This window comes from Humulus lupulus, chromosome 7 (assembly GCF_963169125.1).
Source record: "Humulus lupulus chromosome 7, drHumLupu1.1, whole genome shotgun sequence".
Lineage (NCBI taxonomy): Eukaryota > Viridiplantae > Streptophyta > Magnoliopsida > Rosales > Cannabaceae > Humulus > Humulus lupulus.
Window position 1 is genome coordinate 25,325,435 of NC_084799.1, and position 72,089 is coordinate 25,397,523.

Consider the following 72,089-nt stretch of genomic DNA (forward strand, 5'->3'; position numbering starts at 1 on the left):
ATACGATTTTAAAGAAACAATTAAGAATTATTCTCCACCTTCGACAATCAATCTATCAACAATGACGAATAATATTTCTTACTCCCAATTAAACTATAAACCCCACAGATAACACTTAAACAGTCGATTATCCCAGTTTCCCTAATGTGATTAATTAAAGCTAAGCGCTCTTAATTAATCATTTTTACCAAGCAATAAACTCATTAAGTATGCGATCTATTTAACCCAGGAAAAGTATTACATTCAATGGAAACAAGTTAATCTAGACAACAAATTCATTAAGCATGCAATTCATTTAACCTAGGTTCTATTCTTCATCACAATTAAAATACTCGTCTCAATACTCTAATTGCAATTTATCACTCTACTTAGAATCCTAAACTATTAGGTGAATAGAAATCCTAAGATGGTGGTAGAACAATGCAAAACTCTAATTAGTGGTCATCTAAACAAGATTTTACAAGATTCATAACATTCAAATAAAAAAATAGAAGCAATTTAATAGAAAGGAATAGAAGGAATAAAATTCATCAATGCAGTCAAGATCTCATGTCTAGGGTTTTGAAATAACCCTTAACCTAAAAAGAAAGCTATTCCATAATCACATTCATAAACATAAAGAAAAAACTAGATTGAATAATGTAGATGATGATGTCTTTCCTCCTCCTCTACTGCTCTAGCCTTTAAAATTCGCATTCCAAAGTTGCATTCAAAGTTAACCCTAACCCCTTTAATAGTTATTTCAAAAATACATTTAAAATTCAAAAATTAAGGAAAAAATCGATCCTCGGCCACAACCAGTGTTTCTTGGTGATCGCGGTCACTGGAACATGTTTTTTCTAGAAAATCAGGCTCCGACTGTGGCCTTGGACATTGCTGGCCACGACTACTGCATTCTGTCCCCCAGGTCACGGACTGGAATAAGGCTGGCCGCAGCCGTAGCAATTTTTTCATTTTTTCAATTTTCTTCAGCTGTAGCCACTGACAGTATTTTAACCATAACTTCCTCGATATAACTCAGAATTGGACGATTCAAAAAGCTATGGAACGTTAAGAGAAAGATATAAAACTTGTACTTCCACGAATATTTCTAAAAGAGTATTGAAAAATTATCAAAATCAAGTATGAAGTTTCAAACTTGTAATTCCGAGTTTAACCATTGCTTGTAAAACATCCCAAATTCATTATTTTTCATCCAAATGTCTTGAAATTCCTAAAAACACAAAATGAACTAATTAAACATATATATAAATAATCAACTGCATAATTATAGAAGAATAATGAATTAAAAATAGACAAATTCAGAACTTATTGAATTCCCTCACACTTGACATTTGCTTGTCCTCGAGCAAACAAAATAAAAACTAAACACATAAGGAATGGTTTTGTCGAAAGCGTTAGGTGTCTCAAAAATTGATCAAACAAATATGTCATAAGAAAAATCTGAATTGCACATTCCTCATAATTTCAACTCAAATGACAGTTACCACTTAAACTTGATTTCTTATGATTATACACAATCAAACTTACCAAAACACAAACATTCGAATCAATTTATACATGTCAAAGTATGTTTAAAAGTCTCTTGTATAGTAAATATTTTCATGAAAAGCATCCACTCCATAGACATTAACCAATTATTCTCCACTAATGTAAACACACATAATCAAGAATCAAAAGGTCTTTAAAAACTTGTAATGCGAGGCTAAGGTTAGGGTAGATGAAAAATGAATATTTAACCTTAAATCACACCATAGCCTATATTTTTTTCTATTCTCTAGATCTTCCCACAAATCTCCCATACAATTCAAGAAAATACATAATCTTTCCATTTTTTTCTTTCCACATTGATCTTACTATTTCTCCCACACTTATACTTTTGCAATACTTTTTTTTTTCACATTTATCAGTGCAAATTCTTTTCTATTTTTTTCTTTTCAATTCAACTCATTGGGATCATATACTTTCACATTATAATCCAACAAACCAATACAACTTACCCTTCTTACAATCCATAACCCAACCCACCAAATCAAACAATCATATAAAACTATGGTGTAATGAGTCACGGAAAAAGATAAAATTTTCAAGCTACAAAGGTTTAGATATTGACTTACAAAAGAAAAAGATTAGTCATTATGGCTCAAAAATGGGAAACTAGGATATTCAATTTCATAGGTAAGCTTGAAAGGCTCAAATGATCCAAAGAACATGCCTTAATCATCTTCCTAATCATGTGTACTTAGGATTTTGCCTCAAACAATTAATCAATGGTTTCTAGAGTGGTCAAGACTATATATAAGTAATAGCATGCATAAATATCTCCAAATACTAGTGAAAGGTAAATCTAAAGGTAAATCTAAATGTTTAAAAATCGAAGATCAAGCTTAAGTAACAACCACACAAGAGTTAAGCACACAATTCATGCAGAATTCATCAAGTTCCTAGACATATTCTTATCTCAATCAGAAGGTATATCATTGACAAACAACTTTCAACATAACCATGCTTATGACATCCTAAAAAAAACTAAACAAAAAAATAAAAACAACACAAACACGAATAACAACTTAAGAAGTGATAAATAAAAAATAAAACAGGCAGTTTTCCCTTCCCTCACACTTAATTTAAGCATTGTCCTCAAGGCATATACTAAATAAAAAATGAATGCAAGATAAAAAAGATAAGGGTAAGAAAAACTCCCGTAAGTTCGCTTTGTTTAACGTCGTTAGCTTGACTGAATGATGTGGTCATAATTGTTATGGTGGGTTGTTTAACAGAACCTTCTTCCTCCTGTACTTATCAATATAATTCAACATATCAAACTGTATAACTTCACCGTCAAATTATATTGTAAGTACCCATACTTTGACATCCATCTTTGTACTTGTAATCAGTAGAAGTGGCCTACCAAATTGAACCTGCACCAAAACATCTTCAACTACCCTTAGGGGATAAGCATTAGTGTGACTATCCAATCGAATAATAACACTAGTTTCTTTTAATAACCCTAGATTTAAATAAGCAAAAATAAAATAAGATATAACATTAATAGATGCTCCTAAATCTATCATACAATGATCAAACCTGGTTTTACCGTTAGTGTATGGATTTATAAACATCCCAACGTCTTGACACTTAGGTAGTAACTTCTTTTGGAGAATACCAGAAACATTCTCCCCCACACTTTTTTTTTTATCACCCTTCAGTTTCCTTTTATTTGTGGACAAATTTTTAGAAAGATTAGCATATGGTGGTACTTGCTTAATGGTTTTAAGGAGTGAAATATTGATTTTAAGGATCACCTTATTTTCCTCCTCATTCTTAAATTTTGTCAATCTGCTCGGAAAAGGAGGAATAGGGAAATACGATTTGACAGTTGGTTTGTGTAGCATGTTCTGTGATGATGGACCAACTGACGTGAAAGTTTCGATCTCCGGTGGAGAAGATGCTTCTAGGGTTGAATTGTTGACTTCTTGAGTTGGAATTAGATCAAATGTTATGTCTGGGTGAGGTGACATGTCAAGTTGTGTACCACTTTGGAGAGTTAGGGCACTACCATTCTCTTTCAGATTACTCTCTAATTCTATGGGTAATTCTCCAATATTCTCAACCTCAAGATTATTCAATAATGTTGCAATTTGTCCCGTAGTACTCTCCAAATTCTTGAGGGATGCTTCTGTACTCTGAAGAATAACTTGGGTCTGTATAGTTGAAGCTACCAATGTTTTTAGCATATCTAAAATTGATGGTTCTTGATCTTGTGACATTCCTGTAGGAGGTTGTTGAGGATGAGATACATATGTCTGCTCTGACATTTGTTGAAGTTGGAGATTGCTGGCATTCAATGCATTGATGAGATCTCAAATTGATGGATCTGAATATTGTGGTACGAACTCATTATATTCTGATGGAGAATAGTAATTCGGATCAACATATAGATTTCCATCATTGAAAGTATCAGAATATTCCTCTCATTGTGAATTGCAATTGTTAGAATATGGGTCATATCTATTCATTTAAGGATCATAACAGTGTTGATAGTACATTGCCATGTCTCAAATCAAGTTCTATGCAAGCTCTGAAAACATCAACCATAACTAATAAACCAAGTTAGTAAAAAGGAAAAAAAATATGAATAACAAATTAAATAAAATAATTCCCTGCAATAGCGCCAAAAATTTGATGAGTGTCGTATGCTGTATAAAATTTTAATATATTTATTCCTTATTACTCACTAAATTATTAGTAAAGTAGTAGTAAGGGTAGAACCCACAAGGACTATTATTCAGTTTATCATTCAAAATAAAAACAAGAATTAAATAGGGTATTTTGTTTCAAGATTTAATAACACAAAATAAAGTAATAAACAAAGAAAAATGGATAATACAATTTTAAAGAAATAGTTAAGAATTATTCTCCACCTTCGACAATCAATCTATCAACAATGATGAATAATATTCCCTACTCCCAATTAAACTATTAACCCCACAGATAACTCTCAACCAGTCAATTATCCCAGTTTCCCTAATATAATTAATTAAAGCTAAGTGTAACGCCCTGGTTACTCCAAGACCGTTATTGTGAACTTTGAATCATGCTTAACTCGCTAATTGAGTCATTTGGTTATAAACGTGCATCTAGGTGTCATTAATAGGCTAAGGTGAAAAACTGATCAAAAGGAAAGGATATATTTTATTTAAAACATAAAACTATTCATGGGACCATAAAAGTGTTTACCAGTTATTTACAATTCAAAATGGTCATTACAGTGCAAAAGTTACAACCCGCCGACCTAAGCGGCAAAAATAGGGTTAACCCCCTAGTTCCTCCGAGAAACTCCTTGGCCGTGATGGTCAAGCGGCCGCATATGTACACATCACCACCTAAGCTCTCCACTCAAGGCTGGGTGAGCTTTTCTTTCCCTTTACCTACACCACATAGCAACCGTGAGCCAAGGCTTAGCAAGAAAACTCATTACTGCATGTATATAATATCAAATGATGATCATGATGATCATACAAAGCTTATAGCCATGAACAAATGAGTGAATATCACTTCAAGGTTTTGGTAACCTTGCTGGGGCTTGTAGCCCTAATTAGATGAGTGACTGATGAACAAGTCACTAGCTTAAACCAGATGAGTGACTGCTGAGTAAGTCACTAGCTTAAACAGATGAGTGACTGATGAGTAAGTCACTAGCTTAAACCAGATGAGTGACTGATGAGTGAGTCCCTAGCTTAAACATATGAGTGAGTCACTAACGTGGGCTCAGCACCCATAGCCATGTGACGATGCAGTCACCTGGACCTTCTGGCCCTGGCTCTAAGTGACTAGTCATGAGACTAGACAAGCGCTTTTAGTTTTCATCGAACTTGAGGTCGGTCCGGCATTAATGCTCATGATGAGTCATTCAAGGCTGATGTCGATTAGATCTAATCTTTATCGGCTCGCGTTAAACACTCTAAGACCGTTCTTGACTTATGAGTCAATACCATATGACCAGTGCTCAGTACTACTGCCGAACTTGACTAATGAGTCACAACTTCACAGTTACTACTGACACCGTTGCTGATTCTGACTAATGAGTTAGTGCCATTCACAAGGAAGCAAGATTTGCTAAGCATTTTATATGCAATCAATGTCCACATTTAAACACTCAACATGCCTCAATAATAACCATGCGTGTCACATATAGGGTGTAATTTTCTTACCTCTGGTTCAAGTGAGAAATAGTAAAAGAACGACCCTTGAGAACGATCGACTTTTTGATTCCTTAGTGGTCACCTAGTCATAACCAATTATAACCTCCATTAATGAAAATCAACCATAAAAGGTTCTTGACCTAAACCTCACTCCCGGGACCCCGAATTGTACCCAAATAGTGAGTAGATTCGAACCCGAGCCTTAGGAATTGAAACCCCAAGCCAAAAACCCTCAAAAATGCCCAAAACAGAAATATGGAAAAGCAGGGTAGCGCTACAATGCTACCCCCTAGCGCCCCAGCGCTACAAGCGGGGGAGTTCTGCCCTAGCTAGCACTGTAGTGCCCTCCTTTGGGCATTGTAGCGCTGGGACCAGGCAGAACTACCCTGGTTTTTTCCTCCTTCGACACCACCATTTCCAACCTGAAAAACCAGCTTCCAAACCTCATTTAGACTCCCAAATGAACCCAAAAACCATATACATAAGTCCTAGGCATCATAGCCCAAGTAACCCTAGCCAAAAACTCCCATCAATTCCCATTATCCAACCTAGAAATCCAAGCTAAAATCCAATAGAAAAACAGTGCAAACCAGAGTTTTCATGGCTAAAAACTTACCTCAAGCTCGGTTTAGAACCCTCTTCAATGGTGGAATACAACCCTAAGCCCCCAAGGTCCACTTCCTTAGCTTGGTTCCTCAAAAGAAGCTCAAAAATCCAAGAAGAAAAGAGAAGGAAATGATATACGGGAGAGAAGAAGCTTACTCTATTTTTGACAAAGGCTCTACAGCCTTCAATGGCTAATATATATCCTTAGGGTGAAAAGGCCTTATTTCCCCTAAGCTTAATTAAACCCTAAACCGCCACCAATGAAAAAATCAACACCCTTCAATTCCCGTTATTCCCAATATTCTTAAATACCAATAAATAATATTTCATTTCCCTTTAATTCCCGGTAACATTCTAATCACCAAATTACCCCGAGACTCACCCCGAGCCCCGAACTTAATCCCGTTATGACAAACTGCTAACTTACACTCAAAGATCGTCTCATGTAGAATGGCTCGAACAAATCCACATTATAATTGCTTAGGAAGAGCGTCACGGCTCGCTTGAGTTTCCTTGAGGGCAAGGTTTGACTTTGACCGTTGTGGCACCGCGGCCCTTCCAAAGGGCATCGTGGCACTAATGTAGGACTTTTGGATAGGAAAAAACTCTCTGTTTGTTGGAGCGCCTCGGCTCAAAATGCACGAATTTTAGAAGGGGGCTTCTCGGTTCGTTTAGAGCCACGGCGCTGCGGGGGGCGTCACGATGCTAATGCAGTTTAAGGTGCATTTTATTTAGGGTTTTGAGGAGTTATCTTTGTTGGGAAACTTATACATGATCTTTATTTATTTTCATGTAGATCTAATATTAAACAAATTAATATGTGATAACCGAGAACCTGTTTCTAAAATTGAATTCAAAAAGAAATAATGATAAGAATACTTATACTATATGCAGTGGAATAATAGAGTCTTTCCTTCAGTTTCTCTAACCCTTTTATCCTTTTTGTCGCAGAGTATTACCAGGAAACTGATCCGATCTTCAATTTTCTTCACAGCCTTCCAAAGTATCATTGGAATCACCTAGACTAGAGTGGACAATTCTCAACACATGAGATATATACAGAGAGAAGAAGAGAAAAGAACAATGAGGCTTAGAAAATGACTTATGTTTAGAGATAATCTAAAACCCATCAAAAAACCAGTGTCTGTCATCTTATGACTTTTGACTTAATATTCTTTTTATAGATTCATTTAGGTCATTTATTTAATTAAAAAATTAATAAAATAATAGCCAATAATCAGTCCTAGGTCAAAATTATCATGGGCTTTAGGCCCATGAAATTTCCCATTTGATTATAAGCCTATTGGACTTAAAATCAAGACTTGTATTATTTTCTATTGATTTAGTTAATTAAATAGTTATTTAAATCCTTTATCAAATTAATTATTTATAATTTAAACTTATTTATTAATTTAGATACAAATTTATCTTAATTAATTAAATTTTCCCTAATTTATCTTTTCTTCTCTAAATTACATAACTCTATGAAAGTATCCAAAATTGACCTAGTTAACTTTGATAATTAAATCAATTAATTGAGACTATCTAGATGATTTTATCCAAGGTACAAAGGGGACCATGGGCCTATGAAATCAAGCTCCAATAAGTTATCATAAATCTAACAAATAAATTTACTAACTTATTAATTTCTCGTGACTCCACTAAAGACTTGGAATTGCACTCTTGAATTCATAGAACACTCTATAACAAATATAGATACGCTATTAATTATCCATTGTTACAACCATAATTGTCACTCAATCCTCTATAGACGGTCTACAATGAGATGGGAATAAAATACCGCTTTACCCCTCATTGTATTTTATCCTTAAAACACTTAGTTCCTTGTAAATGATATTTCAGTAAACTAATATTAATTACTGAAATGAGATCTCTATCATTTAACACCTTGAACCAAACTAAAAGGAAACCATCATTTCACTTCTTCATTAGAAGCTATAGATGTTCATATCTATGATTAACACTCCCACTCAATTATACTACCGAGTTCCCAAGATGTAAGTATACGCTAGTCCGTAGGGTAAGCTGGTAACGAACAAGCCAAAGAACTCAAATAATACAATCAGTTAGAATACTAACCACTAAGAATTGAGATTGAATTGACCTATGGTCAACTATATGATATGACTAGAATAGATAATAACGTTATGTTTACTTATCCTATCAACTGTCAATATCGGTCCTGTCCGATGCAACAAATACATCCGATCTTATCTACTTTACCAATGTTTTGGAAAGAACATAACACTACAATGTGTAAGTAGATCATATCGTAGATCGGCAAGTCAGTGTAAATCATGTGCACTAAGTAATCTTAGGACTAACTTATTTTGAACATATAATCATATTTATATTCCACTATGATTACGTCACTATATATATGATTAGCTATATGCTCGGGATTTAATAGAAGTATACATTAAACAAATAATCATGAAAATAAAACATATGAGCAAAGTGATTGACCAAGTCAAAAAATAATTTCTATTCTTTTATTGAAAATAAATGAGATTACAAAGAAATTAGGTTTTAATTAGGGCATAAATCCCCAACAATCTTGGGAGGCTCGGGGGACGATTCTGCTTTTCCGTTTAGTGGAATCTGAGGTCCCGAGAGCTAGGGCTTAGTCTTGAGGCCTGTCTTGAAAATAGTTCCTGATAAACGTATCGTTGATGTTGTGAATAGGGTTTTCACAAGGCTCGGGAGAAGGATCGCACTTGGGATCGTACTACCTGTTGTACGAGACTCAAGGTAAGAAAACCGGCCCTTGCAACGAGTGTAGGGCATGGACCGTGATTATAAGACACGGATATGACCGTGCCATGAATCTGTTTAACGTTAAATGTCTACGTTATATAAGCTTCTGTGGTTATAACTGCTTGTATTGATTGGTTGTGATTGTGTTGGATCGGCCAGGAGGCCGTTATCGGCATTACATGCGTAATGTAGGCAGTAGTGGCAGAGCCATTACAGGGGTGCGATATGCATCTACTCGACATGAGCCGTTATACTTGGAAAATTAATGTGAATTTGTTTGTGATGATAGAGTATGCTGCAGTTGATAACTCTACAAAATAGAGTTATTCTACCACTTTTTTTGTGCTAATTGTTGCTTAATTCTTGAGTTTTTAAGTAATTTATTAAGTTTTTAAGTAATTTTGAATTTATTAGTCTTATCATGATTTTATATACTTTTGTGTGTTTTTATAGTTATTTTGTTGTAAAATGTTGTAGTTAATTATTTGAATTATTATTGTTAAGTTAGTGGTAAAAAATGTTGTATTATTGAACTCAAATATAAAATATAAATTAAGTTATAATTAATATTTTCAAAGAATTAAATTGATTTATTTTATAGTTGAAAATATTGTATTATGATTTATTTTATATTTATTTTGTAGAAAATTTATGCTCTTGAAAAGCAAGGAAAATGATGAAAAAAAAGTGGCATTTTTGTGAAAAATAACAAAAGAATTTGGCATTTGTGAAGCAGCAAAATCCAGCCAGCCCAACAGCATGGCCCAGGCCCAATGCCATGCACCCATTCCAGCCACCACGTTCAGCCAGCTTCAGCCATTTATTTGCTTTAGTCAAATGCCACTTGAAGACCCAAGACAAAAGCCACCTGCCAGCTTCAGTTCCTGCGCCTATCTCCACCAAGCTCACCATTTGGCCATCACTTGCTCCCAGCCACTGCCACAAATCAACCAACCTTCAGCAATTAAACCATCAATGCCCAGCATTTCCCAGGCCCAACGCCTGGCACCATACCCACCAGCCGCCTGAACACAAGCCACAAAGCAGCCCTTTCATTTATCTTGAGCCCATAAATTGTCCAAAAGCACATTTGTCCCCTATGACAAAAATACCATTTTTTATCTCATTTTCTACATATTTTACCCAAAAACATCGTAATTACACCCTATAATTTACCCATATTTGTCATATTATAATTAATTCAATTAATTTAATCAATTTAATTAATTTGAATTGATTATTTTAACCATCATTTTTTGCTATAAATAAGGGATTTGTGGTGTCCATTTGAGGGAGGGGAGGTTACCATACCAAAAACTCTACACATTTCAAAACCTCTCCATTCTCTTCATCTTTTTCTTCTTTTTTGTTATTTTCTATGTATTTTTAGAGGAAATTTTGGGGGTTTCTCCTCCAAATTTTCCTATTTATGTTTGTAATTTTTAGTGTGTATTTGCTATTCTAGTTATGTGTTTCTAATCTTTTTAAGATTATTAAGGTGATGATGAAACAATATGTAACTAGATAGTGTTTATTTTGTATGTTGATTTCCCATTTTGTGCAACAAAGTTTATGGAATTTTCTTATTCAAATATCTTCTTTCATCTTAAATATCATGTATTTTGGATTGTTAGCACATATTTACACTTTGTTCTTCATTAGTGCAAAAACATAATATTCTTTGTGTAAGATGTGTCATTAAATTGTACACATCCATGCTTAGAACAAAAATATTATGTTTGGTCTTATAAATAATGTTCATTGATTTATTTGTTATTTCATTAGATTGATTTACACTAAATGCTTTGAAATTATAATTTTGAAAAGTGAAGAAAAATCCTATCTTTTTATAAATAATTTGTGCTTAAAATTATAAATCTATTTAGAAAATGATAGTTTGATTTATTTTAACTATCACTAAAACTTGGGAATTAATATACTTATAAATATTATTGAACTTATATTTTGTGGATTCTAATATTTAATAATCTTATTTTTACCATCTTCATTTCTAGTATTAATTTACGTTATATATATTGTCTTTAATATCTTTATTATTATCTTTTATTTTATTTTTATTGTTACAAATTTGCATCAATCTTTGAAGCTAGGTTAGAATTTATTAATTTTGATTTAAAATAGTTTCCTTTTCGATTTTAGACAACTCCTTTGGGTTCGACATCCTTGCTTACACGATCACTATTCTTTATGAACGATTCGTGCGCTTGCGATTTATAAATATTTAAACATACCCGTTTTGGGTCCATCAGCAGTGCATGTTAATATTTATCTGGATATTTGCTTTACTTGTTTGGGTTTTCTTGTTGAGCTTTGGCTCACGAGTGCTTCGTGGTGCAGGTAAGGGCAAAGGAAAGATGGACCAGCCATAAGTTGGAGAGCTATAGGACCAGCGTGTACATACTTAGCCTGCTTGACCGCCACAGGTGAGATACTTTTGAGGAACAGGGGTTATTAGCTCAATTTTGTCGTTTAGGTTGGCTAGTTTTGTAATTTTTATAAACCTGTATTTTTATTTAAAAACCTTTGGGATACCCTGTCATTATTCAAATCATTTCTAATGAAAAGTTTAACCTATTGACTAAAATTTTTAATACCTAAACTGTCGTTTAACCTTATTACACTTTTAAGTCTACGTGACTCGCTTAACGAATAAACAAGTTTTTTCTCCAATCGTTGAAGTGCGAATTCAATAATATCATGAAGATTATATACTTTGAATAGAGTAGTTTGTGGTAAAAAAAAAAATTATTATATTATTATTATTTCTTAAAAACTATAGACAATGTTTTGGTTTAATTTTTCTTTTAATATGTTTATGTCATTCTTTTATAAAATATTATTTATTTAGTTAAAAATTACATGGCAATAATAAAAACATAATAAAAATAATTAATAAGTTTTCTAAATAAAACTAAGCAAACGTATGTTGCGTGTTACTTGTACCTAGTTTATATATATAGAGAGAGACATTCACATTTTTCTTTTCTTTTTCTTCTTGGATTCCTCAAAAAATTGTGGGATTAAATTTTTAAGCTTTGGAGGGAGAATGTCTCCCTCCCTTATTCTCTCTCTCTTGCCATAAAAATGATTCAATCTCTCCTTCCACTACTCTCCCTCCATTCTTTTTTGTCCACCCATCTCTCATTTCTACCAAACATAATGTTAGAATTAAAACAAAGTAATTTTCTAAATTAATCATAATTTTTATAATTCAAAATTATTATTGATTTTTTTTAGTGATTATTCAAACACTTAAAATAACTTTTATTAAAAAAAATATTGGAAGTTATTCGATACTCTCTTAGAAATGGGAGTATTAATGTACCCTTCATGTTTTTGGCACCTGAATATTTATAATTTAAATATTTTTTATATGTTTTTGTATATTGTAGTTATGATAGTCATCCTACCAATTTTCGGAAAATTCTGAATAATGTACGATGCTGAATCAGAGTTCAAATATTCTATGTACACACACTTACAAAAAAAACAAGCCTGCAACAAAATATTTTAACTTTATTTTCGATACTGTAAATTATTTACAGATTTTATAAAATTGGTAGGATACAAACTATAATGTACAAATTCGTAAATTTTGTATTTAATTTTATCATTATTTATAAGGCAAATAAGTTGCCAAACATTATTTTTCTTTACTAATTAAACATTTTTAATTCTATGTTTATCAATTTTTAAAAACAAAATTACATAAATGTTCGTTAATTTTTATAAAGAATGGGCTTTAAAAAAACCATTAAATGAAGGGAAATTTACAAAAATACATTAACATTTAAAAAATATATGAAAAATACGGTAGATTACAAAAATACAGAATTTTTATGAAAAATATGGAGTGACAAAAGTGTAAATACGGAGTAACAGTAAAATACAACTTTTTTTGTTAATAGCCGTTACAAATTCGTAAACACGTGTTACAGATGTGTAAACCAGTTACATAAAAATATTTTTGTAAACAACATTTACTAATATATAACTAAGTTTTACATTTTTTTAGACAACATTTACAAAATAATTCGTTGCTAATTTTTTTTTATTTTTGTAACAATGGTTTATATAACTAAAAAAAATTATATTTGTGACTAATATTTTTAAAAGTAAGTTATGAATTTAGTTAATATATTTGTAAAAATATATAAAACTAAGTTAAAATGATAAATTGCATTAAACAAGTAACATATATATATTTTTTAAATTGTAACTACTAATAAAGAAATAGATTATATTGATTAAATATATAATATTTTATGTAAGCATAAATATTTATTTAATATTAATAATTATATTCATTTTAAATATTTATAAGTAAAATAAATTTATTTGTAATTATTATTATTATTAGCATAACAAACGTATGTATGAACTAATTACTGAAGAGAAAGAGATAAAAAAAACTAAAGTATAGAAAATAGAAAAAAAAAATAGTAAGATATTATCATATATATATAAATAAATATTTATATTTCAGTTTAAAAAGTAGCGTTCCCAAATATTTATAATTGTATAAATATATGTATATATAAACATCTATATATATAATATTAGTTTGAGGAACTAAAGTGAAGGAATGCATAATTGTGTGGGTGTGTAAGCAAGTGAGAAAACCTAGAAGTTAATATAGAAAATTTGAATTTATACCATAAATGTATAATTATTTTATATTACTGTATATTTAAGATTTTTTTTTGTATGAAACACGGTTTTATTGTAATTATCCCTTAAATGAAAGCACAATATAATAAAATTAATATAAAATAAGAGAAATAAAAATTTAATTAAAACCAAAACAGTGTGATGCTATCGTGAAAATTACACCTAGTACCCAATTTAAGTTAACCTCTTTAATTTTTACTCACTTTTTAAAACACTTTGATTAATACCTAAATTATTAATGACTCTACCTATTATACAGTGGTCTAGTGGAACTGACAGTGGAATATTATTTAAAGAGAGAAGTAAATAACACGACAGAGGCAAATATTGAGATTTTTACATTAGACTTTTAGTAGTGTTTTAAGGGTAATATGAGAAATGTGCTTAAAAAAGTGGGTAATATTCAACTAAATATTATTAGTAGCTATTTTTAGTTAACTAATCCTAAAACTGGATATTTTTCAAATTATCCCGATGCTATCTCACATCAGATAGGGCAGGGCAGGGTTACAGGCCCAAGGCTTCACAGCCCACAAAATATTATTAAGGTCCTACCCGTAACTCGCAATCAGAAAGAATCGGGTTATCGGGTCTCTCGACGGAATTTTGGGTTCAAGACTTCTTGGTCGTTGATTTAGACTCTGTTTGTTGATCAAGACGTTATGGCGTAATTCCCACCGCTTCCGAGTCAGTTCGCTGCTGAGTCTACCAGTTAATGAATCGGATTGAAAAGCAAATGGGTTACGCTTCTCTGATTTCCTTGCTTCTCCTTACTCTGATCCTACCCTTCTCATCTGGTAAATCTATCTCTCGTATAAATATTGATGCACATACGTACATCTGTTTAATGGGGATTTATTTCTTTCATGGACTGTAGGTTTGCAGCTTGGCTAGTCCTTATTGTTTTCGTATTTATTCCATATTCATCACACAATTACATATCATTTACATATATTTATAAATTTTGGTTTTTGGAGGTTTTCTATTTGTTTTTTATTGCAGGTATTATGTAATTTTTCTTTTTTAGCCAATTTAAGTTCAAAATTTTGGAACTGGGTAATCCAGGATTTAATATTTCGGGGTGATTATTGATACTTCTAATCATTTCTTATTGTATATATTTTATTTGGCTAGAGATCATTTATCATTGTTTGATGTGTTTTTTAAATTATGTTAATAAGGTTACTACTGGTACATGGAATACCACTTTGGTAGTTGTGGTTGAAGTGTAGAACTGCAAACACTGAAATTGTATATCTTTAGTCTTGTTTATGCTTGTTTGTTTCGCAATAAAGTGAAATTTTTCTTAAAATCTTAAAGGTTCATGTTGCATATAAATCTATTTGGTTTGGAATTTTCATTTGGGATAGAATGGAAGTTTCGATAGTATATTGTTCCAATATAGATTTTTGCTTATGAATTGGTTTATAAACGTGCAAACATTGTCTTCACAGTATCTCCTCATTTCATCAAACCATAACCCTACCAGTTGCAAGTCATTATAAGAAAACTCGTGAAATATTTGGTACTTTAAAGTTATAATTTCTGATCATCAGGAATTGTATTACGAACGGAGCATTTTAACATTGTTTAAATCTTTTAATGTAGGTAAATCCGATGGACTCTGTGTTTCCCAAGGTGGTCGCTTTCCACCATTCTCATCTGACGGGAAGCCTCCAAAAAAGGTTAGCAGGGGATCCAAAGATCTGACACTTTGCAGGGTGTTCCGCCAAAAAACTTGCTGTGATGTGGCTCAGACACACCCTGCACTGCTAAACATAAGGAAGCTTGCTTCAACTGGGGAGGCCAGTCAAGAGTGCTTGCAATTGTGGGAGCTAATAGAATGTTCCATATGTAATCCACAAGTTGGCGTTCAGCCAGGACCTCCTAGATTATGCAGCTCTTTGTGTGACAGAGTTTTTAATGCTTGCTCTGATGCTTACTTCTCCATGGAGGCAATGACACAGGTTTGTTGATGCTCCTCAAATTTTAGAGTCCAAAAACATTGGATTAATATGTAAATATATTTATATGTATATATATATATGAAATCCGAAAAGGGTACATGTTATGTAGGAGTTGGAGGGTTTATGGAAGTTGACCTGATTGTGTATTCTTACGATCAATTTGAGGGACTTCCCACTTCCACATCTTTGTTATGCTTTGACGGATATCTATGCACTCTAATCGCGTCCTGTGGTTGAAGCAATGATTTTGTGTCTCTTTCAGTGATGGCAGAAACAAACTGTTATACTATTTTCTTTGTGAAGCCTTGACAAAAACCATTTTATGATTAGAGTTTGTTTTCCAGGTTCTAGCACCATGTGGGGTAAATGATTTTGTTTGTGGTAGGGCTTCACAGTGGGTTCATAATGGCACGGAGCTGTGTCATGCTGCAGGATTTGCTGTTAAAGATGATCTGCTTGGTGAAGAAACATCTTGCTATGGTGGTAAAGCCAGTCTAAACTTAATTTCTGATTCATGGAAATCTTCACGGTCATCTTCAATGCCCCAGAAAACTGGGGCTGCAGGCCTGTTAGATGATTTTCATCAGTGGGTGCTGGAAATGGCATTTGCTGATAGAGTTTCATGGGCAGTTGGAGGGATGGTTCTTACAGCTGGATTATTGTTTTTGAGGTTAGACACTTTCCTCCTACCTCCCTTCAAAAGATCAAATTTTTCACTTTTCAATCTTTAAGTAGTTGGTATCTTCATACATCATTTTTTTTCTTCACCATTACCAACTATTTCTCTGCATATTCTTTCATCATTATCAACAGTTTCTCTTTACCTTTGTAATATGCAAATATGATAGAGACATTATTAGAGTATGGTTAACTGTTGACTATTAAATTTTGAATTTATGTAGTTTATGAGTATTTTACTCAGATTTGTTCTTTCCCTATGAAGCAAACGGAAAAGTCACAACCATCGTCAGAAACTAGCTGCTATTCAACGCACTGCTAGGAAAATGGAAGCCCAAATGAACCAGAACTATCCTGGTTACCAAGCAAATAAGAAGGCAAGTAAAAGATGATTTTTCTATATGTGAACATATAATTAGTTGATCAATTTTCCTCTGGAAATGTATTATTAAATTACTGGTCTAGCATAGTTAGTTGAGTTATTGTAACATTAAAACAATTTTTGTTTCCTTTTTGTTTTTACTATTTTATTATTAGAAGTTGACATGTATCAGTTAAGTTGTGTTTATTAATGTTGGAAGCCCCAGTTGAAGTTCCACTTCCAAATTACAAATTCGAGTCTCTGTCTCGTACTCGTTGATCTGAAGCATGGCTTCTCTAACGTTTTCTTTCCCATCCTTTATACTGGAGTTTACTCACTCGGCGTGGTGCCAAATATTAGTTTCACACAAACTTCGGAGGCTAACGCTTGAAGACCCCGGAATGTTTTTTGCCAAATTGGCCTTTATTTGTTGTAGATTTGCTCATTTTTCACTCTTTGGGCCTAAATAGTTTGAGCAGTGAGAATGGATAGGATTGAAAAATATTTGAGAAAATATAAAATAAAAATAGAAAAAAATAGTAAAAAAATGAATGAATTTATCATTTGCTAACAATTTAGGAGAAGATCAGTTGGAGGCAAAATTGTAATTTCATTTTCTTATCATTGAAATACATAAAAATAGAGATTGAATAGAATAAAGTTATAAAAAAAAATCAATTAAATTAAATTAAGTTGTCCCATAGTATGAAAATTATTTAGGTATTATTTGCTTTTTCTTTCAGTATCTTCTCCAATATATTTCATAATAAAATCATATGATAAAAATTATCCAATTCTGTATAGTTCTACGCTTCAAACATCGTATTTAAGTCTAATTTGTATAAATGTCCCAGAAAAATTGAGTAGAGTAGAGATTAAAGTGATTTTCTTATATATAGAAAAGAGGAAAATATCCAACACAATTATTAAGTCATCTGTTATTGGTCATTTTATAATTAAGTTATCAACAAAATCAGTGAAATCAATTGCCGGGACGACAGAACACTATAGGGGAAACTTGGGTTTCACACAAAACATAACAAAATTAATGCAAGCCTTTTCTCGACTTCTACTCACAAATTCCACCCTTAAGCTTAAGGTGCAAATATCTAAACCAGAAACCTTTTTCCTGCACACGCAAAACTACATAAATATATAAAGATTTACAAGTTTTACAAAAAATTTCGGTGCAACTAAAACGGCCATCGGCAAAGCTTTAATCTCGTGATGGTTTAGATTATGCCAGTGCATTAGGAAGGGACGCTTTTTTCTTCCAAGATCACTTGCACACACGATTTGAACTCATAGCATAGAAATGGAGCTCGCTGAATCTTCTACCCGAACTGACGGAAATCACCATTAGAACTTCTCCACATAAGAAGCTTCTTCATAGTTAGACCTTTCCAGTTTTAGGGGGCTGTTCATGGAGAGATGGAACACAATGTCGTTAGACTCACTCATTTGAAAAGTTGGGAATGAAAAAATAACAAAAAGGAAGAAGAAAATGGCACCTTTTTTAGAGTTATTCGAGATGCACTGGAGCTACTGGATGATGCTTTATGGTTCATTGGTTTCAATATTTCGAAAGAACACACTAGACCTTTATCTACACTCAGTAGAGCACCTGCATTATCAAACTCCCCACCATAGTTTGGAGCTGAAAATATTGTGACTAATCTTCTTCTTGCGAAAAACTCGTATCCATCCTCTACCACCTGAATCACATATTAAAAGCTTTTCTTAATCTGAATCTTTTGGATATAGTAATCATCCTACTATTAATTGATCAGTGTTATTTATGCATCACGTTTGCATTTCGTATTATTACCTGGTGACCTCTACAAATGAGATCAAGATCATTCTTCTCTAAAAAATCAGCAACTCTGTCAGCTCCAAACGTACACGAAACACCTCGATCACTGTCTGCCCAGCCCTCAATTGTACTATCAGGATCAGACCAAAGAAGATCACAGAGAAGGCCACAATCTGGGATTTCAGAAGGCCTTTGAATTTCTCTTATTTGGTTCACATTATTAAGATCTGGAGAAAGCCCTCCATGCATGCATAGTATCTTATCATCGATGAGTGCTGCCACGGGCAAGCAATTGAAGCAATCGGTAAAAATTTTCCAAAGCCTGACATTAAACCTCCTTTTACACTCATCATAGAACCCATAAATGCGATTAATCTTTGCATCTTCATGATTTCCTCTCAAGAGGAAAATTTTGTCAGGATATCTTATCTTGTAGGCCAAGAGCAAACATATTGTCTCTAGACTTTGTTTGCCTCGATCCACGTAGTCCCCAAGAAAGAGATAGTTTGCAGCAGGAGGGTATCCGCCATATTCAAATAACCTCAGTAAATCCAGGTATTGTCCATGTATATCACCTGCAAGATGAAGCCTGGAACATTAGAATGACTTAATAAGCTGCGTTAAAGATATAAATCTAGTGACAGAGAAAATGTCTAAGCTTTTTAAATTTGTTATTCTTCTACTCATTTCCATGTGAGAAAGGTGGTACCGAAAACGACAGCTGAATGAACTAGTCCAAAAACATACAAGAAAAAAAAGTTGCCCCCTCTAGACACAAAATCAGAAACGATCCATTTTTTGACAGCTTCCAACATGACCAACCCGGAAACCTTCGTATCAATGAAGAACTAGCACAATTTCCCCCCAAAACTAGATCATTTGGCCACCCAAATGCCCAAGAACCTTGATTTAATTTTCTTTTAAGAACCCAAATTGGCAATTTGTCACAAGTCATAAACCCAAAACATCTCATGTAAATTCTAAAATGAAACTACCCTTGTTTTGGCAAGTACCCACATCAAGTTTCTCCAAAGATTAAGCAAATGTCAATCCGATCCATAAAAAATTAGATACCCGGTTGTCGATTCCACTAATGTTCTTTATCCAAGACCATAATCATCATCAAACAAGCAACCCAAGCAAAAAACGATGATTTAATTCAATAGACTGTAAATTAAGGAGAAATAGGGGCACGAATGAGAGAGCTAACCGCAGATTCGAATAGGAGCATGGAGCTCAAGGAGATTGGGTTGAGAGAGGAACACTTGGCGAGCGTTGACGCAGAGTTGACGGATCTCTCCCTCGGAGAGCTGAACCTGTTTGCCTCCTTTTCCTTCTAATAGCCTCCTTAATATATCATCCAATACCGTTCGATCCATCATACCCTCCATTGTCATCATCATCATCTTTTTATTATTATAATTCTTCTTCCTCTTTGAAAATCGCTCAAACCAGAATCATAACAAGCGTTGGAATTTCTCTTATGAAAAAAGAAAGAAAATAAGATAAGGATAAATAAGAAAGATCTGGGGAAGAAAGCTCTGAATTTGAGAAAGGCGAAGGAAAAAGCTAATTATGGAAAGAGAAAGCTCGTCAACGAAGACAGCCGGATTATTTATACGTTGGATTTTTTACGATCAGTAAAAAAAACCCATTAAAGATAATGGAAATAAAAAAATCCAGTGAAAGAGAGATCATAACAAAGAAATATCAGAGAGATTTGTTGGAATTTGAGGTTGGAAGAAAGTTTGGGATATGAAGATAAAGCTTGACTTCTTTTTCCATCTTTTTTATTTTAATCTTTTTATCTCTCTGTTTCCATAATTATTATAATTACCAAGTAGGATTTATTATATACTACTCCATTTGAAGGCTTCAAAGTCGGAGGACAAAAACAGAGACCGGCGCACGATAGCATAGAATGATACACGTGGCACAGTAGTGTGTTATAGGGAGGTGGTAGAGGTAGGGGTGTGTGGTCTAATTCTATATCCTCTAAAGGTTGGTCTGTCTTAAATTTTTGTTTGGTGGGTTGGTTTTGTTAGTTGGTCATGGTCATAAAGCTTAGATTTTTTTTCTTCTGATTATTATTCTCACATAAACAAAAATTCAGAGAATTTGGCCTTCCATTACTGTTAATGGACATCACTAACAAGTTTTCTCTATGGTTTAATTAATTAAATAAATTAATCTAGGACGGCTGCTTGATTCTGAATCACGGGGTTTCTTTATTAATATTATAAAATTTATAGAATCATAAGTTCATTTGGATGCGTTATGAATCCGCATGTTAGGAACTTATCTTATTTGTTTTGTTTTGTAATGTTTTCATCTAAAAATTCCATTAATGACGGAAAAGAATATAATTGACATTTATCCACACATTCCCATTTGCACATTAATATCCAATATATGGTGTCTGACATTGTCATATCACAGCATGAGAATGAGATATCCCAAAAAATATCTGAACACCAAAATTGACACGTACGATGTTAACACGAGTACTAAAAATTGTAGGTGCCTAATACTTCTTAAGTAGCCTAGTTCATAGCCGGCGCATTTTAGCAGAAAAAGGTTCACTTCACACTGATCTTTATAAAATCGTGAAATGTAAGCCAGTTGTATAAATAATGATATTTTAATTAATTAAAAAAGGCAAAAGAAAAAAGAGAGAGAGAGAGAGATTGTAATGGAGTGGAGATGATGTTACTTGGTTTTTTGGAACTTTGGGGAAAGGGGAAACCGCGTCTTTGAATAGTTCATCCTATGTACACGTGGACATCTTACTTTTAAGATCTTGAGGTACCTTTGTCTCCCACCCACACAATGATAAACACGAGCTTTTCTACGCTACTTTTCATCTCATTTTTGCTTCTTTAAGCTCACCAATCGTTCTACGCCACCTTAATTATATGAACTAAAAAAAATGAAATCAAGTAAGTATGATAATTATAAACAAAAAGTACTATTTTTGTATCCAAATAAAGAAGAATAGTACTATCTATGTGTGACATGCGCATGCCTCGTTCCAAATCGTGCTTCCAATAAATGCCAAAATAATTATGCATCAATTGAGGAGTGTTTGCAGTAGCAGCCCAAAATAAAAAGAAAATTAATAATCATTGAGCAATGTTACATACATTATACATATTTGTTGCTCAAGTGCCTCGTAACTTTAGTTGGATGAACAAACAAAAAATGAATATTTTTAATGTGTTTACAAAATAAGTAACGATATGTGCAAGTCACTTTAATCTAATGAGACCTATCTTAATGTGTGATGTTTAGGTATAATTACTAATTTGTGGATGCACATATTATTACTCTTAAAAATATATATTAGGCTCATGTGTGTAAAAATTTAACACGTCACATAATTTATTACAATTTCGTTGCTTACTTATCTTTCAAATATTCTGGAAATAAAAGAAAGTCAAGCTCAAAAACATGCAATAGTCACAATCATGTCACAAGTTGTAATTAATGTTTTTATGCCAATATACGCTTTTCTAGAGTAACACAACACTTACGTTATGTTTGACAATAAGAGTTTTTAGTACAGGAGAGTGCAATGTTGTTGGACGGTGGAAAAAAAATAGCAACCCACTTCAAATAAATTTTTTGTTCAGTTAAAATTTATCATATTAAACTTAAACAACACTCCTACTATTAGTATCACATAAATAATATATAAGAATATTGATCCATTTATAAGAATATAAGTTGCTTCAAATAAATGCAACATATTGGGCAAATTTTGCATGTTTTGGATGTACGAATTCAGGTTTGGCGAAATGGATATTGAACTCAATCGAAATGATCTAAGATTTTATTAAGTTTAGGTTTGTCAGATGTGTATTACTGTTATTGGAGTATAGTCTCACATGAAACAAGTATACGAATATTGAGTCATTAATAAGAACATAAGTAACTCTACTAATCACCAATTGATTTTTAGATGAAACCTTATGATTCTTATCATGGTATTGTTGGAAAAAATTGAGTGAATGAAAAATTGATGCCTAAAATGGTAATGATATTATCTAAATATTGTGTGATTTATTCTAATTGATTTTGGCAAATCACTATGGTCAAAATTAAGATATCATAATAGTGTGTAATTAATTCTGATTGACTGTCAGAAAATCACTTTGGGTAACAACTGATATTACCATAATAAGTTTGATTAATTCTGATAGGTCATCAGAAAATCACTTTGGGTAATTGCTGATATTACCAGAATAAGGGTAATTAATTCTGATTGATTTTCAGATATTTAGATACCAAATTTGTTGGATATTTGGGCATTAATGCACTTGATTTACCCACTTTTTCAACTCTCCATGAAGCCTATAAAAGGAGGCTTCTCCTCTCATTCTAGGACACAGATACAGAGCATCACACACTTAGTTTTTTTTTTTCTTTTTTCTCTTTAAGTCTCTGTAGTAATTTCTGGTGATAGAGGGAAAGTTTGTTTCGAGTTCGTCTAAGCAAACGCAGTGGTGTATTCGTCCTGCTTGATAGCTATTGTATCATGGGAAGTAGTTGCTCACGAATCATCTAGCATCATTCAGGTAGATGGAGCAGATCTGCTTTAAGGAAAGCATTTCGCGTGCCTCAGCTTTGGTTTATTCTTTATAATGTATTTTTTTTTGTATTTCTGTTCATCAATTAAATATATTAATATTTCGTTTTTCTCTACTATATTATATCTAACAATCTTAAAGCAAATTTCGACTCCTTTTTAGAAGACGAACAGGTTGAAGGACGGAAGAAAAATTAAAAAAATTTCTTTAAATTCTAATTTTGTAGTTTAATCGGTGCCAGTAACTTCTACACATATATGTTATATGTGCACTAATCAATTTTTTTATTTTGGTATAATTTTCCTCCTGTTACTTAAGTTTTTTCTTTTCTAACATTCTTTTAGTTCCAATTTTTATATTTAGTTATTTAATCGTGTATGAGTATATGCCTATTCTTTGTTCCTTTATCATTTAAGTGGAACACATATTATATATAAATATAATATATATATGCATAGTTGTATGTTATTGTATTTACTTTTTCGGTACAAATTTCTTATTATATGCATGTAATATATATATATATATATGTCACATATTTTGCATATATAATATATCTTTTACCTTACTCAGTCTTGCCACTAAATATATTTAAATATTTATGTGTAGAATATATCATTAGCTTGACAATTATATGGATCAATATTTATGATATTTGTTTCTCTCGTGTGACTCATGTATATTTATATATATATAATATGCTTAGATATGAAGAAAAAAAATCATTTAAGCATATATATGATGGTAATAATATATATATATGCATAATTATATATATATGTCTATATGTGTATGATAAATTAATAGATTAATATAGATGATATATGCATATATTACAAAATTGATAAGCGCAATATTTCATTATAAATTAATCTATGTATAATGTACGTTTTTTTAATTACTATGCTGATAGTGGATATTTTAATTTTTTCTAAATATATGTGTATATATATATATATATTTGTAAGCTGTTTTTAAATTGTCATATTAATGTATTTAAATGCATAGTATATATACATATTATGATTAATGGATATATATTTTTCATATGCGAATTTATATTATTTTACGATATAAATTTATATGTACTCATTTCTCCAAATATTATGGAACCATTCAGATATGGCTGAAAATATGGATGCTATTCCTACTGAAAGCACTGGTGGATCTCTCCGAACTCCGGCTTCCACCACAAAGAACCAATCCTCAAGGGACCAGCCTGTGCAAGTTTCGGTTCCAACGGTTCCTGTGAGCCATAATGAGAAACCAGAAAAATTCACTGGTGTGAATTTTAAGACCTGGCAACAGAAAATGCTATTCTACTTAACAACATTGAATCTTGTGAGATTCTTGAAAGCGAATCCTCCCACTGTTGGAGAGGACGAAGTAGATGTGCAAACTCAACATGCAGTTGAGGCATGGAAGCATGCTGAATTCCTTTGTAGGAATTACATTCTGAATGGCTTTTCTAACTCGCTGTATAGTGTGTTCAGTGTAAAGAAAACGGCTAAGGAATTGTGGGAGTCTTTGGACCACAAGTACAAAGCCGAAGATGCTGGAGCCAAGAAACTTTTGGTTGGCCAATTCTTGAACTTCAAGATGGTGGATTCCAAAAATGTGATAAGCCAAGTGCAAGATCTTCAGTTGATTATCCATGGAATACATGCTGAAGGAATGGTCTTGAGTGAGTCTTTCCAAGTAGCTGCTATTATAGAGAAGCTACCCCCTGCATGGATAGACTTCAAAAATTATTTGAAGCACAAGCGAAAGGAAATGAGTGTTGAAGACCTCATTCGTAGACTTCGCATTGAAAAGGATAACAAAAAGTGCTGAGAAGCGATCCTCAAATCCCAATGCTGCCAAGGCTAATATGGTGGAGCATGACAAGTGATCCAAGGGGAAGAAGCCTAAGGCCAAGCCATGGTCCAAACTAGGACCAAAAGGTGGAGTTTCAAAGAAGTCAAAATTCCAAGGGAAGTGCTTTAACTGCAACAAGACGGGACATAAAATCGTTAGATTGTAGACTACCGAAAAAGAAAGGAAATGAGGCTAATGCTGTGGAAGCCATGTCCTAAGAGATCGTTGACCTAGACCTATGTGCTGTGGTCTCTGAAATAAACATGGTGGATGATAATCCAAAAGAATGGTGGCTCGATACTGGAGCTACTCATCATGTCTGTGCGAACAAGTATGCCTTCTCCGACCTTATTTTGGTGGGAAATGGGGATAAGATCTACATGGGCAACTCGGCAACCTCTGAGATAAAGGGACAAGGTACTGTGTACTTGAAGATGACGTCTGGAAAGAGTGTCAAGCTACAGAATGTGCTGTATGTGCCTGACATTCGCAGGAATCTGATCTCTGGAACGCTGCTGAGCATACATGGGTTCAAGATGGTTTTTGAGTCCCAGAAAATTGTACTGACTAAAGCTGGTGTTCCTATTGGGAAGGGTTATGTGAAAGAAGGAATGTGGAATATGAATGTAATGGTTGTTAAGCCAAAGACTATTAATAATAATAATACTACTACTTCTTCCGTTTACTTGCTTGAGTCTTCAAATTTATGGCATGGTAGACTAGGTCATGTTAATTATGATACTTTGCGTAGACTGATTAACTTAAATCACATACCCACGTTTAATATTGATTCCAAACATAAGTGTGAAACTTGTGTAGAGGCAAAACTAACTAGGTCATCGTTCCAAACGGTTGAAAGAAACACTGAACCCCTTGATTTAATTCACAGTGACATTTGTGATTTAAAGTTTGCTCAAACAAGAAGAGGTAATAAGTACTTCATTACTTTCATTGATGATAGTACAAAGTATTGTTATGTATACTTGCTAAAAAGCAAGGATGAAGCTATAGAGAAATTTACTCTCTATAAGCGAGAGGTTGAAAATTAACTTAATAAGAGAATTAAGATGATAAGAAGTGACCGTGGTGGTGAATATGTACAACCTTTTGTTGAATTTTGTGCACAACACGGAATTATTCACGAAGTCACACCACCTTATTCTCCTCAATCCAATGGAGTAGTAGAACGAAAAAATCGCACTCTAAAGGACATGATGAATGCTATGTTAATAAGTTCTGGATTGCCACAGAACATGTGGGGTGAAGCCGTTTTGTCGGCTAACTATCTTTTAAATAAGATTCCCAAAAAGAAAGAACAAAAGACGCCCCATGAACTTTGGAAAGGTAGGCTACCTTCTTACAAGTACTTAAAAGTGTGGGGGTGTCTTTCAAAGGTTGTAGTACCATTGCCAAAGAAGATGAAAATAGGTCCTAAAACAGTGGACTGTATTTTCATTGGCTATGCGCAAAATAGCAACGCATATCGATTCCTTATACACGAGTCTAAAAACCCTGACATCAACAAGAATACGATAATGGAATCCAAAAATGCATCATTCTTTGAACATATATTTCCTTGTAAACCTGATGGGGAAAAACCAAGCTCTTCTAAACGAACATTTGAGATCATTGATGAGAATATCCATGAGCAATAAATAGAAGAGGAGAGTGAAGAAGTCCAAGTAGAGCCAAGACGAATCAAAAGGGCAAGGATAGAAAATTCTTTTGGACCAGATTTTCTAACTTATATGGTAGAGGCAAAACCTCGCACATATAAAGAAGTTGTGAGCTCTACTGAGGGTCCTTTATGGAAGGAAGCCATAAGAAGCAAAATTGATTCCATAATGCAAAATCACACTTGGGAACTTGTTGACCTCCCTCCCGGATGTAAACCTCTAGGGTCCAAGTGGATTTTCAAACGGAAAATGAAAACAGATGGAACAATTGATAAGTATAAGGCTAGACTTCAGGAATAAATCTACATGGAACAACCCGAGGGTTTTGTAGCTTCAGGAAAAGAAAGGAAAGTGTGCAAATTGGTAAAATCCTTATATGGACTTAAGCAAGCTCCAAAACAATGGCATGAAAAATTTGACAGTGTCATGATGAGCAGTGGCTTCAAAATCAATGAGTGTGACAAATGTGTTTATATCAAAAATATAAATGAAGGATATATTAATCTTAGTTTGTATGTATATGATATACTCATTGTCGGAAGCAGCCAACGAATGGTAAAATCTACCAAAAATATGTTGAACTCAATGTTTGATATGAAAGACATGGAACTGGCTGATGTAATTCTAGGAATAAAGATTACACTGTAAGTACTTTAAGTCGATTCATGAGTAATCCAAGTATTGAACACTGGAAGGCAATTACAAGAGTACTTAGGTACCTGCAGTATACTCGTAACTATGGGTTGAACTATACTAGAGAACCAGCTGTTCTTGAAGGATACACTGACGCAAGCTGGATATCTGACATCCAAGATTCGAAAGGTACTAGTGAATATGTGTTTACTCTAGGTGGCACAGCTGTTTCATGGAAATCATCGAAACAAACTGTAATCACTAGATCCACAATGGAATCCAAGCTTGTAGCTTTGGATAAATGTAGTGAAGAAGCAGAATGGCTGCGTAATTTCTTGGAGGATATTCCAAAATGGCCTAAACCTGTGCCTGCAATATACATATATTGTGATAACCAAGCAATAATTGGTTGGGCACAAAATGTTTTGTATAACGGTAAGTCTAGACACATACGTCGACGACATAATACCGTTAGACAACTGATCTCAACTGGAGTTATCTCGATTGATTATGTAAAATCAAAAGATAACATTGCGGATCCGCTAACCAAAGGGTTAAATAGAGATCAAGTTGAAAAGACATCAGAAGGAATGGGACTTAAGCCCAAAGGAAATTAAGGTCGATATAAAGGAAACCCAACCTAGTTGACTGGAGATCCCAAGATCTAGGTTCAATGGGACAACCTAGTTATTGAGACTGAGTAGGAACACTGTGGGGGATTACCCCTACCCATTCCAATGTTGAAACAGTGATGCCCATTGTAAAAGAGGCTAAGCTCAAGCTTTTAATGACCCTTACACATCGGAAGTCTGAGCAGAGTAATGCGGGATTGCTCTTAGATAAGAGGTCACCTATGTGAGAGAGAAGTGGGGCTGCTTCGAAGGAGAATTGTGGGGGCTCAATTCTCTAAAACCTCTCACAGAACTAGGCAGATGTTCACGGCCAAAATGAACATAACCATGAGAACCGAAACTATGCCAGAAAGATATCTGTGTGCGATATATCATCGTTTACACAAATGACAGAACAGTTCAAAGACATCACATCTACTGATTAGTTAGTAAAGTAAATATATTCTCACAAGGGAAGGTTCAAAGGCTAACACCCACCTATCCTATGCATGTATTAATTAGAGAACTCTATCACCTTGTTGTGTCGAGTCTTTGTTTCTTAACGATCAATTTCATTCATGTGGGGGATTGTTGGAAAAAATTGAGCGAATGAGAAATTGATGCCTAAAATGGTAATGATATTATCTAAATATTGTGTGATTTATTCTGATTGATTTTGGCAAATCACTTTGGTCAAAATTAAGATATCAGAATAATGTGTAATTAATTCTGATTGACTGTCAGAAAATCACTTTGGATAACAACTGATATTACCAGAATAAGTGTGATTAATTCTGATTGGTCATCAGAAATTCACTTTGGGTAACTACTGATATTACCAGAATAAGGGTAATTAATTCTGATTGATTTTTAGATATTAAGATACCAGATTTGTTGGATATTTGGGCATTAATGCACTTGATTCACCCACATTTTCAACTCTCCATGAAGCCTATAAAAGGAGGCTTCTCCTCTCATTCTTGGACACTGTTACAGAGCATCACACACTTAGTTTTTTTTTTCTTTTTTCTCTTTAAGTCTGTGTAGTAATTTCTGGTGATAGAGAGAAGGTTTGTTTCGAGTTCGCCTAAGCAGACACAGTGGTGCATTCGTCCTGCTTGATAGCTGTTGTATCTTGGGAAGTGGTTGCTCACGAATCCTCTAGCACCATTCAGGTAGAGGGGGCAAATCTGCTTTAAGGAAAGCGTTTCGTGTGCCTCAGCTTTGGTTTATTCTTTATAATGTATTTTTTTTTTTGTATTTCTGTTCTTCAATTAAATATATTAATATTTCGTTCTTCTCTACTATATTATATCTAACAATTATCAAGAGTCATATTCCTAGCGGGCATTCGATTCACACCGATTCAAATAGTGAGTTGAATTAAAAAAAAAAGTAAGTGGCATGAGATCTACATAGTGCAACAAGACACTTGAGATGAGCGCGAGATCCGCATAGTGCAAAAAGACACTTGATATCCAAAAAATAAGCGAGCTAAGAAATGTCACTTGTGATTTGGTGATTCAAGAATGGTGAGCAAAAAATTGCCACCATCTTGAGAGGGGATATTGTTGTATAGTGTCTCACATAGAACAATTATAAGAATATTGAGTCATCAATAAGAACATGAGTAACTCCATTAATCAACAATTGCTTTTTAGATGGAACCTCACGATTCTTGTCAGTTGTAATCAGGTGAAATTCGAAATCCTAAATAATGTAATAAGTGGAGTACAACAGATGCAAACACAGCCCCCAAAATCTCAAAAATCCTAAAAATCACATAAACATTAGAATAATATTGAGTCCAAAACCAACTCGTATTCAAAATATTTAGTACAATATTGAAAATCATATGGAAAATCAGAGACTTTGTCGGGTATGGAGTGAACGACGAAACTGTGGGGTCGAAGGTAGGCGTGTTCAGAAAATACCTTATCCAATCCAATCCAATTCGTAAAGTACGGATATCCGCACTTATGTAGAATGGATTGGAATAAAAAAATCTGAAATTTGTACTTGTGCAGATTGGATACACTTTCACCTGTAAAAGAAACCAATTTATACTGATTATAAGCAAAATAATGTGGATTGTATTGGATAAACACTCCTAGGTAAGGGTGAAGTGGAACTCTATGTGTAACGTCCCAAACATGCTAATAAGGTTTAGTGCCTTGATTTGCGTGCTAGGAGGGCATTGTTGACCACGATTTTGGCCAACGACGAGTAGACGTCAAAACTACAATAAACCTTCAAGAGAAAATACGACACTGATAATTTTATAGTGGTTCAGCCCCAATATGTTGGTAATAGCCTAATCCACTTAGAGTTTGATATATAGATCTGCACTCAAGATCAAATGAACCTGTGTCAACTGAGTTTCTTAAGTGTAAATGCAAGAAAATACAAGATTTTTCTCAGAATACAAATGCTCTCTCATAAAAATCAGAATTCGAATCCCTTCAATGATGCCATGAGCTCTTTATTTATAGGCTCAGGATCGTACAAATCGAAATCCCTCATAATCGGGATATTTCAGCTGCTTTCACCAATATTTAATTAATAATAAAATTTAAAATACGACAATATGCGATTTCTTTGGGATAATCTGAGAGATTCCTACTGTGGGTACGACTAATTCTAGCTGAAGTCGTTACTGAAATTTCACTGCATAATGATGATCTGTCTAGTCGGCCAACTTCACTCCTTGAAGTGGGACTAGTCGTCCAAAACACCCTTCCGGTTAGGCAAAACTTTTAACTGACCGGATACACTTGACTCCAAGATGACTGGTCGGCCAAAACGAACGACTGGTCGGCCAAAACGACTGACTGTTCAGCCAAAACAGATGACTGGTTGGCCAAAACAACTGACTGGTCAGTCAAAACAGATGACTGGTCAGTCAAAAATCTTTACCGGTCAGACAAAAATTCTACCAGGTCGGTCAGATCACTTCCAAACCAGATAAATAATTTTCATGTCAGTAATATCACAAGATTAATCTCAAACCTTTGACCTAGCCATTTATTGCCACTTGTCACCTTTATTGCCACGTCATCGTATTCAAATTTTGGGGATAAAATTTGCCCCCAAGTTTATTATATGATATACTCACATAATAAAGTTTTTCTCAACTGCCGACGACATAAAAAAAGAGAAAACTGACTTTACACATTCTCCCGCCTTTGCAAACAAACCACGACATCTTACCAGACCACGATCATTGTAGTTAACTACTCCCAATCGCGGGGAAGAGAATAGCAAAAAGAATTTCAAGAGTCTAAGGGTAAGTGAAAATTTCCACTATTTTCCTTTAAATAGTCCAATAAGTGCTCTCAATTCATAAGCAAAAAATAGGCTCACAAACTTCCCATTTTTTCCTTGGCCGAAACCTTCAAGATTTCCTCTCCTCTTGGCCGAAAACTTCCAAGAACTCCAAGAAGGGCTCCAATATTCTTCAAGCAAACCCAAGGAATCTTCAAGAAATCAACACCTCTTCAAGATATTTGGGTAAGCTCTTCTTCCTCGTCTCCATTTGTAAGTTTTTTTTTTAAACTCTAAAATTCACATAAAAGCTTGTTAAACCCTTGTATATGTCGAAACCCCTTTTAGAATACACTCTTGGATTTGTGTATGAATCTTTGGTGAATGATGCAATTTGTGGCTGTTTTGATGTAGGTTAGGCTATGGGTAAATCAATTTTGTCTCCAATTTCATGAAAATTTGAAGAAAAAATAATTTTTCACTCCGCATTGCATATTTGGGTTTATGGGTATTTGATGAGCATATGAAATCCCTAGAACCTTATGAAATTTTCAAAGCCCACCTTTTGATCTTGTTGTAGTGTCCTATAAATGGAAGAACATGTTTGTGCCTCAAGCCTTTGAGATTTATGGACTTTTCAGATCCTATTACTGTTTCTGGCCTTTAAATTCTCACATGATTAGTAGTAAAGTCTAGCTCCTCGGAACTAGATTATTAGGGATGCATGTGTATGACCGATCGGCCTTTCTACACAAACTGCTCGGATGCCTGGCCTAATATCTCAGACACCACAAGAACCACTCGGGGGAACCACCGTATCCGCTCGGACCATCACCCAACCGATCGGGTGCACCTACATCCATTCGGACGATCACCCAGCCGATCGGGTACACTCACATCCGCTCGGATGATACGCCAGCCGATTGGGCGCACCCCCCATTCATTCAATCATCATGCCATTTGCTCGGACACACGCGCGCCATCCGATCGGACACCACGTGGACCACTCGGGGATCACGGCATCTGCTCGGCCATGCCGCGCCATCTGCCCGGACGCCATGCGGACCACTCGGGCATCACGGCATCTGCTCGGACACACGCACGCCATCCGATCGGACACCACATGGACCACTCGAGCATCACGGAATCCGCTCGGCCATCACGCCATCTGCTCGGACACGCCGTGCCATCCGCTTGGACACCGCACGGATCCGCTCGGACATCACGCCATTCGCTCGGCCATCAATGCTCCCAAGCCTTAGGCACCAAAACAAAATTTTTGATTATGACTCTTGCCCTCATACATGTTTATTCTGGGGAGTAGAAAATATTTTTACTACCCAGTAAAATATTTTCTAAGTAGTAAATAAATATTTTTCCTTTGCACTAATTGATTTATGTTTGTGTGGTTCACTCACCTCCCCATACTTTTTTTTTTGTAGATGAATCCCTTTGACTACAAGGGAGGTGACAACCATACAAACTCTGACTCTTCACTTCCCAAATCAAGCGACACTCCTCAAAGTAGTGACTCTTCATCCAAATCTCCTAGCAGTCGTACTCCCGAAGACCACCTTCGTCACCTTAAGAAAATCCTTCCCCGGTCGTCTTTATACTTCCTCCACAAAGAACAGTTTCTCAATCAACAACTTCAGCATTTGCCAATGAGGGTGAAAAGATCCAATCGACTTCCTCAAGAATAAGATCCTCAAGTGGCTTGTAGAGCGACACAGAAGGTAGTGGAACGTGGTGAAGCCCAAACTACAGCTTCTTCAAGACCGTTGCGACAGGTCCAAAAGCTAGCAAACCCCGGAGAAAGACTATCTAGAAATTTACAACTGAGATTCAGCAAGCAGCTGTTCTAAAACCAAGAAAAGACGAAGACGAACCCCCTTCTTGGTTCATAGCCAAACAGTCTTAACTTAACTCCAACATGTTCAATAAACACATTCAGGCTTCAGGCCTTGAAGGAGCAAACGTGATATGCCCGCGACCTCATCAGAGAGCTAACAAGCCTGGTGGACCCTATTGCGTCTGGTCCAGATACCATGTTTTTGCAGGAGCTACCATTCCACTGCACCCCTTTTTCCGGTCAGTAGCAGATTATTTCAATGTCTCTCATTTCCTGATAGCTCCTAATGGGATTCAGGCATTATCTGCTTTATATATTCTTTATTACCTTCAAGGTTGGGAGCCACCAACTCCTGATGAAGCACATTACCTTTTCGACCTTAGGACTAACCCAAGCCATAAGAATACAGGTTTTTTCCACCTCTTCCATAGGCATAAAGGGATTACATACCTCCATGGTATCGCGGATAAATCGAATCCCATAAAATACTACATAGAGTATTTTCTTACTTCAGACATTAAGGCCAAAAATTTGGCTTTCAACACATGCAGGCCCTTTCCATCAACCCCTACCAACTAGGGAAATGCATTCCCGGGCAGAGGAACTTGCTAGTATGTCTACCGAAGAGAAAAATGTCAAAGGGTTGGTGACTGTGGACAATCTTCAGCTGGTGGGGCTTTTACCAAGCAATCAAAACATCATAGAAGATAGCACTACTGAAGAAGAACACACAACTGACCAGTCAAATGCTGACACTGAAGTAGTGACTAATAAGTTCTCTCCTGAACCATCTCCCTACTTACGCTGACCAGGTGACCTTATTATTAGGGAACCCCTTCCAGAGGACCATCGTAGACGTGCCATTCCTACAAAGCCTGGGAAAGGAGAAACCCTTGAGCTTGATAGAATGTCAGCTCGTCATCTGAAGAAGAGGACGACTTTCTTGATCAAATTCTAAACTCAGGTGTTTCTGCTAATCAGTAACCATAGTTTGGTGTTTTGATATAAATAACTTCCTTCAAGACTGATTGTATTAAATCTGTAGAGTTATGTGGTAATAGTAAAATTTTCATTTACTTTTATATTGTCTCCCATTTTTACTAACAAGTCTTGTGCTTCACTCTTTTTTGCAGATCCAGATATGTTCAGACAATTCAACACTTCCACTGCCCAAAAGAGGAAACCTGGGGAGGGTAGTAGCTCAAACCCTTTGAGCAAAGTTGCGAAGACAATACCGACCAGTCAGGGGAGATTACCTGACCAACCTATCACCATCCCACAACTGACTCCTTCATTGATTCCTCCTTCTGCTAGTTTAACACCTACCCGCTCGGCTGGCTTAAGTGAGTCCCTTTGCATTGCTAGTGATATTGGGAAGGAATTGCTTGACCAGACTCTACACCATGCTTCAACTACTCAAACCTTTGAGTCTTTGCCTCGGCTCAGTGTTGAAGTTGTCCTGCAAAGGGGTCTTGCCCAACTAATGAGTGTAAGTATTTTATCCTCAAGACATCCCATTTTGTTATTAATTACTTTTACTTTAAGTAACTCTCTATTATCCATTTCAGTCACTTGTCACCATCAGTCATGCTCAGCACCGAGCAGTAGACTATAAGGAGTTGATCAAAGTCTTAAATGATCAGCTGGTGGAAGCCCAAGCCAAGATTGAAGCTTTAACTACATCCGAAGGGGATCTTCGATCCAAGGTCGAGCAGGCGGAGAAGACCATCGCCGAGCGGGATGGATCTCTAAGAGAAACAAATCCAAACCAACAAGGTGTTGACTGATCAGCTGGAGAAAATGACTTGTGAGAACGAGGAGCTAAAGCGAGAAAAGGAAGCCGATGTTGCTCGCTATGAAGAGATTTGTTTCAACTGCTTCTACCAGGTATGGAAGTTGAACAAGCCCCTCAACCTCGACTTTCTCTCAGAGGAGGCCAGGGCAGAAGAACTTGCCAAATGCGAGGCAAAGGCCGATGAGGAGGCAGCCAATCCTGCTGGTGTTATGCCTTTTTCTCCTACTTTATCATTCTGACCAGAGGACGTCACCGATGTCGAGGATGGTGTTGATCAACCCGTTAACAGTTTACCAGACTAGTGATCATACTTTAGCCGGCCAAAGAGTATCTTATTCGACTAGTAGACACTTATCTCAACTATCTTCTTATTATACTTTGCTCGTACGGCCGATCTATTGGTATGTATACTTTACTTTTATTTTTGCTAACTTGAAACATTCTAAGTCTATTTAGACTTAAAAAATTATAAGTTTTTTGTGAATAGTAAAGTCACTCTTATGTATACCTTATATTTTCACATGAGTACTTAGTTTTCTAACTTAGAAATTCTAGACATTTCATAAGTCCCTACTAAGTATGCTTTCTCACACTCTTATTGCTCTAACATTTTATGAGCATAATGTTTATTGTCACATGAATATTTGCTTTTAACTTGAAATTTTGAAAAATTCCAAGTTACTTAAGCTTTGTTAAACAAGTTAGCTCAATGACATTTTTTTACTTCAAAATTTACAAGTCAGCCTTAAAACAAATATCTTAACTCGTGCTCTTATTGCCTGTGTTAAATTATGTACCAGTGCACCCCATATGTAAATGGTATGCCTGGGTCAGCTGCGTTGCCGCTTCCAGAGCAAGTGCAGCCTCGCGGTGTTGCCGATCAGCCTCTTCCTGCCGTCGTCTGATCTCTTCGCTTCTGGCATCCATCTCTCGTCTTTGCTGCTCAAATTCAGCCTTCTGCCTGGCCATCTCTTCAGCAAATGACTCTTGCCGAGTGCTGAATTACGCCATCTCCTCTTGGAAGGCCCCCATTTTTGTGAATCGGGGCTCATACTTGGTCGGCTTAACTCGTGCTCTTATTGCCTGTGTTAAATTATGTACCTGTACACCCCATATGTATAAGCTCATACTTGCTCTGGGTTAGTATAAAGGGTATGTTGGTCATTTTAATTTAGAGATATAGATGGAAAGTATTAGGCTTTGACTAGAACATAACAGAACACTCCCCAGCTCTCTTTCTCTTAATCTCACGATTCTCTCTCTCTCCCTTTGGTGTGTATTGAAGCTAGAGGAATCCTTGAGGAAGCTAGGGGGAATTAGTGGCTGAAGGCTTAAGAAATTGATGGCTGGAGCTGGGATTGATTGAGGTTCAGTTCAGGGGTCATGATTATCAAGGAGGTAAGCTTCAATTCCTGCTGTTGATTATGGTTTGATTTGCTTATTTTGGTGTTCTTAAGTTTTGAGTTCAAGAGATGTATTTTGGGTTGTGAAGGAGTTTTGGCCTAGATTTTAGTGTGGTTATGTTTTTTATGATGTTTGGGAACATTTAAGAAGCTTAAATCTAGTTTTAGGTTGGGTCTAGGTTGAATTTTGGAAGGTTTAGCCTGAAGAAAACGCTGAAAGAAGCTGGGTTTGCGGGGGCGCGCTGCGACCCTGTTCATGGGCGTCGCGTGGCCCCGGGAGCCTGGGGGGCTTTCTGTCTCATAGGCGTTGCGACCCTCAGGGTCAGGTCGTGACCCGCATGCCTGTAGGGATTGGGGGCTGGCGCCTCTGACCAGGGGGTGCGCCACGACCCCCAAAGCCAGATCGCGGCCCACCTAGGTAGCCCTAACCAAAAAAATTTTTTAGGCTCGGGGACTTAAACTTAAGCGCTCAGAACGATTTCTACTACCCAGTTTAGTGGAAATCTAAGTCCCGGAGGCTCGTATATTATTCCAAAGCTTTTAATTGGTTTAGGGTCTTAATGGTTATCCACTATCGCATTGTGACTATGTTATACCGCAAGGGCTCAGGGTTAGGGATCGTGCTTGGGGCTGTCATACGCTCGCTGCTCAGGACCTGAGGTAAGAAAACTGCACCTGAGTTGTGGTTGGGGATTAAACCCCCTAACATGAATATATTATGAATATGAGCATATCTATAATTGAGAATATCTGGATGGGCATGCATGTATACGTTGCCATTGATTACTTGCTATGTATTGTGTATTTGAGAATATATATGTTTGCAGGCCGGCCTAAGGGTGCCGGGGACCGATAACAAGCATGCGGGACGTAGCCCAACCTAAGGGTGCCAAGGTCGGCTAAGAGGCCAGGGAACTCAACCTAAGGGCGTCGAGCCTGGATATTTTACCATAAACAGAAGTGTGGTTCACACTTAATCGTTATTATTAATTGATGAGTTTGGTTTACATATTTGACTGAGTTGAATAATACTGTTGGTTAGTTATTTAGAACCTATTGTTAATTGAGTTTGATGATTTATATTTACTGCTTTTATACTGTTGCCTTGTTGTGCATAATGGTTTACATTTTCTTGCTGAGCCTTGGCTCACAGGTGCTACGTGGTGCAGGTAAGGAAAGGGATAGTGGGACCAGCCATGAGTTGGAGAACTTCAGGGGCGGTGTGTACATGTGTAACGCCCCAACTCCAGGGACCGCTACAGTGCACATTACAAACAGTGCTAAACTCGCTAATCGAGTCAAGTGGCCATAAACGTGTAACTAAGTGTGATTAGGTTTAGGGATTAAAAATTTCGGTTGAGATGTAACGTTTCACTAGAAAGTTTAATATATACATTGGGATCCCAAAAATATAATTTAAGAGTCTATTACAAAAGAATATTTACAACAGGCCGTTCTAAGCGGAAAAACAGGGTTTAACCCTAGTTCCTCTTTCAAACCTCGCCCAAGTATTGGTCGAGCAGCTGCATATGTACACGTCATCACCTAAGCTCTCCAACTCAAGGATGGTCCAGCTTCCTTTTGCCTTTACCTGCACCACAAAGCACCCGTGAGCCGAAGCCCAGCAAGAAAACTCATATGCTCATAAACAGTCATATCATGATATCAAATCATATTTGGCATGCCTAGCAATCATAGCTCTACTCAGCATGCAAATGAATTCAAACAAATGCTGGGGTATCCAGGATAAGAAATCCTGGCCTTCTGATTTGAGGACTATCAAGTCAATCCTAATCAGATGAGTGTCGTAACACTATAGGTTCCGATAAACCATGCTGAGTGACCAACAAGCAAGTCACTAGGGGCCTCAATGCCCAAGCCATGCATATGATGATCAAAATGATCATACAGAGCTCATAGCTCTGATCAGATGAGTGAATATCACTTGAGGTTCTGGTAAACCATGCTGAGCGACTGACAACCAAGTCACTAGGGGCCCAGTGCCCATAGCCATGTAACGACACCGTTACCTAGGCTTTCCTGCAATGGCTCTTATCAAGTGAGTGACTGACAAGCATGTCACTAAGGGGCCGGTACCCATAGCCATGTGACCTAACAGTCACGGGGCTCGCTGGCCCTGACTCTAGATGACTAGCCTTTGGCTAGATAAACGCTTGTTTATATTCATCAAACTTGAGGTCAGTCCTGCATTAATACTCTTTGAGTCATTCAATGCAGAAGGTCGATTAGGTCTAATCGACATAGCTTGCACTAATTACACTAGGGTCGTTTTGACTAGTGAGTTAGTGCAATGTGACCAGTGCCCAGTACCACTGCCGAACCTGACTAGTGAGTCACAGCTTCACAGTTGATACTAACACCTTTGCCAATTCTGACTAATGAGTCAGCCCTGTGTGACCAGTGCCCAGTACCACTGCCGAACCTGACTAATGAGTCACAGCTTCACAGTTGATACTAACACCTTTGCCAATTCTGACTAATTAGTTAGTACCATGCACAAGTAAGCAATGCTATCAATGTGTATCATATGCCAATTATCCACAAGAAGGGCATTCAGCATGCTTACTTAACAGTTGCTAGCATAATTATGATCATGCACAAACACAGAGACTCAAGCTCTGACCAGTCTCATACTCATCATTCATGGCATGCCCTAATCACATGTTTCTCGTGCATCACATACATCACACTTAGTCATCCAGCATGCCTCAACAATAATCATATGCAAATGGGCAAGATTGCCAAGCATTCATTATGCTATCAATTTTACATTTAAACATCCAACATGCATCGATCATAGCCATGCATGTCACACATGGGGTGCAGTTTTCTTACCTTAAAGTCGAGCTAGAATGATTTAAAGAACGACCGTTGAGAACGATCAACTTTTAGTCCCTTAGCGATCACCTAGTCATAACCAAATATGGAACACCATCAATAACACGATAATAAAAGGTTTTCAAACCAATATCTAGCCTCCAAGAGATCAATCCAAACTAATCCAAGTAGTAGGGACACTCCCAAGGCCCACGGCTAAGTTCCCAGGGTCAAAACGAGCAAACGGGGTGAAAACAGGGCAAGGGCTGCGACCCTAGTACCTTGAGCCGCGGCCCCCAGGGTTCTCTGAGGCAAGGGCCGCGACGTCCAGCAAGGCCAATTTCCTGACACCTGCTTCATCGAACTAGGGCCGCGGCGCTCAAGAACAGGGCCGCGACCCCCAACCCTGGGCCATTCCCAAACGTGTTTTAAGCACTCCAAATCCTCCAAAAACATACCCAAACATTCCCCAATCATCAAATCAAAGTTCCCAAGCTTCCCAATACTCCAAAACCCTCAAAACCCAAGGTTCAAACTAACCAAAAACTCAACAATTCACAAAGTCCAATTCTAAGCTTAAAAACTTTAAAAACTTAAAACTTCAAACTTAGATTACCTTTGATTGGGTTGTTTTCCGTCAAATCCTTCTGTTAAGAAGCTTCTAATCTTTCCTAGGATCGCTATGTCTCGACCCTCGCTTGATTCCGATTCCTAGAACTCAAGATTTCCTCAAAAATGCTCAAATGGTATAACGGACTATCGAGAGAGAGAACAAGAGGTTTTCTAACATACGTTCTTATCTGGGAAGCTACTTCAAGCTTAAGTAACCTCAAATAAAACCTAGTGCTCGGGGTCCCGAAAACACCATCGAGGATACTATTGTCAAAACTTCCAGAATTCCATCCTGATCTCAAATACTCCCAATCTATCACCAAATAAACATTTCTACTACCCCAAAATTGACCCTGTTATGACAAAACCGCTAATCCATAGATATGACCGTCTCATGCCGAACAGCTCGAATATATCTCCATAATAATGAAATCTCATTCACAAATTACAATATGCACCCAATGGCCAAATTACCAAAATGTCCTTGCAATTAAAATATAAACCCATATGCATGCATTCACCATCATATACTAATATAATTCACATAAACATGCATATAATCATTAAATACCATAATAAATCAATTATGGCCCTCCCGGCCTTCTAATCAAGGTCCTAAACCTTATTAGGAAATTTAGGGCATTACAACATGTGCGGCCTGCTCGATCGCCACGGTCAGGATAGCCTGAGAGGTTCTAGGGTCAAACCCTGATTTTCAGCTTAGGACGACTAAATTATATTCTAATTGTCTTTTACAAGTCCATAAATTGAACTTGGGGATCCTGTGTATAAACTTAATATTTTAATGAAAAATAACCATTTTGTTGACCAAAACTTTTAATACTTGACCTTGACTTAGTCTTTAAACACACATTTGAATTCAAACGACTTGCTTAGAAAGTTCATCACTATTTTAAATACACAGTGTAACAATCTTGATTATCCAGGGCATTACACTACGTGAGAGAAAGGAAAATCTCAAATTGAGTAAAAAAGCCAGTGGGGTGGGGATTAGCTTGTGGAGATTGAGATAGAGAAAGTGGGAGCAATAGGAAAGGAAAATTAATGGAGCTCTGCATGTGGGTGAGGGGAGGAGGCAAAGCTATGCCTCTGCATCCAGGTGAGGGCTAGGGAAGAGATAGGCCGCGAGGTAATAGAAGGAAATGATGGGTAAAGGCTAAATGGTTAGGATATATATATATACATATTTATGTGAATATAATGACTTTTGGGTTTCAAGAAATGAAAATCATTATATTCATATATGAGCCTAATATAAACTATAATTGAATTGAACATGTTTCATCTACGGGAAAGTCGACTGTGTTATGTTTCAGGTACGGGCTGAGAAGGCATAGTGGGTTAGGTTGGGTCGGGTTTTGGGCCTATTGTGTAGCCCTAACTTACTCCATTAATGACCAATTGGTTCCAATATGAAATCAAATAATTTTCAATATGTTATCACAACAAGCATATCCAATCCCAATTGGTCCTAATAGTGAGCTAATTAAAAAATAAGAAAAAAATATAAAAGTCATTTGAGATCTAAAAAAATAGCGAGAACCACCTATGATTTGGTGTCCCACATGAAAAATATTCAAAATTATTAATTTATTTAGAAGAACAATGACCCTAATCCATAAGGCGAAGAAAAATAACCACATCGCACATCATTGTAGGGTGTCCATTGAGCTAGTTTCACAATTAAACATATTATTTAGCAATAGAAAAGGAACAAAAAAATAAATAAATCTTATCCTCCAAACTTACAAAATTCAATCCATCACTTAAAAAATAAAAAAAACAAATGTAAGAAAAAAATAATATCTTAAAAGATTAATTTGTAATGTAAATAGCTAAATTTATCACTTTGTAGTACTTAAATACTTAATTTTTTATTTTTTCATGATAAAAATATCTTCCGTTAACATTTATTTGCAGTCATATGTACCTGGCTGTTAAATGTCAGGTAATCGCCTACGTGTCGACTTCTGATTGGTCCAGGTGAATATTTTTTTATTTAAATTTTTTTTAAATATTCATAAAAAACCATTTTTAAAAGAGAAATTGGCGGCATAAATACTTATGTAGTTTAGTTTGTTACACTTAAATACCTATGTAAATTTTTTGGCGGCATAAATACATGTCGTTACCATTTTGATGCAGACGTTACTCCTTGGATTGGTAAGTGTATATTAGGGGACACGTGTCGACACCAAATTGGATTAAATTAATTTTAATTTATTAAATATATTAAAAAATCCTATAATTTAAAATAATAAAAAATTTAAAATAAATCAATTAAAAAATAAAAACTTAAATTTAACTAATACAAAATTTTAAACGTAAAATTTAACTAATTAAAACTTAACAACTAAATCTAAAAAAAAAAGTTTGCTCATCTCCAAGACCCACGAAAATTTCCTCTACCCTGCTCCAATCCATCGTCCTCTTGCTCCAAGACCCATGATAATGAACATGCGAGCTGGGCTGCTAGGACATTGAACGACGTCGACTTCTCCCTTTCTCCATCTACACACGACATCGACCGAGAGACAATTATGAAGTCTCGATATGAAGAAGAGAAAGATGAGAAGATAGTGCACGGGAAGACGGGGACGACGAACAAAGATGGATACAACATCTCTGACGAATGAAGTTGCAGGGGGAGTGCGTCTGCAAGTCGAGAGTCAGTCGAGATCTGATGGGTTTCCTTCATGGCTTCGCCTGGGTTTGATGTGTCCGACTGCCATCCATAGCCTCCATCTTTGGGATAATGGTGTTGGATTTCACTGGGAGACGAACGAATTTGTGCTGGATCTCCATGGATATGATTTTTTGATGATTTTGGCTTTGATTTTTTTGGCTATGATGCAAGGAGTTACTGTCAGATTTGTGATTGATTTTTTGGCTAGGATGCAGGGAGTTCTATAATCTTTTGGCTATGATTTTTTTATTGATCTGGGGTTTTCTTGAGTTTGATCTTTTGACTATCAGACCTGGGTTTTGAGTGTTCATGTTGGTGTTTGTGAAGATTTTGATATTGTTGGTGTTTTTGTCTTTCTTTCTAGATTTAGTTTTCTCTATCAAGTCTTCCAGATCATCTATGTGAACTTGGATATCTGGAAGTTCTTCTGGATTTAGTTTTGGTTTTTGTTCATGTTCATGTTTTGGTTTATTTCTTGGATGTTAGAATTTTAATCAGTGAAAATTGGAAAAAAATTAATTTGAGTTTTGATAAGTTTGAAATTTAATGTTTAGATTTTATTTTAATTTATTTACAAATTATAATTTATTTTAATTAAATTTTAGTTTTTTAATTAATTTTAAAATTATTTTAATGATTTTTAATATATTTAATAAATTAAAATTACTTTAATCCAATTAGGTGTCGAAAGGTGGACTCAAATATACACTTAACAGTCCAAGGAGTAATGTGTGCACCAAAATGGTAACGACAAGTATTTATGCTGCCAAAATATTTACATACTGACGTACATAATTATTTATGCCACAAATTTTCCCTTTTAAAATAAAATAATAATAAAGAAAATTATTGAAATTAAGATATTTTTTTTCCTTTCCTTTCCTTCTTTTCTCTCTCTTCCTTACCTTGATATCCTTTTTCTTCTTTTTTTTTCTTTACCCACCATGTTTATTCTTATCCAGATTTCGTCAAGGTTCTTTGGTGATTTTTTTAAAGGAAACTTCATTATCATAAATAGAAAGAGTATGACCCGGTATGGCAAAGTTTATGTTTTTTTATTAAAGCTAAAAGTATAAGATAAGTAAAAGTTTTTAATTATTTATTATGTTTGGATAACTATTATATAGAGATTTTTTTAAGGGTTTATACATTTTTGGACATTGTGTTTTGTCTCGTTACATGTTTTGTAATGCCCTGCTAATTAGGGTCTGTTACCACGTGTGTTTAAAATTAGTGTTGGACTCGCTAAACGAGTCATTTGGACTAAAACATGTGATTAAGCCACTAAGCGTTCAGATATTAAAAAAATTGGTCATGTAAACATTTCCATTAAAAGAAACTTTAGTCTTTACATAGGATCCCAAAATACAAGTTTAAAAATTTGTTACTACTCATGGATTACAAAATAAGTCAGCTTAAGCGGCAAATAGGGTCCAACCCTAGTTCCCATGCGATATCTCGCTGTGGCAGTCGAGCGGACTGCATCTATACACGTCACCTCTAATGCTCTCCAACTCATGGTTGATAAAGCTTCTCCTTACCCTTACCTACACCACAAAGCACCCGTAAGCCAAAAGACTCAGCAAGAAAACATATTAACAAATTCAGATAATTCACAGAACATAACAACATGCTTAACAATAATAACTGGAACCAAGCATACACACTGTATAGATAAGTGACCATAGGGTCACACAAATGCATGCCGCACTCCCCTTTATTCATATGGCATCCAAGACATTCAAGTGCATATGGCACTCTCGGGGTGGCCTAGCCATAACGGCATGCGCTCCACGCGTATAATGCCGATCATGGCTTATAAGCCGAGCCTTACAGACCCTCAACTTATAAGTCGAGCCTTGGATACCCTCGACTTATAAGTTGAGCCCCTTTTAACCAAATATACCCTCGACTAGCAGGTCGAGCTTTAATCAGATGCAACAGACAAATTCCCAACTTACAAATCGAGCTTCCTAGCTATAACAAACATCCACATAATACATTCATCATACGTACAAATACAATGCATTACAATATACTAAATCAGATATACACATGCATAATTATAATCATGTTCATTAGTTAGGCCTGAGCCCTAATCACGTTTACATTTAACAAGTAGGCCAAGCCCCAATCATATTACATTAATAGCTAGGCAAGCCCCAATCATGCATCTCACGCATCGGGTGCAGTTTTCTTACCTTGATCCTCGTGCAAATGGTGAAATGACCCCGAGCGTTGATCCTGACCCGAGCCTGGCGATAACCCTAGTCACAACATCAAGTATATGTTCATCAGAACTTAACCCTAGAATCCGAGTTCCAAACCGAACTCTAACTCTTAAAACCATGGTTCCTAGTTAAAGAGGCGCTAAAAATGTCCCTCGAGCCCCCAAGCAGGCTCCCAAATCAAATTCCCGAGCCCCCAGGCCTAGCCTTAAAAAAAATCAGCAAACAGGTATTTCGGGGCCTCTGGTGCGGTCGCGCCTACTCTGGGTGCAATCGTGCCCACAGAAAGTTTGGGGCTTCTGGACCATTGGCGGGATCGCGTCGACCCTTGGCGCGGTCACGCCCCTAAACTCGAGCCTCAAAATTGAATCCAATTTCCCCCTTTCTAAGACACTAGCGCAGTCGCGCTACAACCTAGCGCGGTCACGCTAGGTCACCAAAAACTCAAAAATTGTTCTATAACACAAGTGTTCTTCCCCAAATCGTAAACTCTATGATTTCCAGCAATTTCAGACCCTACTTTCGACCAATCTAGATGTTTTCAACAAAATTCCAGCCATAGAAACTATATACTAGACCTAGCCAACAAAACCCACTACTCCAAACATCCAAAACACCCATAAACATACAATTTAGAAATAAAAAACCATAAAACTCAAGAACACCACTTAAATACCAAAACAGAGGAACCTCACCTCAGAATTTTGAATTCCTAGGGATGAGGATGACCTTAGCTGCTTCTAAACCCAATCCTAAGCTGGCACTCCTCTAAGATTGCCTTCAATTTCCATAAAAATCTATGCTTAGTCTTGCCTTGGAGTGTCTTGAGTGAGATCCTCTAAAAATGCACCCAACCAAAGAAATGCTTGAACGTGAATGAACTAAGGTCAGCTGCTGGCTTAGTCAATTAACCCATGTGGTCAAAAGATCACAATGCCCCTTGTCCCATTACCTCTAAAGATTACTCTCAAGGGTAATTTAGTCATTTGACATAATTCCCGCTAACCTCAAATTATCTCATACAATCCCCAAATAATCTATCAAACCAATGTTTATCAATTAATTCCGTTTACTCTATAATTTCTGGTAATTTACCAAATTACCAAAATAACCCTAAGCTCATCCCAACCCGGGTATTTTACCTCGTTGTGACTTTTCCGCTAACTAGCTCCCTAGGATCACTTCGTGTCAGGTAACTCAAATATATCCACATAATAATGTGGTTGCAATCATATATCATACATATTTACAATTATACCCTTAACAAGTCAAAATTATGAAAATGTCATTCTAATAAGAAACGGACTCACATGCATATTCTAAACATGGAAGCATAATCATATCATAATATAATTCACATAATAACATGCTCCTAAAACCTAAGCATGTAATTAATTCAATTATTGCCTCCCGACCTCCTTTTCCAGGCACTAAGCCATATTAGGGAATTTGTGGTGTTACATGTTTGTATCCTGTGCTTTGTAAAATGGTTCAAATAGACCCATAAACATGATTTTGATGAATAAAAAATTTAATATAACAACAAAGTTGTTAGGCAGAATGGTTGTGCTTCTGAATTGTTAGTTTGGTGAATTATTTGTGATTTTTGCTTAAAAACTTTGATCAATATTAGATTTAGGGATCTATTAGAACTATTTTACAAAACACAAGGCCCAAAAAGTAATTTATCGAAACACAGGGTCCAAACTGTTAATAAGACAAAACACAGGATCCAAAATGGTATAATCCATTTTTTTAATGAAAAAAATATTTTTTAAGTGTTTGGGTATAAATTAAAAAAGATCTATTAGGAATAATAAAATTATTCTACTTAAAAAAATAAATTATCAAAAAGTAGCTTATAAAAAATATCTTTTGAAAAAAGCTAGGAATCCTAGCTTATCAAAAAGAGACTTTTTAAATTAAAAAAAAATTAGTATTTTTTACTCAAACACTCTCAAAAGTATTCTTTTTAATCTTAGAAGCTAAAAACAACTTAAAATAAGCTAAACCAAACAAGGCTGGAAGGGGTAAGTCAACGTTAGAAACTTGACTAACACAAAGACATTCATTTACCAAAAGTATAATATCTCCGAGAAAGAAAAATAGTATCATATCTTTTATTGAGTTAAATAAAATCCTTATTTCTTTTCAGTTTTATTATTGATTAAAATCAACATAACAATTAGGCATGGAAAAATGGGGTAGTGAGGTTGGGCGGGGTGGGGCCCCGACCCGACGGGGTGTCTTTGTCCCAATAAAAACGGGGTAGAATTCGAGGCGAGGCTGCCCTGCTCCATTATTAATTCAAGCTGGGTGGGACTGCCTCACCCCAATTTTTTTTTCTATAATGTAACCCAATATTAAAAATATATATTATTTTGAGATATATGCAACTATTATATATTTTTCTTAACATTATCATTTATTTATAAGAAGTCTGAGTGTTGGTTCTACAATAGTGAGGTGTCTTTATATGTATTTCTGGTACCCTTTTATATTATTATTCTTTTTTACTCTTCAGTCAAGAAAAATGGATTACAAATATCTAAGTATACTGTGATTTTACAAATGAGATAATATATATTTCGAAACTTTTTTTTTTTATTGAAATGAGGCCATATAATGTTATTGTACATACTATTTAGAATTTCATTTCTTACTTTTAATCTATTTTAATTATAATTCAATTTAAAAAAAAAAAAAAAGTTAAACGGGTTGGGGCAGACCTGCCCCGATTCAGTCGGGGCGGGTCGACCCGACCCACTCCAAGGAACTTATCGGGGCGGGGCGAGGCAGACCCGCCCCATTTACATGCCTAATAACAAATCATAAAATTAAATGCAAATATAACAAAATCTCATTCAACCCATAAAACGATGAATTTTCATAAAACTCATAAACCCAAAATATCATAAAATCAGTGAACTCATAACACATAAATCAAAACATCAATAAAATCAAAAATCAAATCTAACCAAGCACCCATATCCATCACCTAGCCGAGTGGGTCACCATTGTGAAGCATGCCAGTCAATCCAGCATCACCGCCCTTAGGGCTAGGCATTTTCATCACCGAGTCGACCAAACCGGCCAACCTAACCCGTATAATGGGCCGAACAAGATGAATTTGAGCAGCCAAAAATTTAATGGGTCATTTTTGCTGTAGTACGCATTTGAATGGGCCGTAAACAATTCCCAACCCAATTAACCCAACCCGGACTGACCTATATGCTATATTAAATATATATATATTGTTGATTTTGCCATTGTCATATAAGTCTCATTTCCATCTCATTAAAGTGATACCCATAACAAATAACCTCTCCTTTTTATTTTTTAGGATGATAATCAATAAATGTCCCTTATTTTTAAATTAGAGTAAAATAATATTTTTTCACATTTTTTAATTTTATTATATATTTATTTTTCCAATTTTATCTTTTCTATCATTTTATTTATTTATTTAGAAGCACATGACTTTAATATAGTGGTATATGTATATTAGTTTTGTTCAATTAGTTTTTATTTTAAAGTTATATTGATTTTTTTCGTTTTTTATGGGCTATAGGTATATTATTTTCCAAATAGTGTATATATTTTTTGTAGTATGGTATATTATTTTTTTCGATGATATTTAGTTTCAATCTTGTTATACATAATATTAGTATATAGCTTTGTATCATGGTATATACATTTTAATGGTAATATATAGTTTTGTTAGCATAGTATATACATTTTTTAGTCATAATTTTGTAAGTTTTGTTGGTATATTATTTTTCAACTCAGTATATGTATTTTGTGTTATGGTATATCATTATTTTTTAGATAATATTTAGGTTCTATCTTGTTATATATAATGGTGGTATATAATTTTGTTAGCATGATATATACATATTTTTAGTAATAATTTTTTAAGTGTTGCTGGTATATTATTTTCCAACTCAATATATATGTTTTTTGTGGTATGATATATCATTTTTTTTTGTAGATGATATTTTGTTTTTATATATAATGGTGGTATATACTTTTGTTAGCATTGGATATACAATTTAATAGTGGTATATAATTTTGTTAGCATTATATATACATTTTAATAGTGGTATATAATTTTTTTAGCATGTTATATATATTTTTTGAGTAATTTTTTATTTTCATTTTTTAAGTGTTGATATATTGTTTTCCAACTCATTATATATGTTTTTTTTGTGGTATGATATATTATTTTTTACATGAAATTTAGTTTATATCTTGTTATATATAATGGCGATATATAATTTTATTGGTATAATATATTCATTTTAATGGTGGTATATAGTTTTGTTAACATGGTATATACATTTTTTGAGTAATAATATACCAATTTTATTTTTGTTAAAAAAATTTTATAGTGTATATAATTTTATTATCATGGTATATTGATTTTTTTCTTATGGTATATAAAATACTATGGTGCATATGATATATATGTTTAATAGCATGATATATCTATTTGTTGTACTATGATATATCAAATTAATATACCATGCTAGTAAACTTATATATCAATTTATATGAAATAAAAATAACGAAATTTGATATATTATAGCATAAAAAATGCATATATCGTGTTAATAATAGTTAAAAAAACATGTAATCTTTATATAATATTAACCATACAACTTTAATATACCATCACACAAAAACATATACACTAGTTGAAAAATAATATACCAACAACCCATAAAAAAGGAAAAAAAAATCGTAATAACTTTAAAATAAGAACTAATTAAACAAAACTAATATACATATACCGTAATATTAAAATATTTAGAATGTAATAGTATCAATATAATTTGCTAAAAGACACATTTGGTAATATGTACTATTAAGAAGGTGGTTATGTTATTTTACTTCAAAATTGAAAACAAAGATAGTTACTTACTTTCACATACCATTAAAGACCATTTTGCATCAAGCCCCTAAAAATATATATTTTTTATACATATAATTTCTAAACCCTAAAATCATAATAACATTACACTAACCCAGTAACCCTAAAAACATTTTTCCGCTGCCTCTCTCTACTCTCTATTCTCTGCACTTACGACTACATTGTAATCATTACAGTGACTCTGCCTCTCTCTTCTACGTTCTACTCTCTCTTCTCTGTGTCTCTCTATTCTTTATTATCTACTCTCTCTTATACTTTCTTTTGGGAGAGAGTGAGATAACACCACCTCAAAATTTAGAATTTAGACAAAAATATATTGACAGAGACTAAATAAAGATTGAGAAATATTATGCAAACCCAAGCTGGTGAATGATCTTCTTCAACTTTGATGAACTTTCAAAAAAATCCTTGTAGAACCACCACTTTGAGCAATTCCTTAGAACAAAAGCAAAACCACAAATCCAAGGCTTATACCCATTTCTTAATGTTGTCCTAATACTCTATTTCTTAGCCACCACTGATGTTTGAGGCCTTTCTAAGAGAAAATGAGGATTGAGATTGAACAAGCCTTAAACTCACAAAGTCAGTCAACCACTTTCTATATGAGTTTCTTTGAGCTAAAGAGAGAGAGAGAGAGAGGTTAGAGAGAGATTGGAGAGAGTGATCAAGTCTTCCAAAACTCTATTTTGACCCTTATATAGACTAGGCACAATCATTAGGTCTAACTAATAGGATTAGACTTATAAAACACATAATTTAGAGCAATTTATGTAACTTGTATGGACTCCAGTAGGCGACCTTAGGTGGCTACGCATCGCCACCCTATTTGTTTCTGGACCCCTCCAAAGGTCCTAAAAATGCTCCAAATGCTACCAAACTTTTTGGGAACCCTTAGATACCTCCACGCATCACTTTCGACCCAAAAACACATTTTTAAAGTGCCTACAATTGAAATTCAAATTTCACATCTTCACTACGTGAAATTTACTAAGTGTTTATACCTTGCTTGTATTTTAACACTTATATTTTTGTATTTAACAAATCATAACACTTCCTACTCTCATCTTTGCCTCTCTCTACTCTCTTTTCTCTCTTCTCAGCGGCAGACACCACGTGGGCACGTAGAGGCAGCGGCAGGCGGAGGGCTCAGCAGTTGGCTCTCGGCACCAGGCGGGGGGATCCAGGCAATGGTATCTCGACTCCAAGCGGTGGGATCTCGACACCAGGGGGAGGGTTCTAGGTGGTTAACTCGCGGCTCCAGGGGCGGTGACATCTCGGCTCAGGCGGTGGCATCTTGTCTCCAAGCAGTACACTCATTTATTTTGTTTTATGTATTATTGCAATGAGTTTTTTTCTTGCTTTTGGCTCTCCTTTGGGTGCCTTCAAGACCTCGTGTGTTGTTTTTATTTTTGTTTTGTTGGTTTTCTCTGTTCTAGACATTGGAGTTCTTTCGCTTTTTTTGGTGTATGGTTTTATTTTTGGTTAATGGATTGGTGGGCTCCTTGTTTAAGGAGTTGTGTGTTAAAAAAAATGCTGCTGCAGATACTTAAGATTTATACAGTATTTGGTTCGTGAAAGAGGAATAAAAGGCAAAAATAAATAATAATAATAATAATAAGCGATATTTAAATTGGTGTAGTACTAACTTCGACTCATTTTCCTTTCTTGTACTATTGATTTAATTTAAATGTCTATGGCTGCTGCTTTATTAATATTAATTCATGAACTTGCTTTATCAATGGAGGAAATCCTTGAGATAACAAGAAGAGAGAAATATAAATAATATATAGTCTATATATTAACAGATGCTATGTTTGAAATAATATATAATATATAATTTTTTTAACAGATGTAATTTTTTAGACCACATTGCTATACTTTGGAAAATTTAAGCACCTAATTGCTCCAAAAAAAATTCTGGGACTAGTTTACTCATCCAAGAGTAGTTTAGGGGTATTCATGCTAAAAAATCTATTGTTATTTTATTTTTTGTATTATTATTATTTTGTTTTTGTATTATTATTAATTTGTATTTTATATCATTGCTATTTGCTAATTTATGTTTTGTATTTTACACTAGGATTGACAATTTGGCACTGGCAAAGGAAAATGAGAGATATTGCACTAGGTTTGGCAATTTGGCTCTGTTAAAGGTAAATAAAATAACTTGTTAAGGATGTTCTTTCTTTAATACTTTTTATTTTCAATAAGTTGTGTAAGTTTGGTTTTTGAATTGTAGTCAGTAAACATAAGGCGAAGGCAATAACAAAAGAGAACACCAAGACACCTATTGCCATGGTGATTGAGGATTCAAGTTTTTTATTTTGTTTAAATTTCTATGAACTATATAGTTACTATAGTGGATGATTAATAATTTTAGGACTTGTGTTTGGAATTTGGATAACGGTAATATTTGAGTTGTTAAGTACTAACTAGTAGTAGAAACTACTAATACTTGATTTTCTTCATTTTAGGTTTTAATTTGTGCATTTTTTCTTTATATCGAATAATTCATTTTGATAAATTTGATAGATTTTTTTAAATGGGTTATAACTCGACCCAACCCAGCCCTTAATGTAATTAGTAGGGTTGAGTTATATATTAAAAATATTTTAAATGGGTTAGACTTTCTTAGGCCGATGTAATTGGGTTGACTCATTCAAACACTCTCAACTCAGCCAACCTAACCAATGCCCAGCCCTAACCACCCTCCTTGGTTCACCATCCTGCCTGTTGCACTCACAACCAAGTGCCTTCCCATGTCTGCAACTCCTAGGGATCGTGATCTTCTGCCATCAACCCCAACCTTAGATTTTCCAAGCCTATGCAAGCTCAAATATGCGCCATTCAAAGCTCGCAAAGCACCGATCGGAGTTGAAGCATAATGGTGAGGAACAATGATGGCCGACGACATGGGCGAGTGATTGATCAATGATGGGGAAGAAAAAAGAAAGAGAACAATGGGAGATTATTGAGTGATTGGTCAACGATGGGGAAGAAATAAAGAAAGAGAAGAAGGGGAGGATATCGTGTAGGGAAAAGAGAGAATGAAATGGTTATCTGTTTAGTTATATAATTTTGATTAAAACTAATTTTTTAAGTTTTAATATTTTTTTAATTTAAAATATATTTTTTATTAGATTTTAAATATTTTTTTAATATTTAAATGAAAAATAAAAAAATATTTCCTGGACCAATTGGAGGCCAACACGTAAGCAATTATGTTACACCCAAATTTCGAGAATAAATAAATAGTCCTGAAATGTAGGCTTGCAAGAGATAAACTTGGAATTAACAAGTATTCAGTATGATACTTAAATAAATGATCATGAAGTTCCAAGGATCCACGTCAGAGGTACTCGAGCTCGAAAGAAGAAGTCTCCTCCGAAAGGTGAGTTCAAAAGACTAATCAGATAAGGAGGCGACGATAACTGAAATGTTGAACTCGAGGCTGTGTGTAAGCTCGAAAGTGCATTTATGTTGCAAATAGGCTCGAATACGCGTTAAAGTGATACACATAGATGCCGTTAGGAAATCCCTACAATCATGGGGATTTAATTTAAATAATATAATCAACCTTATTGTTTAGGGATATTTAACTATAATTAATACAATTGATTGTATTTTAATAAAAAAATTTGTATATCAAATTCAAATATGATATATTGTAATATCCCTAAGATTAAGGGAGGATGTTTGATGAACAAGGCTTATAAATAGTCTGAATGATGGTCCTTAGAGGACATGCTCAATTCTTTTATGCAAAATTTTTGTGAAATTGCTCTAAAAGCTTTGACACGGAAAGATAAATAAAAGTGGCTCGTAGACTAGATAGATTTTAACTATCAACCACGTAAAAATCTATGTTATTCTTTTCCTTCTAAATTATACATTTGCTTGATTGCTCTTGTTTTTAGTTAACAAAAAATGTCGTCAACAGTTTGGTGCTTTCATTGAGAGCATTAAGCATTCTTGTTCTTTCAAACCTTCTGTTCACTGGCAGTGTCCCTAGTTCTGGAAATGGTCAACCATTGCCCAGAATCCCGAGGAAAATACTCCTCAAATGGAGGAACATCCCCAATGGCCCATCAAACAACCAATGAATGAACAAAATCATGTTGAAAGGAGTGCGTCATCGACACTGCAAGAACCTGTTCAGGGTTCTAGGCCACCTAATGAGGATTGTTATTATAATCCCGAGAGATATGTGCCAATGGTGGAGTTGGAGAACCGGAGACTGTGAGAGAGTCTGGCTGAAGCCACGCAGCTGAACAAAAAAATGATGAGGAAGGCTACGGAATTGCAGGTGCCCCCACGACGAACTAGGGGACGTCCTCTAGGTAGTACTGCGGCAAGGGTAGCCGAACAAAGAGCCAAACAAAGTCAAGTAAAAAGAGCTGGAGCAAGTACTAGAATCAATAAGTCTGAGGTATCATCTCAAAACTTCTTGTAATGCCCCGAAATCCCTAATGCGGTTTAATGGCTGGATTAGTAGGTCGGGAGGGCCATAATTTTTTAATTATGCCATTAAATGATTATATGCATGTTTATGTGAATTATATTATAATATGATGTTAAACGCATGCATGTGGGTCCACATTTGGTTATTATGGCATTTTGGTAATTTGGCCCGTTGATGGCATATTTGTGTATTTTGGTGCATATTGTGATTTATGGATGAGATCCCATTATTATGGGGATATTTTCAAGCTATTCGACATGAGATGGTCTTATATTGTAAATTAGCGATTTTGTCATAACGGGGTCAATTATTGGGATATTGGATAATGAAAGTGATTATTTGATGATAAATTGGGAGTTATTGAGATCAGGAGGAAATTCTAGAAGTTTTGACTATTTTGCCCCCGGGGATGTTTTTGGGACCCCGAGCATTAGGTTTTATTTGAGGTTGATGGACCCAAAATGGGTATGTTTTAAATATTTATAACTCGCAAGTGCACGAATCATATATGAAATATAGTGTTCGTGTAAGCACGAGATCGAACCCAAAGGAGTTGTCTAAAATAAAAAAGGAAACTATTTTAAATTAAACTTAATAAATTCTAACCTAGCTCCAAAAATTGATGAGAATTTGTAACAATAAAAATAAAATAAAAGATAATAATAAATATATTAAAGACAATATATATAACATAACTTAATAATAGAAATCAAGATGGTAAAAGAAAGTTTATTAAGATAATAGAATCCACAAAATATAATTTCAATAATATTTAAGAGTACATTGATTCCCAAGTTTTAGTAATAGTAGAAATTAATCAAACTATCATTTTCCAAATGGATTTATAATTTTAAGCACAAATTACTTCTAAAAAGATAAGATTTTTCTTCACTTCTCAAAAAGTATAATTTCAAAGTATTTAATGTGAATCAACCTAATGAAACAACAAAAAATCAAATAACATTATTTATAAGGCAAAACATAATATTTTTGTTCTCAACATTGGATGTGTACAATTTAATGACACATCTTACACAAAGAATATTATGTTTTTGTACTAATGCAGAACAAAGTGTAAATATGTTCTAACAATCTAGAATACAAGATATTTAAGATGAAAGAAAATATTTGAAGAGGAAAATCTATAAACTTTATTGCACAAAATGGGAAATCAACTTACAAAATAAATACTATCTAGTTACATATTGTTTCATCATCACCTTAATAATCTTAAAAAGATTAGAAACTCATAACTAGAATAGAAATTACAAACCAAAAAATTACAAACATAAATAGGAAAATTTGGAGAAGAAACCCCCAAATTGTTCCTCTAAAAATACATAGAAAATTAACCAAAATGAAGAAGAAGATGAAGATAATAGAGAGGTTTGAAAGTGTAGAAACTTTGTGGTATGCCCTCTCCCCTAAAATTAAGCACTCCCAAATGGGCTTAAAAATTCCCTATTTGTATCCAAAATGAGAGTATTAAAATAATCAATTTAAATTGATTAAGTTAATTAAATTAATAATAATATGGAAAATATGGGTAAATTATAGGGTGTAATGATGATGTTATGGTGAAAAATGTAAGAAAGTTGGATAGAAAGTTGGCATTTTTGGGCAAAGGGGACAAAGGTACATTGTTGTGGGTTTAAGGAAAAATAAAGAGAAAAATGGTTTGTGGGCTGTGGCAGGTTTGGCTGGCTGCTGGGTGAGAGGCAGCTGGCGGGTTGGGCTTGGCTTCAGGCTGGGCCGAGTTGGGCTGGCGTGGTGGAGCTTAGGGCCTGGGGATGGTAGGAGGCGTGCGTGGACTGAGGCAGCTTAGGCAGGAAGCTGCTAAGGTTTCAGATTGGCAGATGCTTGGGAAGGCTGTGAGCTGATGCAGTTGATGCTGGCGTGGAGGAGGACCGAAGGGGTCTGGCTGGTCAGGGGCCCAGAAGCAGCAGCTGGGCTTCGGGTGGAGAGGAAGTTGGGCTTCGGCCTGGTGGTGCACGGGTTGGGCCCGTGGGAGCTGGGCAAGGGCACTTTTAGCTTTTGATTTTCAAAAATGCTAATTTTTCTTCTTTTTAAGCTCTCTTTCATTTCTTCTTCTTTTTAAGCTTTCAAGCACAAAAATGCAACATATTACCTACATAAAATAATATAAATTAAGTCATGATAAAATATTTTCAATTATAAAATAAACCATATTAATTCTTTGAAAATATTAATTATAACTTAATTTAATTTAACATTTAGTTTCAATAAAACACACAATTTTTTACTTCCCTAAACACAATAACTTAAATAATTAACTACAATATTTTACAACAAAATAACTATAAAAACACACAAAAATATATAAAATCAAAATAAACCCAATAAATTTAAAATTACTTTAAAACTTAATAAATCAATTAAAAACTCAAGAATTAAGCATCAATTAGCACATAAAAAGTTGTAAAATAACTCTATTTTGTAGAGTTATCAGAGGTTACTTAAGCCTGAAGTAGTCTGACAGATAGAACTGTACGTTAAAAACACTTTTTCTCTCTCTCTCCCGTTAACCTTTGTGACGTTCGTGGCAATTTCGAAGAAATCTTGAGTTCTAGAAGTCGGAATCAAGCGAGGATCGAGGCATAGCGATCCTAGGAAAGATTAGAAGCTTCTTGACCAAAGGATTTAACGAGAAACAACCCAATCAAAGGTAATCTAAGCTTTAAGTTTTGAGTTTTGAGTTTTTAGAGTTTCTAAGCTTTGAATTGGATTTGTGTATCGATGAGTTTTTGGTTCGTTTGAGCCTAGGGATTTGATGATTTTGGATCATTGGGATGTTTGGGAACTTTGATTTTTGGATTTGGAGATGTTTAGGTATGTTTTTGGAAGATTTAAAATGAAGAAAAATGAGGTTATGGCAGGTTCCCAGGTGGGGGTCGCGACCTTGTTCTTGGGCACCACGACCCAAGCTTAAAGAAGCAGAAGGTGAGGTTTTGTGTGTGCTGGGCACCGCAGCACTGAGTAGTGGGCGCCGCAGCGCTTGCTTCTGGTGTGGCTGGGGGCCGCGGCTCATGAATGGTTTTAAGGCCAATTGGGTGTTTTGATCATGGGAACTTAGTTTTGGCCTCGGGATCGTTCCTACTACTCGATTTAGTGGATTCGATGTCCTGGAGGCTAGATCTTGGTTCGGGAACCTTTGTTATTTGATTTATTTATTGTATCCCATATTTGGTTATGACTAGGTGATCGCTAAAGGACTTAAAGGTTGATTGTTCTCAAAGGTCGTTCTTTTATTCATTCTCGCTCGAATCAGAGGTAAGAAAACTGCACCCTGTGTATATGGCATGCATGATTTTTGTTGAGGCATGTTGGTTATTAAATGTGGACATTGATTGCATATTAAATGCTTAGCAAATATTGCTTATTTGTATATGGCACTGATTAGTCAGGGTCAAAATTGGTCGCATATTACTGACCTGAGAGTCAAAAATGGCATAAGCGTCCTGAACGCAAGGCCGATAAAAGATTAGGTCTAATCGATATCAGCCTTGAATGACTCTAGGAGCATTAATGCTGGACCGACCCTAAGGTCAATGAAACTTATAAGCGCTTGACTAGTCTAGGACTAGTTACTTAGAGCCAGGGCCAAAGGCCTAGGTGACTGCTTGTCACGTGGCTAGGGAGCGGAATCCCATGGTTGTGACTCTATGGCCATGCGGTAGGTTATATTGGTGACTAGTTCATCGAACACCTATCTTGATAAGCTAATGAAAAGATCACTTATTTGTAAAGCCCAGGTGACCCTATCGTCACATGGCTAATGGGAACGGAACCCACCTTAGTGACTTTTCAACTGTCACTCCTTTATTTTGGACTGAAAGTCTTGAATGATTATTATGATCATTGTTGATATTATAATCATGCAATATTGTGTTTTCTTGTTGGGCTTTGGCTCATGGGTGCTATATGGTGCAGGTAAAGGGAAAGAAAAGCTCACCCAGCTTTGAGTGGAGAGTTTAGGTGGTGCTGTGTACATATGCGGCCGCTTGACCACCACGGCCAAGGAGTTCTCAGAGGGACTAAGGGGTTTACCCTATTTTTGCCGCTTAGGTCGGTGGGTTGTAAATTTAAACTGTAATGACCATTTTGAGTTGTAAATAACTTGTAAACATTTTTATGGGCCCATGAATAGTTTTATGTTTTAAATAAAGTATATCATTTCCTTTTGATTGGTTTTCCACCTTACCCTATTAATGACACCTAGAAGCACGTTTTTAATCAAAGAACTCGGGTAGCGAGTTAAATTCACGGTTCAACGTTCACCGTAATGGTCTTGGGGTAACTAAGGCGTTACACCTCTAGTGAACCAACTATCCAAGAGAGGTTCCAGTCACCATTGGGAACAACCTAGCTGCCCCACAAACAGCCCAGAATAATAACCCAGAACTAGCGAGGCCAACTGTGAACAACAAGAAACCACCTCCATCTTCAATCAAGCATCCTCCATCACCCATTAGACATCCTTCTCTAGCTCGAGATATACCCTAGCATGCTCCTAGTGGAAACCGAGATGGGGAAATGGCACCTCAGAGGTCTGCCCAAAGTGCTACGAGTGAAAACTGAGATAGAAGCCATCAAACTCGACCCGAGCATAAGGGTGACCGTGAGGTCCCACTAGGGGCACATCAAAGACATAAACAGGCTAGACAACCCCAGCTGTCGGGAAGTTATATGTAGAGGTCACTTGCTATCAGAGTTAGGGTGCACGTGAATAATCCACCTTGAAATCATGCCCCACAACAACAACAACTTCCACAAAGAATTGTCAACATCCTTGAGGGAAGCCAGGATTATAGCAGGTCGGTGAATGTCTATAACTCCGAGTCTAGATATTGCGAGAACTATTTGAATGATCATCCTGATCTTCGAGATCACCTGAACCAGAACCGGGGGCAGTTCAATCGGCCAAACCCGGACCTGAGGTCACATTTAAATGCTCAAAGGGAGCCTTTACTGCATGTGTACAGGAGTAGCTATAACCCTATACTGCAATAAGGAGCTAGAGTTCCTATGAACAATAACCAGCTTCCAGTAGCACAAACTCCCCCTCCGGTGGAGTCAGTTTAAGAAAGAATTAACAAACTTGAGGAACCGTTCAGATCCTTCGAGAAGGAAAAGACAAGGATAAGGCTTATGACTCAGAAGAGGAGCTCGAACCCTTTGCCCCACATATCTCCAGCACACCTTTCCCCAACGGATTCAAGATACCTAACGTGGCACCCTACGATGAGACTACCGACCTTGGCAGGCACCTGAGCACCTTAAATATAGTAATGAGGGCTAGCAATTTTGGATACGAGCTTAGATGCATGCTCTTCCCAACCACACTGACTGGACTAGCAAAAAGTTGGTTTGAAAAATTTTGAAGGCACTTGATCTCGTCATGGGAACATCTTTCTAAGGAATTCAAGAAACAATTCTAAGATACAAAAGCATCAAGCCCGAGACTTCTTCCTTGAAAAATATAAGGTAACACTCAGGAGAATCATTAAAAAATTAACTGGCAAGGTTTAATATAGAGGCAGCCCAAGCTCGCAACCTTAATGACAGTTGTCATCTTATGGCAGTGCGAGCTGGAGTCCTACCAGAAAGTCTTCTTTGGGATGATATGTAAAGGAGACCCGTGAGAATGACAGCCGAGTTCATCACTTGAGCTCAGAGGTTCATCAAGGTAGAAGAGGCGAGGTTAGCACTTAAACTGGCTCCTCCCCCCTCAATAACTACAATGACCAACATTAACTCAACTACAAGCTCGGTCACGCCATCTGCGACACACCCTTCAAGAGACAATTCTTCTAAGAGTAAAAAGAATTGAGACAGATGGGGGTAAGAAAAAGAAAGGAGATAAGCATTTCTTTATATACAACCGTGTATACCGAGCTCACAGACACTTAGGAAAACATATTTGTAGCAAATGAAAATCAGGTTCTGTTTAGAAGACCTGAAGGAATGCGACATCAACGTGCCAAGAGGGATTCAAGTAATTTTTGCAGATTCCACAGACATATGACATACAACTAATGAATGCATGCAACTCAAGGATGAGATCGAAGGATTAATCTCAAGAGGTTACCTTGGAAAATATGTCCAAAACAAAAATCAAGCCCAGGGTCCGGCTAATCAAAGGGCAGCTTCGGCCTAATCTATTCAATAAGTCGTGGCACCACCTGCGGAGGAGGATAATCGACCTCCCCCAATCGATGGAGAAGACGTATTAACCATTCCTGAGGGACTTTACATTGCAGGGGCGAGCAGAAATGCTCAAAAGAGGTATGTCCAGGAGTTAAAAATGGGAGATGGATCTCCTTACGTGCCTGAACCGTGAGCACTAAAACAGCAAAGAGTCGAATCCCAATTAGAGTGCGCAAGGAAATTGGCGTGGTGAACCCAGTTTACATAACACCGAAAAATTTCCATCTCTCATATAAAAAATTTATATGATCAAGAAAAACATTCAGACAGAAACATTAACATGCAATATTATTAATCATGCAACATATATATATAAATATATCATATAAACACATACATAAATATTCAAGAACATGAGTATTTACCTCTTGAAGCCTATCAAGTGTCCTTGAATCTTTTCGTATATATATATCGATCTTCCTATCCAACAATTTGAGCACTCAAACCACGATCTTCCAGAGTGTTCTCTACACCTCAAGATGTGTGTGGGCACATAGAAAACATGAGTTGTAATTTAAGAATCACAAGTATATCTCAGCACACGAGAACTTGGATTATGACTTGAGAAGGGTTAGAATAAAAGAAGAAGAAGAAGAAGACAATTTCTTATCTCACAAAAATTCTGAAACTTTTCTGAATTCTCTTCGACTTATCTATATTGCTTCTTGTTATTCTATATCATATATATAAAGAATTGTATTACCATATTATTCCTAATAATAATAGTAATATGATAATAATATCATAACGATGATAGGAATTGATTTAACTTACCAAATTTGAAAATATATATTTTTAAATTATTAATTAATTAAATAAATAAAATAAAAACTACATAGATACAATATTTGTACACTGTTACATGCATGACACAGTCCTTGGACTATGTCATACGTGAACAACAGTGTATTCCCTTTTCAGGGATATTTCATTTTTCTTTTATTTATTTATTTAACTAAAATCAATCATTCCACAAAATATGGTATTATCTTTTTAAGGAAAAATATGACAACCATATTTCAAAATTTAAATTTTAAATTCGAAATTCAAATTGATGATCATCATCTTTTAAAATTCAATAAATCAAAAAACTATGTTTGACTTACTAATTTATTTTCTCCCACTTAAATAAAATAATTAATTTCAAAAGTTTATTTATTTATTTATATATATGAATTTTGAAAATTATACATTTAAACTAATAAACATATTTTCGAAAATTTAATAATTAATTTATAATTAATGTTTTAATCTCAATTATCATATAATTGCATACTTGATCTGAAGAATAAAATTATTCTCAAATTTCCAAATTATAGTTTTACCCTTGTATCAACTCTTACCTTGTTATGGTGTTGATAGAGCTACCATGGGGACCTATGGACCTATAATATCAAGCTCCAATAAATATTAGATTATTAATCAAAGCTCTTTGATTAAATAATCATATTTATTAACCTCATGATTACTCCACTATAAATATGAGATTGAACTCTTGATAATTATAGACATATATTTACAGAGTACTTTATTAAAGAATAAAGTGTCCATTGATATAATCATTACATACAACGTTAATCATCTATTCATGGTTCATAATTAAAAGGGAATAAAATTACCATTTTACCCTTTTAGCTATATCTTGTTCCTAGAGTACCATTGACTTTACTAGTGAAGGTTGTGTCATACCAAGTTTGCGCGTGAGCGCTCAAAACCTTTTCAGTTCCAAAAGTCAACCCAATAGTTCACTATTATTCAATCTATAAGAAGGTATAGATTCCATGTTTGTTAGACTATGTCCCCAGCCATATATATCATTGAGTCTCCAAAACAATTGTTCTTAGCCTGATCATTCTAACAAACCTTAACACATGAATCAAAGGATCAGATGACATATATAGGAGTTCATAGCAACCTCGGGATTAAGATTATCGTGTATATGATCATCGTTTGATGTGTTTGATTAATACTATGAAACAGTGTTTAAACAATTATTAACAAATCACATCTGGTCCAGTTCTATATATCACTATATATAAAGAACCTTCACTAAAATGTCCTACTACACTAGTGACCGCCGATCTAGGTCACTTGTATTCATAATACTAGTGAACCATACTACCAGTAATTAATCTAAAGATTCCATAACTTTATTTTACTGCGAACTATTTTAAGTTTATTATCTTAATCTCGATCCTCTCATACCAATATGAGATTAAGACTACATAGATAAACTTTGGAATTTTTTGATATTTACTTAGTATTATCAACATAATATTGGACATAGTCTATATATAATAATTTAATTAAATTATTTATTTCATTTAAAACATTTGTCAACTACAATTGCTTTAAGGGCACTATTTGCAACACCAATTACTTTCACTGAAGAAGACACTTCCCATGTACAATTTCCTCACATCGACCCCCTGGTCATAACGTGTTAGCTCGCAAATAGGAGGATCCACTGAGTCTTGATCGATAGCGGGAGCTCGGTCAACATCCTTCATAAAGCAACTCTGGAAAAATTGGGGTTGTCTGTTCGAGACTTAAAAGCTTGTGCAACCACCTTGTGCGAATTCTCAGGAGAGGGAATCGCCAATACAGGATCCATCGAGCTCCTAGTGATCTTAGGAGACTATCTAGTCTCGATAACTAAGATGCTAGAGTTTATAGTAGTGGACACCCTATCAGCCTACAATGTCCTTCTCAAGAGACCAGCCCTGATTGGGCTAGGGGCAGTCACATATGTTAGGCACTTGGTCGTATAATTCCTAACACCTAGTGGTATTAGGATGTTGAAATGAGATCAATTAGCAACTCGAAAGTGCTATAATATTTCCATGAGGGGGAAAGCCCAAGCCAGTGCACAAGCACTGGTTATTATAAAGGAAATTGAAGAAATAATATACAAGGTCGAAGAAGAAATCGACCCCAGAATAGAAAAAGACAGGGTTGATCTCGGTCCCATTGAAGAGCTTGACGACATTCAACTCAATGATAAGGAAACCACCAAGGTGGTGAAAATAAGAAAGAACCTCACAAAAAAAGCGAGATAGCAATTAATTCGCTTCCTGGGGGAAAATCATGATGTATTTGCTTGGTCGCACTCAGACATGATTGGAATTAGTCCCAATGTTATAAGCCACACACTAAACATCGACAAAAGATTCCTTCCGAAACAGCAAAAGCGAAGACTCCTCGAAGACGAGAGGGAAAATGCCTTGAAAGAGGAGGTCGATAGACTGAAGGTAAATCGGGCTATTCGAGATGCTTTCTACCCGGAATTGATAGCTAACTCAGTCCTGGTCCTGAAATCGAATGGAAAGTGGCAAACTTGCATCAATTATTCAGACCTCAACAAAGCGTGCCCGAAAGATTGTTTTTCGTTGCCTCGAATCGATTAGCTCGTTGATGAAACCTCAGGTCATGATATCATGTCGTTCATGGATGCATATTTTGGATATAACCAGATAGTTGCATGCATCCGACCAGGAGCATACGAGCTTCATGACGGACAACGGGCTATAATGTTACAATGTGATGCCTTTCGGGCTAAAAAATGTTGGAGCGACGTACGAAAGACTGGTAAATAGAATGTTTGCCAAGCAAATTGGAAATAACATTGAAGTGTATGTGGACGACATGCTAGTCAAGTCCAAACACAATAATAACCATGTTTATGACCTCGCAGAATGTTTCACTATACTTCGAAAGTATAACATGAGACTCAACCCACATAAGTGCTCCTTAGGGGTATCTTTGGAAAAGTTCTAAGGATTTATAGTGAATGCTTGAGGCATCGAGGCAAACCCGGATAAAATCAAAGCATTAATCTATATGCCTTCACCTCGAAAGCATAAAGATGTCCAGAGTTTAAAGGGATGAATGACAACTTTAAGTAGGTTCATCTCAAAATCCATAGTCGAGTGTCTACCATTCTTTAATCTTTTAGAGGGAGCAAGAAGTTCGAGTGGTCAAACGAGTGTGAGCTCACCTTTCAGGCTCTCAAAAAGCACCTCGCTGAGCCACCAATCTTACCCAAACTAGTCACGAGGGAAATATTATACTTATACCTTGCTACAACTAAGCATTCAATCAGTGAATCACTTGTTCAAGAGGATAAGAAAGTACAAAAGTCGATCTACTACGTCAGCGAAAAACTACTGGGAGTTGAATCGAAATATCCACTGATGGAAATACTAGCACTATGCCTAGTTCAAGCATTTCGAAAGCTTCGACCGTACTTTCAAGCGCATCCTATTCATGTGCTGACTGATCACCCACAAAGACAAATATTAGCGAAACTTGAAGAATCCTGAAGACTATTAAAGTGGGCGGTTGAACTCGGGCAATTCGAGATCACATACCACCCGAGAACGACGATAAAAGGTCAGGCCTTGGCTGACTTTATAGTTGAATGTACAGGAATAACCAACGAAGAATTCATAACCCCAGCTTGCGAGTTGTGGAGACTTTATGTCGATGGATCCTCCAACAAGAACGGATCGGGGACAGGCATTATCCTAATAACCCCATCAGGAAACATGTTTCACTTAGCCTTAAGATTTGGCTTCGAGGCTTCAAATAAAGAGGTTGAATATGAGGCACTATTAGCATGGCTCCTAGTAGCTTTCGAGCTAAAAGCTAAGACCATACACTGCTATAATGATTCTCAATTGGTAGTCAACCAAGTGTTAGGAGAGTACTAGGCTCGGGGGACTCAGATGGCAGCATGCTTGGAAAAATTCAAAGAGGCATTCAAACAATTTGATTTCTACGAGATTGAGTAGGTTCCGCGAGAACAAAACTCGAATGCAGACACCCTAGCTCGACTTGCCACAACCAGGAAGGCTGACACACTCAACGTGGTACCAGTGGAGTTCTTGCCAGAATCGAGCATAACCGAGCCTGACGAGGTCGAAGTTGATATGATATACTCACAACCTACTTGGATGACATCTATAATCGACTACCTCGAAACCGGTAACCTGCCTAAAGACCAAAATGAGGCCCGAAAACTGATGTACAAAATACCAAGTTACACTATTTTGGATATTCCATGCCATTACTGGGATGTGTAACTCCACTCGAGGCTAAGAAAATCCTAGAAGAAATTCACAAAGGATTTTGTGGAGATCAAACTAAGGGCATAGCCTCTCGAAAAAAGTAACAAGCATGGATATTTTTTGCCTATGGTAAAGGCAGACTCATTTGAATACGTAAAGCATTGTGACAAGTGTCAACAGTTTGCCTTGATACCTCAAGCTCCACAAATCGACCTCACCATGATGAGCTCCCCTTGGCCATTGGCAGTATGGGGAATCGATCTCATCGGATCCCTACCAACGAGAAAAGGTGGAGTCAAATATGCAGTAGTTGCCGTAGACTACTTCACTAAATGGACCGAGGTTGAACCTCTGGCCACAGTCACCTCGAAGAAAGTGTAACAGTCATAATCCCGTGATTCGCAGGGGGAAAGACCGAGTAAAAGCTGTGCAATCTCACACCGCCTGGGGAAGGTCAAGTGTGATGATTTTAAGACTGTGTTGGTATGGGACTACACAATTGAAGATGACTTAAATGGATTGATGGGTACTACCTATGCCAACAAGATGCATCTTCTTTTCGGTAGTCCATTACTTGATAACTCCAAAGTTAAGCATGCTTGACCTGGAGTAATCTCATGATGGGTGACCTCTTGGGAAGTTTTCCTAGGAAGCGTGCGAGTGAGAACAAAGCACGCTGGAGAGACTCGTGTTGGTTTGTAGATCTAGTTGTCATTCTAGAAAGCAACCATAGTGACGTGGGGCGTTACAAATGGTATCAGAGCCTTAGCCCAGCTGGAAGTGTGGCTGATGAGGACGTCGAACCCCTAAGGAAAGATGATTGTGACAGTTAGAATCTTGTGATTCGCAGGGGGAAAGACCGGGTAAAAGCTGTGCAATCCCACACCGCTTGGGGAAGGTCAAGTGTGATGATTCTAAGACTGTGTTGGTATGGGACTACATAGTTGAAGATGACTTAAATGGATTGATGGGTACTACCTATGCCAACAAGATGCATCTTCTTTTCGGTAGCCCATTACTTGAGAACTCCAAAGTTAAGCATGCTTGACCTGGAGTAATCTCATGATGGGTGACATCCTGGGAAGTTTTCCCAGGAAGCGTGCAAGTGAGGACAAAGCACGCCGGAAAGATTCGTGTTGGTTTGTAGAGCCAGTCGTCATTCTAGAAAGCAACCATAGTGACTGGGGAGTTACATAAAGTTTTGGACTTTGTGGTGAAGAACATCATTTGCAGATATGGGATACCAAGAAAGATAGTCTCAAATAATGGAACCCAGTTCGACAACAAGCTGTTCACACAGTTCTGCGAGAAAAATGAGATTATTAAAAGCTTCTCATCGATTTCCTATCCCCAAGCAAATGGTCAGGTCGAAGCCGTAAACAAGACTCTCAAGAGTTCTATGAAGAAAAGGCTCGAAGAGGCTAAAGGAAGATGGCAAGAAGAATTACCACAAGTCTTATTGGGCTTACAGGACAACAACTCGAACCTCAACTGGACACACACCCTTCTCCCTAGCCTACGACTGCGAGGTGATGTTGCCAATTGAGGTCGAAGTTCCTACTATAAGGCGTGAATCATATAATCAAGACTCAAACCAATCTTAGCTCGAAGAATCCCTAGATTTAATTGAAGAAAAACGAGATGAAGCCCAACTTAAAAATGTTGCATACCAGCAAAGGGCTACAAGATATTTCAACAAAAGGGTTCGAGATAGACACTTTGGATTGGGAGACTTGGTGTTAAGGCGCGTATTTTTGGCCACGCAAGACCCCTCTGCAGACGTGCTCGAACCTAATTGGGAAGGACCTTACCAAATTGAATCCATCATTCGACCTGGAGTCTATAAACTAGCTCGACTAAATGGAGAATTGGTCCCACAAGCTTGGAGCATTGAACATCTACAACCATATTATCAATAAATTATGAAATGATGTTTATTGAGCTTGGAGAATTGGTCCCTTCTTGAGATTTTCCCACATGGTTTGCTCTTGAAGGTTTTAACGAGGCCTTTTATCAATAAAATTTTATTCATTTTCATTATTTTTATTTGTTATTTTTCGCAAGCTCTCAATATTCAATAACCTAAGATTTCTCAATCATAGGAATTTAAGGAGGCATAAGTGGTATACAATCATACTATAAGCTTGAAAAAATATAACAAAATTAAAAATAAATTAAAGTGCAGGGATCACTAACCAAGCGCGAGCATAAAAATAAGTGGATGGATCACTAACCAAGCACGAGCATAAAAATAAGTGCATGGACCAATAACAAAGCATGAGCATAACTCCATCACGAGTCTGGATTAACCAGTACAAATAAATCGATACAAGGATAAAGTTGGAATTCTAGATTAACCAACAATATTCATAAATCAAGATAGAGCGGGAATTTTTTTGTAAAATAGTTTCAACCTTGCAACCTTGAGACCATACTCGAGGATGAGGAAAGTTACTATCACTAAGCAAGAAATAACTAGACTAACGAGACTACACGCCAATAAGTATTTATAAACGCAAAAATACATGGTATAAGTAGTATTCGACCTTGAATATAACAAGGTCGAAATTGAGCAATTGGATGAACCATGTATGATCATACAGAAGTTTGAACTTAAGCTCGAAAATGTGCTTATGTGAGTAAACAAGTATGAAAGCAAGCCCGTAGTAATAAGCTCGAAATATTTCGATATAGAAATATAATGCATGATATTAAGGCAAAAAGTTATAACTAGATAATGTGCAAAACAATTTTCGAGCTAGAGAATTGAAAGCATAAAACTACTTTAAGTTATATAAACATTCACAAGATAATAAAGATAGTTCAAACTCAAGCTATCAATTGTCTTTGCCCCAAGGGCATAAAAAAAGATAAGTACAATTATCAAATAATACCATTAGTCTCAGCCTATGTTTGATTCTTCAAGGATTGTCAGCTCCGACATCCACCGATCTAGCTTGCTCCTTGGCCTTCGCAAACTTCTAACCTGCGAGCTTGGCTTCCTCCTCCTGTAAATGAGCCTGCCACTTGTTGACATACTCAGTCTTCTTACAAGCTAGGAAACTGGTATTGAGGTCAGGATATGTGACCCAGATTCAATACATCTCCATATCAATGGCGTTGTCCTTCTTGGTCCTGAATTCCTCGAGATGACGAGTTTTCTCGCTCTCAATGAACTTGTAAGTTTTCTTCTTGTCCTCCTCGAGCTTGGCATTTATCTCTTGAACCCTCTTAAGCTCCAGGTATTTTGCCTTCAGCTCCTTTTGTGCCTTTTTAAGGTCATCCTCGACCTTGATTTGTGCTTCCTTGGAACTTTGACCGTACACCATGCTCATTGCAACCTCGTGGTCCAAAATGTGGTTGTACTGGACAGAGGCAAGGAAGGCCTACAATCGAGAACAAATGTTAAACACCTAGAAATAAAGAGTTCGACATTAAAGTAAATAGTTAACCAATTTTTAAGGCAAACTTACCAAAGATAACAACTCTCCACTCTTGTCAAAAAGGGTAGTGGCGTCCTTACAGCTTGTTATGAACTCCCACTAGGGAGCTCCAAGGTTGGTGTAGCATTGACCAATGCAGGTCAAGGCATCCGAACCCAGTTGAGCTCCTGAAGTGTCGGCAACATTGTCGACCACGAACTCAAGAACGTAGGGTGCGACTGTGAGTGTGGGAAGGATGAGTTTTCTTCACCTAGCTCGAAGGAGGAGGAACAACAACCTTCGGAAGCACTGGAGGAAAATGGCAAGGCCCGACTCAGCCTGCGCCGAGGCCGTAGGTGCAGCCTCAGTCGTTTTTGCGACCTTGGAGAAATGAGCACCCTTCGAGGACACATGTTGACGTTTGGATCCCTTAGACACAGTGGGCTAGCTGAGAATGTTGTCAATGCCCGAGTCCATCTAGCTTGACAAAATGAAAACAAACATTAGTACTTAATCATGTTTGAGAAAAAAATATGATAACTTCTAAGTAAAGAAACCTAACTGCAAAATCCCTTTGGCTCGAACTTGGGGACCAAGAAATCCCTACATCTTTAGAGGATTCTACGGGAGCTCCTTCTCGATAAGTAGGGGATAACCTCGATAGATCCCTATAATCATTAGTCTCATACTAGACATCTATCCCTTCCTAAACCTCGTTAAGACTATACATAGTTTAGAATTTACCTAACCAACTATCGTCTTTATGGACCTTAAAATCTACCCCCAACCAGACCATAAAGTTATTTTCAGGATCATAAGAAAGGAATACGACGTTAGGTTCTTGTTTTAAAAGGGTTGGAGACCACATAGACATGTCTAACACAAATTTTCCTCCATCAGACGGGCTAGGAGATGCCTCGTCTGGTGCTTCCGTCCCTGAGCCTGAAGGTTCAACTAAGCGGGGAATGGAGGCTCAAGAACGTGAGCTTGAGTGTTTTCTCTTGGAGGGGAGCTGAGTGGTAAGGACTAAGACATCTTCCCATCTCACATACTTACTAGTCCCAGCATCGCCTGTAGACTTGCCTACACCAAGGAGACGCACATGCGGAGCTTGTCCTCGTGTTGGAGGTAGTTAAGGGACCGCTGACCACACAGGAGCTTCAAAATTTCTTCCCAGTGTTCATTCATAGCCTTAGTAGGATTTGGGTGGTTGTAGTTGGCTGCAGACGTAACCTGAATGAGCATTTCAAACTCAAAATTAAAAGAATTCAAGGAGAAAAATGCGAGAGAATACTTACGGATTCGTCGAAAAGAATAGAATATGGAGGAATCGAACCCGTTTGTCCAGAAGAGTATGGTCTTGAAGTTTGGAGGGTGATTAGGTATGTCCTCGAACAACCTCTTCTCCTTGGATAGCTCGACAAGTAGTAGAAGCCATCACCACCTTGAGCTCGGGTAGGATTGCTTTTGAGGCAGAAGAGATACAGAATCTCGTGTGTCAAAGGTCCATCCCATTTTTTCTAATGATACAGTGACCTCAGTGCCGCTAGGACCCTGTACGAGTTGGATTAGAGCTCGAAGGAGGCGATACCGACGAAGTCGATGAACTTCCTGAAGTACTCCTTTTAAGGGCAATAGTGCCTCAGCTCGCATATGCTCACGACTCCAGGCCATGAACTTTTCTCTCCGGGTCGTCTTCATGCAGAGCAAAACAACTCCTTTTGTCGGAGCTGGCAGACCGAGACACCAATTTTCCGAACAAATTTAATCTATGGCGAGACAAAATGTTTGAAATCTCTCCTGTGGAGGTAACGGACCTCTGGTCATATTCAGCCTCGAAGAAAGAACTCTCTGAGGTCGTGGTAGAAGAAACTTTGGGTGTTGTTTGACTGGCTGGCTAGTTTGATGTACTCTCAATGATCTCAAAGGAGAGCCTACTGGGGGAAATGCTATGGTAACCCTACACTTGGGATCTAAGGGAATGGGACAGATTTCGAGGTTTGGGTCTGGATATACGGCGACTTGTAGTCTCATTCTTTTTCTTTCTTCAACCTCGGAAACCTGGCGTCGAAAGTGAGCTCGAATGTCTTCACGTTCGAGGCGTTCTTCGTGTTCCCGAATTATCCATTGATTGTGAGTAAATAGAGATTCAACTTGGGGAGACGGTGGGTGGTAGGGATTGCAAGCTTGGGCCCCCATCGATTCTTTGAAGATTGCGTCATCTAACAAGAAAGAAAAGGGTGAGGGGCCATCACTTAGAAAGAATAGAAAGAAAATATCTTGATAACTCGAGCTCGTAAGCTCGAGATTGAGTAATTCGAGCTCGAAGACTCGAAATAGCGAGGCTATTCGAATGCCATAACCGAGCTATTATAAACTCGGGGCATTAAGAGTAGATCCACGTGAGAGTGGGACGGTTACTTCCAATTGAATTTCTAGGAAGAAATGGGAAGTTACCCAAAATAGGGATATCATCGGTTTATGAGCATTAAAACCCTATTTCTTGTACTACATGAAACTTATAACCTAGTACCCAATAACCTAAAAAAGATATCATTTTCACCATTTTTTTACCAATTTTTTTGTCTAATCAGATCTTTAGTCATTACAAATACTCACCCATACAAATCAAAAACACCCTTTTGCAGAGAAGATTTCAAGAATACAACAAGAACCATCTCATGCATGAAAACTAAAAGAACGGTACACAGAAAAAACAAGGTTAAAAAACTTACACAAAGTCGATCATGGAAATGAAGAGATCGTCGATTGGAAGATCGAAAGCAGGAACGCCCCTATGGAACCAAAGGTGTGGAGTATGCTTTGCTTTTTTGGTTTGGAGCACATGCGAAAATTTGGAGCTTTGGTTTGAGTTTCTTTTATGAAAGCTGGGAGAGTAAAAGTGAGAGCGAAGAAGGCGAATTAGGGGGTTAAATAGGCAAAAATGTGACATTCGGGGATGAATAAAGGCTTTTGAAACAAATTAAAACGTGATCCAATGGACCACGTTTAATCTCGAAAGCTGGCGGAAAAAATGGGAATTGGAAAGGACGTGTGCAGAAAAAGAGTACTCGAGTACTCTTAGTATCCATTCTTGTGTTGACATGTGTTCACACTCGAGTGTAGTAGGTGGGCACGTTTCCCGAAAGTGAAGTTCAAAAGTTTTCTTCTCATAGGATTCGAACAAACACTTTTGAGGGGGTAAAATGTTACACCCAAATTTCAAGAATAAATAAATAGTCCCGAAATGTAGGCTAACAAGAGATAAGCTCGAAAGTAACAAGTATTCAGTATGATACTTAAATAAATG

At 36.1% G+C, this 72,089-nt stretch overlaps 2 protein-coding genes across 4 annotated transcripts; one reads left to right on the top strand and one right to left on the bottom strand.

Moving 5' to 3' along the window:
- Positions 1-14,367: 14,367 nt before the first annotated feature.
- On the top strand, positions 14,368-17,039 carry LOC133790991 (folate-binding protein 1). Of its 3 annotated transcripts, none has more exons than XM_062228862.1 (4): positions 14,368-14,578; positions 15,390-15,748; positions 16,093-16,418; positions 16,671-16,807. In XM_062228862.1, the coding sequence occupies exons 1-4, from the start codon at positions 14,497-14,499 to the stop codon at positions 16,687-16,689; spliced, it is 786 nt and encodes a 261-aa protein (XP_062084846.1). In that variant the 5' UTR covers positions 14,368-14,496; the 3' UTR covers positions 16,690-16,807. The 3 variants fall into 3 exon arrangements, with proteins under 3 accessions (XP_062084846.1, XP_062084847.1, XP_062084845.1); XM_062228863.1 differs by having other exon boundaries at positions 16,651-16,787; XM_062228861.1 differs by having other exon boundaries at positions 14,370-14,578; positions 16,692-17,039.
- A 661-nt stretch (positions 17,040-17,700) lies between these two features.
- On the bottom strand, positions 17,701-20,426 carry LOC133790990 (serine/threonine-protein phosphatase PP1). The gene is made up of 4 exons (XM_062228859.1): positions 19,811-20,426; positions 18,616-19,175; positions 18,299-18,502; positions 17,701-18,204 (listed from the first exon to the last, which is right to left on the bottom strand). Exons 1-4 carry the CDS (start codon positions 20,004-20,006, stop codon positions 18,181-18,183), a joined length of 984 nt encoding a protein of 327 aa, XP_062084843.1. The 5' UTR covers positions 20,007-20,426; the 3' UTR covers positions 17,701-18,180.
- Positions 20,427-72,089: the final 51,663 nt, after the last annotated feature.

Coding starts and splice junctions, on each gene's coding strand:
- LOC133790991 (XM_062228861.1), top strand. CDS start 14,497: ATGAATCGGATTGAAAAGCAAATGGGTTACGCTTCTCTGATTTCCTTG. Junction 15,749..16,092: donor CCATGGAGGCAATGACACAG/GTTTGTTGATGC, acceptor TTTGTTTTCCAG/GTTCTAGCACCATGTGGGGT. Junction 16,419..16,691: donor GCTGGATTATTGTTTTTGAG/GTTAGACACTTT, acceptor TTCCCTATGAAG/CAAACGGAAAAGTCACAACC.
- LOC133790990 (XM_062228859.1), bottom strand. CDS start 20,006: ATGATGATGATGACAATGGAGGGTATGATGGATCGAACGGTATTGGAT. Junction 18,503..18,615: donor TCATTTGTAGAGGTCACCAG/GTAATAATACGA, acceptor TATGTGATTCAG/GTGGTAGAGGATGGATACGA. Junction 18,205..18,298: donor CTCGAATAACTCTAAAAAAG/GTGCCATTTTCT, acceptor CTCCATGAACAG/CCCCCTAAAACTGGAAAGGT.